Below are 72,089 nucleotides of genomic sequence, written 5' to 3' on the forward strand. Positions count from 1 at the left end.
GTATAGGGAAGATGAAGGATGTTGATTATAAGAGGAAGAAATAATGAATTAAATTTTGCCTAAGAGTATTTTCTATTCCAAAGAAACTCAAATTACTGACATAGAAAGAAAATATACAGGAATTTTAACTGGCAATGCAGTTCCCACTAGTAACACTTGTTCATCTTTGATGCACTGTTACATGATATTTAAATATCAGAAAGCAAAGAAATGTCACCAGGATCAAAGCAGGGGAAGGTAACTGTAATTTCCCAATAACAACCAGTTTTCCAGCAGCAGAGTTAACAATCCTGTCCTGTCACATGTGCTACCTGAGATCAATCAGCAGGTCATAAAAGAGGGGAAAAGTTTTTTTAACTAATGCTTTACAGCAAGAGTAGAAATAGCGTCTATCATCATCATCAGTTAATCACACCTTTAAAAAGTCAGCTAATTATTTCTGCTTGTAAATTCAACATTACTCCTAGGCAAAAATGAGTAAAATAGTATAAATGCTTACTATTATGAAAACATTCTTGATTTCTAGGGTGTGAGAAGACCTAAATGCTCTTTGATTCCATCTCTCACCTTTGGCAGGTCTTCACATCAGTCAGTGGGACACTTCCTTCCTGTAGTTTCCTGCCACTCTTTGCCTGGACAGGGGCAAGAGGTTTCTTCATCTTACTGTCTCAATTTATAAGTCTCACTGTCAGGAAACCTATCATTTAAATCTCTTCTGCTCTGATAAAGATCATATGCCTATTCCTGGTTCCTAAGAGATGCCCATCTCCTGTAAAGATGAATTCTAAAATCCAGATATCATTGCTGAGCTGTACCTTTCTCTCCCCTGGTTGTAAAGCTTCCTTTTCTCAGTCACTTAGGCTTCATCTTTTGAATTCTATGGACTTCTCTGAGCCTGTTCCAAGTTTCAAATCATTTCCCTTCCCAAACAATATTTGGTTGTAGCTCTCAGAAATGGGCATGCTATCCAGGATGCCAGTTCCACCTCCTGGTTCTGTAGGATGCAACATTTTTAATACAGCCATGCAAATGCCAAAATTCTCCTTGAAATGAGAACATTACATTGCTAAATTGTTGTCCACTTTTTATGTAATTCTATTCCATTTCATTACATCCTTGCTTGGTGCCTAAATAACTGTGCTAATAAACTCTGATGATTCTAAGGATACAGAGGTGACAGTTGCTGTCCTTGGGGAATTCATAGGCTAATGGGGAAAGTAAACCCCACAACCCCACATATGGGCTATGCTGGCATAAGGGACAGAATGTGATGGTGTGTCACAGAAAATAGGCCTGGGGATTAATAAATGCTCCCTAGAAAGAGACTGCCAAGCAAAGCAGGGCCTGGACAAAGTGTTTGTGTTTGAAGAAAAGCATGAAGGTGTTAAAATATGGGATCTATAAATTTATTTCAGGGACCAAAAAAAAAAAAAAGAAGGAGGGGAGCAGGAACAGGAGATGAGATGAGAGAACAGTAGATAGAGGTCAGATCACAGAGATCATTAAATGTTTTGTCAAGGAGTATAGATTTTGATTGGTTAAGAAATGAGTAATCACTAGAGAACTTCTGGAAAATGAGTAGCACAATAAGATAAAATCACTTTGGCAGGCTAAAGGAGAATATATTAGGTAGGGAAACCTATTAGCAGGCTTTTGGAGTGGTCTAGGTATAAAATGTAAAACACCAGAACCATCACCTGTAGCAGGAATGAAGAAGAAAAAGATTTGAGAAAGATGTTCAAAGAAAGCTCAGTAGAATTTGCCAGGTCTCAGTAACCCGACACAGGGGTGCAGGTAGTGGAGTTACAGAGAGACAGAAGGACTCTCTCACTGACTTTGCAGTTCTACTTGGATGGATGTGTGTCAAAGTCTGGGGAGGGGAACAAAAGAACAAAATTAGAAATCTAACTGGAAGGAAGTGATATTCACTATGATCCACTAATCTTCTCTTTGTCCAATGAGTTTCTCATTTCCAGAGACTACCAGATCATCCACTGTCTATTTTATCTTCTAAAACTTCTCCAATGACCCATTTATCTAAAGCCAAGTCACATATTTTCCTATCATTACTTTTACATGTTGCACTTCAGAATAGTTAATGATCATGACTTTAGATATCCTTAAAATTATGAATGGATATTGAACATTTGATGCAGAACTTACTCCTATACTACTACTCCTATACTTACTCCTTACTACTACTTGTTACTGCACTGAAGTTGAAAACAATTTGTTGCTAACAATTCTCCAGTCACTCAGTACTGAAAAGTCAGAACCATATTTCATCTGTCATGCCATACAGTCAAAAGTGCTGTACATAGAGCTAGCATAGAATTTTCTCCTTTATGTACACCCACCTCTTTCACAGCATAAATGGAAATTAGACCAGACTAATAAAACTTGTTTTGTTGTTTAAAGAAAAAAAAAATCTCACCCACTTCAAAATAAAAGAATTTGACTTTTCATCTTTGACAGGAATTAGCTCTTTGCTATTCTGAGATTACAAAAAAAAATTCAGCATTGAACTCAAGGACCTTGGGTGGCCTAACTGATGTTCCAGGTGTGGCACACTGTATCTTCTAAAGATGATCATAACAGTATCTTGCCTCCTATAAGCTACCATGGAGACTTACCACACCCCTTTAAGAGGGAGGGTCTCATTTTCTTATCTTGGAAGTGTGTGTTTGCTAGTGGCTCATAACCAGCACAATACTGACGAAGTAAAGGTGAGGTAATTCTATGGTAAGGCAGTAAAAGGTGACACTCCTTCTTTTTTGAAAATAGGAGTGTTCACCTTGGAGCCCTGAGTCCACTGCCCTCCCAGAAGTCACTGTATATAACGAAGCCCAAATCAGTGTATATGGAAATCAAACATTGAGGTCCTAAATGAGACCATATAGAGTGATAGTGAAGCCCAGCAGCACTAGACTCTAGCAGTCCCAGTGCTGGCCACCATCTGACTGCAAATGCCCAAGGAAGCCCACACCAGAATCACCCAGCCAGAATACATCCAAATTCCCAGCCCACAGAAACCACGAGAACTAATGACTGCTATTTTAAGCTTCTACATTTTGAGGTGATTTATCTCACAGCAACTGCTAGCCAGAAAATGGGACTCAGAGCCCAAATGATCCAGTACAAGGTCAAGCAATGAAGGCACAGCAGGTCGAGTCCCCTTCCCTCATTGCATGATACTACAGTTTCACCCTTTAATTCAGGTCCTATCCTACTTGGTGACTTTGTGCCAAACTAGGTTGGATTCCGTTGAGGTTCCAATGGCTGGGAAGACTCTGACTTAGAACAGTTTTTACTCATCTTGGTGCCAGTCATTCCCACTCTGTTTAGAAAAACCCCACTTGGGACCAATTTGTCTTGGGTCATTGTAAATCTTTTTAAAAAAAACATTCCTTATTAACATGGTAGAACTTCCTAAAGAAGTATAAAAACTGAAGTATATATTAATTATCCTATCAGAGGCTGCCTGGACCAGACTGCGGAGGATGAGGGAAAGGGAGACTTTCTAATGTGTTCACAGAGTCCACATTAAGACCGCCTCCCACACTTGCTTGAAAGATGGTTCCGGTTACCCAGCTAGAGAACACTGCTGAAAAACATCAGAGAATAAAAAGACTCCAGAAAAAAGAAGACATATAACCAATCCTTATCCCAGAAATTTTATTACTATGATATAATTAGAGGCAGGTTGCTAACTCTTATCATGTGCACAGTGGTATCAAGGAAAAGAGAATATTACTGAATCTCAGACTTATGAACAAGTCCTTCTACAATTACCTTCCATAACTGTATCAGGATCTGCAAATAATGGTACTTACTGATCTAGGATTAGCTAATTCTAACTTGATGACTCTGTATTAGTTCACTGTGAAGTATTTCTACAGGATAGTCTCCTACTTTATCATAAAACTATGAGGAGCTAAATTCTGTTTTTCTAGTTTGAAGGGTGTGTAGCAACAATTTGTTAAGAAACTGATAATAAATGGTGTTTTGAGAGCAATTTTAAAACTAATTTCAAATCTTCCCTCAAAGACAGAATTGCATAATATCCCTGTGTATCTTAATTTTTAAAATCATCTATTGTTACAAATCTGAACTATTATAATTTCTTGCTATAATAAGAAGGCTATAATAAATATAAATTTAAATTAACTATATGCACAAGTAATTTCTTAGGAGCAATTGCATAGTCATTTTAAAGATATGACACATAATGGGAAATTGCCTTCCAGAAACTTTTTATCAACCTACACTACCATATGAAGCATATGAGCAACATATGCTCAGAAACTGGTTAGCTTAGTTATTTTTTTAATGTTTGTCAATTTAATAAGTTAAAATTATATTTTCTTACTTGTAATCCCCCAGCTAATTGTGTAAGTAAACTTATTCATAGACAGTTTATAGATAATTTTATTTACTTTTTTGTGAATTTTTGATTGTCATTCAATCATTTTGAATGAATATTGGAATGATCATCTTTCTTAACACTGAATATAAATAATCTTTAATATGTTGAGAATAATAATCCCTTGTTATCTCATGCCTGCTAATATTTACACATAAAACTGTAACATTTTGAATGTTATATCAAAATTTTCCTTTACTATCTTTGATAATACTTTAGGAAGGGTCCCCAACCTGATAAAAAAATCATATTAACCTACATCTTCTCTTAGTAGTTTTACTTTCTTTTTCCATGTGTTTTAATAACCTGCATGTTTTCCTTTTCCCATTTCACGATTCAATGCCAAATATGTAATACAAATCAAGATGGAGCTTAATTAAAGTAAAAATCATACCAAAGTATTTTAATCAGCTTTTTAGTTGTTGTGACCAGAACAACTTTAGAGAAGGAAAAGTTTATTTGAGGGCTCAGGTTTCAGAGGTCTCAGTCCATAGACAGTGGGCTCCATACCTCAGGGCTGGAGATGAGGATGAACATCATGGCAGAAGAGTATGGTGGAGGGTAGCAGCTCACATGACGATCAAGAAGCAGAGAAAGACTCTCCACTCTCCAGATACAAAGTATGTATACCAAAAACAGGCCCCCAATGACCCATTTCCCCCAGTCAAATACTATTTATATTCAGTTACCATTCGGTTAATCCCATCAGGGAATTACTTCACTGATTGGGTTAAGGCTCTCACAACCCAATCATTTGTCTTCTAAATTTTCTTGCATTATCTCACATATGAGTTTGTGGGGGACATTTAATATCTAAACCATAACACAAATGAAAGAGAACTAAGATAAGAGAGCCTACCCATTTCATAGTAGATCTTGAAAAAGATTGAGAACTTCTAGAGTTTAGAAGAGTACAGTTCTAGAAACTGCTGTACTAAAATATACCCACTTTCTCACTTGTGTGAAAACACAATCAAAAGACATGCCATAAATAAAATAACTACAAGTTTTGAAAAAAAAAGAAGCACTAATATGTAAGTGTATCCATTGATATACAGCTCCTTTTGATCACAGAAACACTTAAAAGTTAAAGAAAAGTATTAAAATAAAATATATTCACGAGATCTGTTTGGAGGGTTTCTTTTCTATTCAGTCCTTCAGTATTCATTTTGCTTATTTTAGTGTGTTTTTTTTAAATTTTTGAACAACTGTTATTTTATTAAAAGTAAAATATGTCACTGGTTAAAAAAAAAAAAACAAAACCCAAGAGGGCACTGACAATTCCCTGCCCTACCACCAAAGTCCAATCCCCAAAAGTAAACTTCAGGTTGTTTCTTCAATCTGGCAATTTATTCCTATGTAGTATGCTTATACAGAGAGATAATAACTAAAATATTCACTCCTAATATTAGTAGTTGACATCCCAGTTGAGTAGTTTAAGATTTAGTTCCATTTACTTACTGGGGCCCACACATGCTAGGCAAGTGCTCTATACAGCTGACCCACATCCCCAACCCCAATTTAGTTCTCTTTAAACGTTTCTATCCATTATCCCTTCCCTCACCTCAACATAGTTGTATGTAAATATTAATTGAAAAACGTTATACTCCATGTATGTATAATATGGCAAAATACACTCTCCTATCATGTATATCTAAACAGACATTTCAAAAATCAAAAAATACTGGTAATTAGAAATACAGATTTCTTCACAAATTTACTGTACATTTTTCATCTTTAAAGCTTAGAATAAAAGTATGCCAGGTGGGGGCTGATGTAGCTCAGTGGCACAGCACTCGTCTCACAAGTGAGAGGCACTGGGTTCAATCCTAAGCACCACATACAAATGAAATAAAGGTACTGTGTCCTAAAACTAAAAAAAAAAATTTTAAAAAAAGTATGCCAGGTACTCTGTGAAGACTATTTAAAAGCAAATTTATTAAAGTATTTCAGGATTGCTCTAATAATAATAATAATAATAATAATAATAATAATAATAATTTACCTTATTATGTATGCCTTGTTTTCTATGGGGCGAAGTAATATATTAAGATGAGAGAGTCAAACATCCCCTGAGTTGAAGCTGAAGATAAATTTTACCTGGCACAGGTGCTGTGCCTGGTCAGCAAGGGTAGAGTCAGTGCAGTGGCTCCCTAAGAGGAGAGGTTTTTCTCTGAGAGAGCAGCTCACATTTTTTATGCCCAAAGCCACTTTGAAATCTTGGACTCAGAAGGAAAGTTCTTGCCTCTTTAAACAATCAGGCATAGAATAATGAGTGTTTTATCCCTAATTCTACATCCATCTTTATCACTCTGGTTCTAACTAGTGGTCCCTCCCAACTTCCTGCCATAACCCAAGCACGGAAGTTTATGTCATGGTTATTTCATCTTTTCTCACCCCCCTCCCTTCATGTCTGGTCAGTTGGCAAACAATGGTGACTGTACTTCCTCCAGGTTTCAGACATGCACCAATCTCCCCTCCTCTAGACAACCAAATATGTTACAAGCACTTCATTCCAATATCCAAAGCTCCTAGCCAGTGGTTTTTGCCCTTATTTCCTGTCTCATATCTCATTACCTCTCCTGAATAGACCATATTGTCTAAACAAACTGAATTATTATTCTTCCAGATAGGCCCTTGATGTTCGGTATCCGCACTTTGGGTCTGCAGTTTTTTTCACCTCGATTGGCCCTCCTCTCTTATCTTTCAAGGACTGGTTTGTAAGCTACCTTAAACCTTTTACACCCACACAGAAATCACATCTCTTTCTTCTGACCTGGACTGGCATCTTGTGTTAGGGGTCTGGTGGCCCTTATCACAAATAGATCTGTACTACAATCCATTATGTGCTAAGCACATACTGTGGAGTCACTTCTGGGGAAGAATTCTAGTTCATCCTCTTACCAGGTAGGGAGCATTTACTAATTATCCATGGCACAAACACATCACCACCAAACTCAAGGAAATAGGAAGAAAAATGCAAATTGTGTCTCCTGAAGAGGTGACCCTGGCACACCACTGTTGGTCTCTTTGTTGCCGCAGTCCGGCTGCAACAAGATAACTGGGGGGTGACAAGCAACTTGTGTACATTGATACAGCAGGAGTGGGAGCCGTTTATTGTAGGACAGGAGGGGTATATATAAATTCCACACAGCTTATCTTAATTAACATAAACTAGATACAGCAGTCAACCAATCAGGAATCTCCACATTTAATGGTTCGCTGGCGTTACTTCACAAACCACTCCCTCTGGCAAAATGCCAGGCGCCATCCAGACTTGTTTACAGACCTTAACATTTCTCTGGCAAAATGCCGAGCACCATCCTGATTTGTTTACAGACTCTAACACTTTGTAAAATGGGAAAATAGAACCTTTTATGGAATTCTTATAAATATTAAAATATAAATTAAATATAAATTACTCAACACAGCCTGGCATAGAATAAACACTCCAGGCCATTACTTCTGCTGCTATTGCTTGTGCTACGACTGCTACTACAATACTATCATCATTGATAGTAATGCTGCAACAATTAGCCTATTCCTACTACTATTTTTATCACTACTATTCATGGTAATATCTCCCCTGATACTGTAATCTCCTTGAAGGAGAGAAAGGTAACTAATATTTATCTACTATTTTTCAGGACAAAACTAAGTGTCTGTCAAACACTGTGCTAGGGGTTTCATGTTTATTTTCTCACTTAATTCTCACAATCACCCTATGGAATAGAGTCTATAATCATCTATAGTTTGTAAATGACAAACTAACACTGGAGGAGTTTGTTACTTGCTCAAGATTGCACAGAGAGTAAGTGGTATGGCTGAAATGCAAACTCAAGCCATTCTTTGATTAAATGTATTTGATACTAAAAATCTTAATTTTAGATAGCAAACTTATCTGTTCTCCAAATTCTATTTCCTATGGGTGAATGTTTGTGGTCCAGGAAAGACTACAGAATTGCCCTACCTTCCTGAAGTTTTATACAAAGGCAAAGTAATAAAGAGAAAACACTGAGTAGTGATTATTTGCAACTTCTTATCAAAGAAGAACATTAGCCAAAGGATTACGTTTCAAATACATGCTTTTTTAATGAACAAGCACAAATTTAATGCAATTATAAATGCCTCATAAGATGAGACATTAGTGACCATGTGGGACAATTCTCAAAAATCAAAATTGATCATTCTTGTCTGACTGCAGTCAAAGAAATTGCCCATGGACTGGACTGTACTTTCATAAGCTTGATTAAAAGTGAAAACTAGAGGAATGGTAAAGTAGGTCAAAAACTTTCTGACTCCTTGAGGATTAAAACATTTACTAGATACTAAGTATGTGTGAAAGGATCAGTAAGAATCTATTTGCCAGTCTTGGAGGCTAAGGAAGGAAAGACAGGGTACCCTCAAGTGGAAAAAGTGATTATAATGAGAATGAAGAGCAGAGAAAAATTAAGCATGAACTTGAGCAGAGGATTTCTAAAGTGGGGATGCCTTTACTCATGACCCAAGCAAGGGAATTTATAGCTGGCAGGTCAACATGCACACAGAAGACACAAAGCAGGTCTCATGATGGAACCAATCGGGTTTTTCAAAGCCAGCTCTTAGTTGTATAATTCAAGCTTTCTACTCCTTTTGTGTTTGTTTGTTCTATTCCTCTCATCCGTATATGCACACAAGCACACTTATATCCCTATCCTTCCATAAAACTAGATATTGCTCCGCAACTTCAATTAAGCCACCTTGAACCTTTTTCCCACCCCAGGAACCCCACAGTTCCATTTATAAGACAGCACTCCCTCCCATAAATTAGTTTGGTTTTGGGAAAGAAAGGGAGGACAAAGAGGAGTCAGAACAGGAAAGAAAACTGACAATAGTTTGAGTGAGTACTATGAAAGCTGAATCTCTAGGCTCAGTATTTTCAGTTTTTGAGGAACTTGGAGAAGAAAGAAAAGAATTAAGTAGCCAAATTTGAATAAGCAAGACTTTTGACCACCTGTTCCAAGAAATCACCATAGAAATTAAGTATTCTTCATTTTTTCTTTGTTCATTGCTAAGTAACATCGTAATTCCTCAGTTCTATATACACCATCAATTCATTAACAATTTCTGAGTGGTGAAGGAATAAAATATGGGTACATTAAATATATATACACTTATTTTAAAACACACCCCATTTCAGAAGTGTTAAGTTGGGAAAAGGGGATGCTGTGAGCCAGGTGAGGCCTGTGTTGGGAAATGGAGGTGAGACCACAACTCAAAATACAGGAAATCTAGTAGCTGGGTAACTCTTCTGGCTCTACTGAAATTTGACTGCATTCACAGATAAGTGGCTTTGGGAAGGCTGATGAGTTGATGGTCACAATGAGGGATGGAGCTTGTCCTCGTCTAATGACTGTCCCCTAGAAAGAAATGGAGATGGATAGGACCACTGTAGTAAACGAAATGACTTCTGGTCAAAGAACAGCTCACATTTCAACATACAAAATCATATTATACACCTTCCCCCAACAGATCCCTGATGGCAGATCTGGGTCATTGACACAGATATATGTAAACAAAACCAGTGATTTCAAAGTTTGGTTACCGAGGCACTGAAAATATATTTTATGAAATTCCACAATGAAGATATTGTTGTTCATGAACCACAAATATTATCTGTCATTACATGAACTTTCATTCCCATCTGGACTGTGACACCTATGTCATTCTCTGGGAGTCTGTATTCTATGTTGAAAGATTTTTGACTCCTAAGTAAAATGAACATGCTCATATTTCTCAAGAAAAATCCTTGATTGTGAGGCAGAATAACATTGTGACATAGAGTTTTTTGTATTCTGATTTGATGTTGATGTACCTTATGGTACACTGACATGTTTCATTGTAATATCTAACATTTCCATAAAGTCTCTTTTTTTTCTTTTAAGTGTACTTTTGAGGTTCTTTCTATAAGTAAAGGTGATAGCTTAAGAAGTTTAGCTGCCTAAAACCATGACACCACTATCTACATTTCCCTTAGTGAAGGTATTAGGCCATATCAGAACATTAAACACCCCACTTTCACATGAGGAGTAGCTAACAGTTGCTGGCTGCTTCTACAGAGATATCACTAGAGCTTTTCTAGGTAATACTTCCACTAAACATTGAAAAGCTCAGGAAAACTAGAATAATGAGGAAAGAAATCAGAGGAAGACCATAAAAACCCAGTTCATTTCAAGAAGAAAGCAGTAACCATCTCTCCCCACTACGTTTTAAATATCACAATGAATTTAAGTAACAAAATAAACAATTTACTGAGAGCACACTTTATATGCAACTTTAATTTCTTCCAACTGTGTTCATTATCAAGCTGTTCACTTTCTTAAAGGAAGGGTGTGTTGGGGGGGGGTCTTTTAAAAGACTCATTTAACACAAAAGTCAATTTCCACTAATGTATTTTTCATGTGGCATATGTAGTCTTCCTATACCGATCTATATATACATATATTCATAGATCAGTATCTTCCTTTATAAGAACAACAATTACCCCCAAAACATATAATCTATTCATATCCATACAAAAAAACATGAATATGAGAACGATATCATTTATAATACCTGCAAACTGGTTAATATTTCTGATAGAACTAATTTTTCCCTTCATTTGTATAAAAGCAGCTTGAATGGTGATAAAAATAAGCAATTACTGTATAACTAAATATTTACTTTCTAAAAAAGTGTACAAGGAGTGTTTTTCATGCATTTCACCCTCAGGAAGCAGAAATAATATCATTTCTATCAAATGTCTCCATTAAGTTCTTTAACATAGAAAGAGTTAACAGGCAATTCCCCTTCTCCCTCCCATTCCCTCCCACCTCTCTTCCCTATTTAGTGGTAATCCTCTTCTCATGCTCTTCCTCCCTACTCTATTTTGAGTCACCTCCCTTATATCAGAGAAGACATTCGGCATTTGTTTTTTAGGGATTGGCTAACTTCACTTAGCATAATCTGCTCTAATGCCATCCATTTCCCTGCAAATGCCATGATCTTGTTATACAAAATACATGTATGACGATGTGAGGGGGAAGAAAAAAAAGAGACAGAAATGTGTCACAGTAGATTGGGTAGACAGAGATGATGGGAGAGGAGGTAAGGGGAGGGGGGGATAGGAAGGGCAGCAGAATAAAATAGACACTAGTATTGCTGTATGTATAAAGGTGGCCGTATAACCAATATGATCCTGCAACCTGTACACGTGGAAAAATGAGAATTCATACCCCATTTGAATCAAATGTATAATATGTCAATATCATTGTATTGTCATGAGCAACTAATGAAAGAAAGAAAGAAAGAAAGAAAGAAAGAAAGAAAGAAAGAAAGAAAGAAAGAAAGAAAGGAAGGAAGGAAGAAAGAAAGAGTTAACAGGCAGCAGTCTTTGTTACTGAATCTGAGAAGTTCAGGGACCATGGGGTCTCACAGGATCACCAAGGGCTCTGCAGGCCTTTTGGACCCCAAAGCCACTTTTGTATGTGTTCTGTGAAAGGGAAGAAAATAAGAACTTTGCACTAGTTTGTAGGAGGCCTAAGTGAGCAAAAGAGGAAGATGAAAGCTGAGGCAACTGAACTGCCTACAAAATATTCATCACAAGGTTTCCAATGAATACTTTTTTTTCCTTGAGCTCCTCAGATCACACCTACAGGTAAACTCAGGGGGGGGGGTTAATTAGTAAGAATGTATGTCCAGTTTGTAAGAAATGGGGAAACATAAAGGGCACTACTTTACATCTCCCAAAATTCATTCTGTCCATGAAATTTAGCCAGTGGAAACAGAATACGGAACACTTACACACCCACACACAATGCACACTTACATCCAAAGCAAGCTGCTAAAACTGGTCAAAGAAAATAAGTGATATGAGTGCTTAGGCACTCTTACACAGAAATAAAATAACATATTGTACAAAATGAGTATAAGATATTTTAAAATAGTATATTTATAAGATATATTTAAATAGTGAATATGAGAAAGCAAAAACCAGTTCTGATGACGACAGGTGGAAGATGAGAAATGAATTAGAATCAATGCATTCATTTTAAGTCTCTTTCAGAAAAGGAAAATTATTTAGTTGCATAGATCTGAAGTCCCCCAAGTATACATATTTGTTCTAATACATAACAGCAGTTCTTCAAATTAACAGTGAAAATATTTAGCTCATGAAAACATTTTGGTTGTTTTGACAGTATGGCTTGAGTGTTATGCCACCTCATTAAACCCAACCAAGCAAGGAAAGAAAAGGTTGATGAAGTCATAGCCCAGGAGTGAGGTCACCAGCTAAACCCAACTTCATAGCAACAAAAGAAGTCTGACTGATGAAAGGTCTCCCCTGGGTAGAAGTAACATCCTTTTGCCTAAATGAGTCTTTCAGGTTAGGAAAGGGAATTTGTTGGACAGACTCTTAGCTCACTCACGGTGGCATGTTACTAATAGCACTTTGAAGTCTGTTGGGAAGGATATAATGATTAACTGACCACTCAATGTCCTACAAAGGTCACATTAGCAGCCCCTATCAGTGCTTCAAAGCTGAAGCACTAGAGTGTGAATCTTGAATTCTCATGAGCTCAGAGAATGACTAAAGTCATAAGTGATCCATGACTGCTTAGAAATGAAGCCTGAGACTCCTAGCATTATCAATAACAGAGATAGGCACAAGATAACAGGGCGGGGGTGGGGGGGTGATTTCACTGTTTTTTTAATAAGACAAGAAAAGCAATTGAAATAGAGTTATTAACTAAATTTTGGAAGTGAACACTGTTTTTAAGGATTCAGAAGACTAGCTGAGTACAAATATTTCAAAGAAAGTACTTTTAATTTTCAAACCAATCAATAATACAGTATACCCTCCAGTTAAGTTGTCCTGAGAAGAAAGTTATTCACTAGTTTTATTTCCACTGAATCCGTATCCAAAGGGTTGGGACGGATTACAACAAAAGATGTTGTCTTCTTTGTACCAAAATATTATATCTGACTAAAGCATTTCTAGTCGACTCTTTAATTCATTGAGTAGAAAACTGAATATTTACTGACTTTTCTTGAAAGCCTGAAACCAGCCCAATAGGAAAAGAATTTGACATCATCACACTGTGTTTCCTTAATTTGACAGGAAGTTAACTTCAAGCAGACTGACTTGAATCAGGATCTCATTTGGGAAGCATCCGTATCCAATAAACTTTTTAATTTGGAAAATACTCAAGTACCAGTGGCTTATCGTCCTATACTTTTCTTTCCCAAATCCTGCAATCCCATGTGGACTTCTGGTAGAATGAGCAATGCAAAGAGCTGGCTTGGACTTGGCATGTCCTTATACTTCTGGGGATTGATGGACCTTACAACCACCATTCTCTCAGGCAACTCAACACCACAAGGTGAATTAGAAACACTCCTGTCAGACAAGCCACAGTCACATCAGCGAACCAAGAGGAGCTGGGTTTGGAACCAGTTTTTCGTTCTGGAAGAGTACACTGGGACTGACCCTTTGTATGTTGGCAAGGTAAGATGTACCCAGCAGAAAGATAAATTATCAGCATATCTGATGTAACAACTGCATATAAATATAAACTGAGTATAAAGGCTCGCCTAGGCCCAACTAGTGGCATGTTACTTGACCCCTAGCATGTCCAGTATAAAATATAGCTTTTGCTCTGTCAGACACCAGTTAAAAAGGAAAGATTTTTCTCCTTGTCCATCCCTATGTTCAGAGTGACAGAAACTAAAATGGGGGTTTTGGAGGAAATGCCTTAGACCCTTCCAAGAGCCAGTCCCAACAGGGGCAACTGCAGCCCCCTGGGAATGACAGGATGGGAAGAGAGAAAGGGAAACATGAAGGGGAGAGCAGAGGTTTTATGCTTTGTTTTTTTGTTTTGTTTTGGATTTTTTTTTCAAAGCATGTCCACAGGTATAGCCTAAGGCCCAAATTCAATGGGGAAAAAAAAAGAAGAATAAAACATTCTTCATTCTTCATTTCAGGATATCCTAGCATGTGCTTTAGGACAGATGGAGACAATCAATGAATATATTTATAAACTTTATGCTTGAATTCCCTTGATTTATCTATCATCATTTCATTTTTAATCCTGGATCTCTACTGTGTTTACTTTATTTGGATGTTAATCAAAGACCATTTTGTGAAAGCAACCAAGTGAGAGAGAATGGGAGACAAGGAATTAATTAGAAAATAAATAATTCATTCAAATGGTAACTTTAAAACACTTGTTTATCCCCAAAGCTAAAAGCATGAGTTTCAGACTCAAACACCTGTGGTTCAAAGCCTGGGTTCACTAGGTACTTTCAGAAAGACTTTGGAGGTCACCAAGCCCTGTCAGCCCTGCCTCCTAAGCTGTCCAATGAGGAGAACAAAAGAATTGAAGAGTTGCTACTTGTCAGGAGTTGTCTGCCTGAGATCTTCTCCACTCCCACTCACTCCTTAACCCAGTTACCTGGCTCTGTCCCTACCTCTGCACTATTTTCACCACTCGGCAGGACCTACTTACTGCCCAACCCAATGACTTCACTTTATGGAACCTCTTACTGACAGCTTTAAAGATCCTCACCCATCCTGCCTTCCCATTTTTTTCTCCTCTATCAACATCATGACCATCACAATCCTGTTTTTCCTCCTCTATTCCCAGCCTCATTTGCTGGTCCCCTCCTTGGGCTCAGTCATTGTTGGGTTTGTCTGATTCACCTAGGTGCTTCCCCATTCACACTCCTTCCCTGGTGCATGAGCCACTCCTGTGATTTTAAACACCCTCTCTATGTGAATAAGTGTAAAATCTCCATCTCTGATTAAAACTACCCATCATACTCCTGCTACATATATGATATCACCATGTTTATGACTCACAGGTCTTTAAAACATATCATGTCCAATGAGGAACACTAGTTTTTCCTTTCAAACCTAGTCTGCTCCAGTCTTCCCTATCTCAACATTACCATCACCCTATTTAAAAAAACAAAAACCTAGTGGTCACTCTTCCCTTTCCTTAAATGCCACATTCTCTCCATCTACAATTCTGTTAGTCCTATGCCAGAATAATTCCAAAATCCTTCATCTCTCTCATCTCTACTTCAAGAATTACCTCTCACCTGGCAAATACCTAGCCTGTTAGTCTCCTTGTATGCACCTGCACTTCCTTCCAACATATTCTCCATATGTGATTTTTTTAAAGTATATCAGATTATGTCAGTTTTCAAATCTCTTTGATGTCTTCCCATTGGAAGGGAAGGAGGCCTTCCTAAAGCCCCCCACAGCTTGCTGACCTGGCCTGTCTCTGGCATCCAGCCATGACCTATGCTACTCTTGCTCTTGTTCTGTTCCAGAGACATGACGTTCTGGCAGTTCCTACAACATGTCAAGTGTTTCCTGTTGTTACTCCATAATTAAATGTTCTTCTCTGATTTCTCCCATGATTGGCTCCTCTTTCTCCTTTTCCTTGGCCTTTCTCAGGAGGAGTCCCTCATTTACTCTCTCATCATCATTTGTTTCACAGCTTTAATCACAACCCACAATATTTATTTTTCATTTACATGTTCATTGTCTGGAGTCCCTGACTAGACCAGAAGATGAATACGATACGGATATTGCTCCCATTTTATCTCCAAGGTCTAATGTGGCATCTGTCACATACAAGATGCTCAAAAAGATATTTAATGAGGATAAATAAGTGAGCACCTTGTATCATGGTAAGGATTAGAAAAACTAATGTATATAAAATGCTTAGCACAGTACCTGGTCCAGAGTAAAATTTTAATTGTCATGACCTTGTGGAAATAAGTAGCAGCAGCAGCAGTGTAGGGAGTTCATTACGGGAATTTAGCAGCTTCCTAATGCATACCTAATGCAGCTGCAAACCCCATGGCCTCAAAACCTGAGTTTCTTTCACTTCTCTTTTCTTATCTTTTTATCATTCATGTACAATTAGTCACTGTATCTGTCGATACTTCCTTGCCAGTCTCTCTGAGAGTTACCTCTTCCCCTCCTAGCTGTCATTACTGTTATCCTCTATTCTTTGTGATTAGATTAACTGAGCAGACGCTGCCTGTCTCCCTGTATGAAGTTCTTTACACCCTTCTTTCAGGGCCCAGGACATTTTACCTCCTCAAAGCACCTTCTCCAGCACGTTGCTCCTCTGATTAAGAAAGTATTGCAACTCTTGAATGTTTAGCCAAGCTCCTGGCACAGGTTCAAAGATTCCTCCTCCCTTATCCAACCCCCTCCCACAATTTCTCAAATTAGGAACTCATCCCACCCAAGCCAGATTCCTTAGAGGCACACCCAATCCATCAGTACTCACCCCAGATGTGTGCCCATGTGACTGTCCTGCCAAGGATATGCTATCACCTCTTCTCTTAAGTCACATTCAGATTCCTTGGGGTCTCAGCTTAAAAGCCATTTCTGTCATGAACACATCTTCCAAGTACTCTGAATTCCAAAGCCGTCTACTCTTTGATATTTTTAAGACACATCTTCCATGGCTATTGCTAAAATAAATAAGAAAAGAATACATTTGGATCAAGTAATTGCTTTGTAGGTCTCTACAATTTAGGACTCTCTTCCCTCCTTCAAAGCATAGAAACTGATATTTGCTCCCCAATCTTGTCTACACCTCCCAGACCTACCATAGCAGGAAGACAAGGGTAGCTAAGATTTTATTGGACTACCACAAACAGTACCACAGTACTGTTTCAGTCACATTCACCTGAAGCAGGTCATTTAATCATTATAACAATATTGTGAGATAAGTAGAGATAAGTATAATTAACCTAGGGAACTAGGCTTGGCAAGGTTACATTCTTGCCCAAAGTTATACTGAAGTAGGAGGTAAAGCCTGGATCAAGACATCTATCGCTCTTACACCAAAGCCATGGGATTTTCTTTACATTACTCTTCATGTGGCCAGTGACCTAAAGACTCAGCCCTGAGGATACACAGGGAGATCAGGCATGGAACCAGCCTGACTGCTTCTTGAACCCTTTATCACTGATGCTCAGGAGGATTTAGCTGTGTAGCACCCTGGAGGACTGAGTGCTCATCCTGTCCTGACTTCCTCCACCCGACCACAGGACAGCCACACGCCTCAGCAGTCATCTGGTCCCGTCAGCACACCAGTAATGGGGGAAGGTTTCACCCTGCCCTGAGCATGTTACCTCCACATGAAGAGAGTTATACATCCCCTTTCACTTTCTTTTGAAAGAAAATTCATCCACCTTTCATTCTCTTTATCCTGGGGTCATTCACCTTGTCATCTTGAGCTCCAAAAGATGTCTGTTTAGAGAACCTGCCAGACTATTTGCCTACTTCAGGAAGGAGCATGGCAACAATTATCAACTAAAATTGGTGTGGCTTTATAAAATCCACACTGGGCTTTCTAGGAACTGGCAGCGTGAGTTAAGGCTAGATTACACTGACATATGCAAAAAGAAGACACAGAGAGCCTGTGCTTTTACAGGAATCTGAGTAGTTGTTAACCTACATGGACACTAACCACAACTGTAGCACTTACTAAATTTTCAGAGCATCTGAAAACAAACTTTTATTTGTTTTCTTTACATATATTTTTACTTTTTTTTAGTGCAGTACTATACTAGAGATTGAACCCTGGGTCCAGGGTTGTTCTGCCACAGAACTATGTCTCCAGTCGTTTGTTTATTTTGAGGCAGTGTCTGCTAACTTGCCCAAGTTACAGTCTCCCTGCCTCCAAAGTTGCTGGCATGTGCCAGAGCATGGCTTATCACCCTAGTTCTCAAAGTCCTAAATCAACAGAGATTTTGGAGATTTTTTTCCCATCACTTGCTACTCCTTTCGATGAAGATCTTAAAAACTAAAGAATTGGGGCTGGTGTTGTAGCTCAGTGGTAGAGCACTTGCCTATGTGTGAGGCACTGGATTCAATTCTCAGCACCACATATTTATAAATTAATAAATAAAATAAAGGTCCAGTGACAATTTAAATTTTTTTTAAATCTAAATAATTATTAGGATAAATAAGATACCAACTATCTTATTCTGTCTAGATTGTTTTTTTTTTTTGGGGGGGGAGGGTTGCCCAAGACATACATAACTGTGTGCTGCCACCTGTACTGTGCAAGACCCTTGCTTCCTCTGAATAGTATTCAATGTTAGTTAGATTAAATAGGGATAAATATAAAACTCATTTTCATTGCACTGCCAATTTGTTGAGTGACTTCAAGAAAAGCTATTAAGGTTCCTCTTTGCATTTTTGCAACCAAATATATATTCTCTGGCTGTTAAACCCCCATACTCCATATATTTACTGTGTTGATTTTAAGCTCTTTAGTGTCTCACCCTGGTAACCACCTTTTCATACTCCACTGTTTGATCTGTGATGGGACTCTGCAAGCCACAATCTCTTTTTCCAATTGGCTCCCCATATGTTCTACCCTTAGAATGTACCAGAGGGAGGATGAGAGGCTGGAATGGAAGAAGGGACTGGCTCCTTTACTTCCCAGCAGTTGGTTCTAGTCTGGAGGCTTCTTTGCTCTCAGCCCCATTACACCCACTCAGCAATACCCGACACAAGTCTGCAGGACTTGGAGAGGGGTTAACTCCTCTAAGTCCTGAGGTTCCAGATCAAGAGCAACTCTCTCTACTCAGAAGCCTGGCCCAGCCTCCAAGGTGCCTCCTCCAAAGGTGGGAGCTCCAACTCCTGCTCTTCTTTGCTCTGCCACAGGGGCCTTAGTTATTTCCTGGAATTACTATCATTATGATCCTCAGTGTTTCCCTCTTGCCTTTTCAGTCCTCGAAAATCAATGTTCTCTATTAAAATAACAGTAGGTTTTGTTCTCTGACAAAATCCTGAACTAATACTATTCCTCAGAAATCAGTTCTGCACAAGGTCTGTACCTACCCCTTCATAAGCTAATGCTCTTCCTGGCCAAGAGAGGCCTCTTCTGCTTCTCTGTGGGAATCTTTCCTCTCTTCATCCTTCCCTCCCTTCTCTTGCAAACATGCAAACACACACTCAGAAGCCACCGGAAAGATGATAGCTCTTTTAAAACAAAGGCAACATGGCTCTACAAAAAGCCTTAGCCCCAACCCAACACCATGCTTTCAATAAAATTTTATTGAGCATGTAACACATGTCAGGGCTGACACCAAGATGAAGGTCACATAGCCCTACCGTCAAGGAATTCACAGTCAAGAGAGTACTTGGAATTCCTTTCCCAATACAGAGGAAAGCAAAGACAACAGAGCTGAGATTCAGCCCAGATTACACTGGACATGAAGCAACCTAATCAACCTCAGGAACCAAAACTCTGTCCTCAGGAGCAGTGACCTGAGCTTCTGGTGTTTGTTAGGCACTCTTCAAGGGCACAGCACCCATCCTCAGCCTAAGTGTTCCTAGCCTTCTAATGTTCTCAGGCCAAAACATTTTAGATGATAAAAGATCACCTCAAACAGTCCAGAGTTCATACTTTATATCAACCTCTATCCCCCACCCCAACCTGAATAATATATCATGCCCTAAATTAGCTTGTTTCATTTTACATCCTATGACATATGCCTTAAAAATTCTCTCTCTCTCTCTCTCTCTCTCTCTCTCTTTCTCTCTCTCTCATACACACACACACACACACACACACACACACAGTAAACAAACACATACACATATTTTTTTTCTTTTTTAATTTAAGAAACATCCCAATATCTTTGTCCTTTTCCTAATTCCATTCCTCTACCAGAGAACACAGTTCCATATGGAATAGATTTTCATTTCTTTGTACACAGGTCCAAATGAAATATCTTTCTATCCTACACACTTAAGAACTGGGCGCTTCTGCTTTTTTGTCTGCATAGAGAAAATTTGAGTTGTTAAAAAAAATAAAAATAAGTTCTCACCTTTCTTCATTCCATGTAATTACTGTACATGGAATGAAGAAAGGTGAGAACTTCATATTGTACATAGAATGCTTTTAAAGAAAAAAAAACACAGTTATTTTTCTGGTCAGTTTTATTCTTACTTCCCTTTTCTAGATAAGACATGGATGAGTTCCTTTAGGCAGCAAAATTACTGCCTGCAGGACTTGGCCAGAAGTCAGTTTGCAATCAGCCAGTCACAGCTTCCAAAGCCATCCCTGTCTGGGGATGTTGTGAATACATTCCAGGTGTCTTCTCGGTTCCCATGCTTGTTAGTCCTTAGAGAAACAGCCCCACCAGTGCTTCAGGCAGCCATCAGGCTACCATAACTAAAAAGCCTGCAGCTGCTTCTGCCTTCTTGGCTACACTCCTGGAGGCCTGATGCAATCAGGGAAGAGTGAGTATGTTAATGCCCTTTTCTCTGTGCAGGTATATCATCATTGTAAATGGCCCCATTTGTAGTGTTGCTATTATGGGAAAGTCACTGTGTTTACATACATTAATCTCTAATGATCCCAGTAACCCTCCAAAGTAAGTATTACTACTGTTCTCTGTTTATAATGTGAAGAATTAAGGGTTACAGACAGTAAATAATTTGTCAAGGGCATTCAGATTACAACTGACATAGACAGTGTTCAGGTCAGATATATTTGGCTCTCTGCCCTAAGCTTAACACTGGCTGTCTGTTTTATAAATTAATCTCATAAACTCCATCACTGAACTATGCAGTGTTAGTAGTGCAGGCAAAAACAGAGTTCAGTGATGTTGATTAAATTTAACTAATTTTTGTTGTCCCCTTTATAAAAAGACCATTACCTAAAAGCAGCACAAAATGCTAGGCTTCTTGTCACTCATATTCATTACCTACAATTATTAATGCAGAAATGTGTTTCTAAGCCAGAGGTATAAATAGACTCCTCTACAGTATTATTATAAAACTATCTAGAAGGAATATAGTTGGTGGGAAGATAAAGGCATGTCCCTAACTCAAAGACACACACACACACACACACACACACACACACACACAGAGAGAGAGAGAGAGAGAGAGAGAGAGAGAGAGATTTAAGTGATTCAGTTATGAATCCAAGGACAAGTCCCATCAAAAGGAGAGATACACTGATATAAAAAAAATACTCACCAGCAGGTAAATTCTATTTGACGTGTGAAATACATGGGCAAGCACAGTTCTACTAAACAAATCCACCAAATTGGAGTCACAGAAATAAAGAATTGCAAGAATTCCTGGAAATTATTTAATATTTCCATATAGTAGACTTAGCCTCTTAATGAATCACTTCATCAATTTTTCAGCAAACATTAAAATTTTGATATTCCAAAAATTAATTGATAGCAATTTTTCAAAAATTTTTAATATATTTAGGCTATCCACCCCCTCCTCCTTCATTTTTTTCTTCTTCAATGGAAAAGTAAAGATTCCTCCCTACTAGACTTCTTTATTCACACATCAAAAGTCTACACTTTTCAAGATATTTTCTATCTGTATTCTTCAAGAAGATTACTTTTAAAATAGTATGCTCAGGATTCTGAATATGTTGCAGAAAAAAATATTAACCAACCTCTATTTGCTCTTTGATAACAATCATGTTCAAAGCTTATTAGTTCTTTGTAGACAGACTTTTTAAACATTTAAGTGAAAAAACAAATCCCTGGGTGAAGGGTGGTTCTAAGTCCATATCCAATGAGATCTTGGTGCTTTTCTCTCCCAGCTTCATTCAGATATGGACAGAGGAGATGGATCCATCAAATATATCCTTTCTGGAGAAGGCACAGGCATAGTGTTTACCATTGACGACACCACTGGTGACATCCATGCCATTCAGAGGCTTGATCGAGAGGAAAGAGCCCAGTACACTTTAAGGGCTCAAGCACTGGACAGGCGGACAGGCTGACCAATGGAGCCAGAGTCAGAGTTTATCATCAAAATACAAGACATCAACGACAATGAGCCCAAGTTCCTAGATGGACCTTACGTTGCCACTGTGCCAGAAATGTCACCAGTGGGTAAGGTGGTGATTCACTAACTTTCACAAACAGCAAATGCATTATGGGGGCAGGTGGTGGGGATGCAGAAAAGGAGACAATGCACAAGGCAGCTCACAAATTACAAAACTGAACCCAAAAATGACAACTAAGTCCCTTGACAGAGAGCAAGCTACTTAGGCATATAAGCAGTCACAGTAAATAATAAGAATGAATTGTTTTCCAGCTCTGATTCTTTAAAAATAAAAGAATAGATTGGCACATACATAACATGCATGTGTGTGTATGTGAGTGTGTGTGTGTGTGTGTGTGTGTGTGTGTGTGTATTTGATTAATAAGGGGGAAGCATTTTGCTATTATCAAAAAACAATGAAGACCCAAAGACTGACTGGTTACTAAGAATTTAAACACAATAATTATCATTTTGTAAAACAAGTACAAGGTAGGAGTTAAGGAAGCCTGACCTAGAAAGGGGACTCTGCCAATAAAGCAAATGCTCTAAGACTGACCACTCAGGATTGCATCAACTCTTTAGCAGATTTCCTTCTTTTCCTCAGGCACTTCTGTTATCCAGGTGACAGCCACAGATGCTGATGACCCGACCTATGGCAACAGTGCCCGGGTGGTGTACAGCATTCTCCAGGGTCAGCCATATTTTTCCGTGGACTCCAAAACAGGTATCTGATTCAAGAGTCAATTCAGAGGTGTTTGCTTTATTTCACAATCCTTTGCAACCACTACTTAGGACAGACCCAACTGTCTTTCTCAAGAACTCTCCAGGGAGTGTGTTAACCAGATAAGATTTGTTATAAGCTTTAGGATTAAGAGAGCAAACTAGCATTGCCCTGTGGGTGAGAACAGCACGATGCATACACAGTGTGCAGGGTGACGAGAAAGGCAAAGTATCTTACTAGCCTCTATAAAGTTCATGGATATATTTATTCCCAGGGACTAAAGTCTGTTATAATTTTAATAAGATCCAAGAGGACACACACATTCACCTGCACTCACTCTAGAATCATAGACTCTGAAACCAGAAAGAGTCACTGGGGAATGGTCCAGTGCATTGCCCTCTACTTAACAGATAAGGAAACTGTGAAATCAAGAACCACATTGATCTGGTTATGGATATGTCCCTTGACATGTGATCTGATATTCTTTCCACTAAACCATCCTGTACTAAAGAGAGCACAAGGCCAGAATTAGTGGCTTCTGGGCCAGACAGGTTTTGATGATGGAGGAAAGAGCACATAGGATGTGGCCCTAAAGAAAGACAGATTCTGATAGGCAAGTTCTAGTAGGGAAATAAGCAGAGATAAATGAATGAGTAAGGAGCAATATGGCAGGAAAGGACACATGTGTTGGACAAACCAACAGGATTCCCTTAAATATATTTGAGTTGGGTAGGGTAATTGTTATATCATTATTAGCTTACCCTATGCCAGGTCTTCTCTCTTTTAAAATACTTTCATAAACATTACTATACTTGAGTCTCCCAAAAATCTTGTGAACTAGTGAAATACATAGGAAGTATTTTACTCCCATTTTACATAGGGCAAAACAGAGACCTAAGAGAAGGAAATGAGTAAAGAAACTTAAGAGTAACAGAGATGAATTCAATGCTGAATACTCAAAGTCATCTCTTTTATTTGAAAAAAACATATTTCTATTATTAGCAACCTGATAGAATTTTTTTGCCCAGAAGTCCTAAAAGTAGCCAGGCATTCAGAAAACTGTATCATAAAAGCAGAAAACAAAGGAGCATAAATTAGTAGAAGGAAAGAAAAAGACCACAGTTAGGGACTTCTGTAAAACAGTTAACTTCAATAATTCTGCTAACAGGGAGAGAGAGAATGAAGAGGTGCCCACAGGGAGGAAAAATACAGGCAGGAGGAGGGTAATGTGTCCTTTATATCCTAAGAAGAATCTTATATTATTTTGACAGCTCCCAGGGGGCATAGTGTTAAGGTCAAAAATACATAAAAATATAGTTACTGCTGTGCCCATGAGGCATTTAAAATATATATTTAAAAAAAAAAAATATATATATATATATATATATATATATATATTTAAAATGTTGTTCTTACTAAATGAAATAAATACATTATAGGAGTAAATTGGGGACAGGTGTTTTCCCAATCCCCTCCCTTTTCACAGAAGAGATCTATTTAGCCAAGGGTCATGTCATAAACCTGCAGCAAATATGCCCTTAATCTTTGCCTCCAATGCATAGAAATCAACTTTTCCAGTTGAAAAGTTAAAAAGGAGATACAACAGTACTGTACATCCTGGTCAGGATCAAAACACATTTCAGTGGATTTCGTTTAGACCCCTCTTCTTAAATGAAACCTTATCATCACACTGCTATGCTGCTACTTACTATCTGGGGAACTTCATTTTCATACAATATAAAAATAAACAACTTGCAGAGCATCTTTTATGTCCAAGCTCACAGAATTCAGTGAAGCACAGAGGTAAGAAAAAATAACAAAACAGAATAAATATATAACAAAAGGAAAATCAAATGAGAATTCCAATACTACTTACAGGTAGTGGGGAGGCAGGAAAAGGCAGAACAGGAGCAAGTTATCTAAAAAGAGTTATTCACATTACAAGGGCTCTAGGGGTTGAAGAGAGAAACAGCTGAATGAGAATTATCTAAAATCACAGATGTGTAGACATATGAGGCTTTGTTTTCTGAACTCAAAGCCCCAGTTTTCTTTGGTGAGACTGAGCAGTCTGAAATCTCCCTAGTCGTAAGAGGACCATTGCTGCCATCTCCCGTTCTCTTTTGGTAATGTCACCACCAAAGGAAACCAGCTCTGTTCTTCCTGCTGAAACAGTACATTTGTTGCAGAGAAACTTTTTGAAGCTGGAATTTTTACCTTGAGTTTAATAAAATAGGTGACATACATCTCAACTCTGGGCATTTACCATGCACAAGGGAGAAATCTAAAAGTGAATCGTTTAAAAACTGCACTTATGGTTTTGTTTTTAAAACAAAGTCATTTCTATCCTGCAGGTGTAATTAGGACAGCGCTCATGAACATGGACAGAGAAGCCAAAGAGTACTATGAAGTGATTATACAAGCCAAGGACATGGGAGGGCAGCTCGGGGGATTAGCTGGGACCACAACAGTCAACATCACCCTCTCGGATGTCAATGATAACCCACCCCGCTTCCCCCAGAGTGAGTACCTAACCAACCAGAACCCAGATCTCAAGCCATAGGGATGCATCTTTTACAGAAATGCAGGAGAAAGGACAGCATGTTAAATGCAATCATTCTTGGATTTCTCCCCTATACTCATTGTGCAATTCTTTTTTTTTTCTTTTTAGTTATACATGACAGTAGAATCTATTTTGATATATTTATATAAGCATGGACTATATCTTATTCTAATTAGGATCCCAGTCTCGTGGATGTACACAACAGTGAGATTCACTGGGGTGTAATCACATATGTACATAGAAAAGTTGTGTCAGATTCATTCCACTGTCTTTCCTATTCCTAGCCCCTCTTTTTCCTTCCCTTCATTCCCCTTTGTCTAATCCAATGAACTTCTGTTCTTCCCCCACCCCTTATTGTGGGTTAACATACACATATCAAAGAGAAAATCAGATCTTTGGTTTGGGGGATTGACTTATTTCACTCAGAATGATAGTTTCCAGATCCATCCATTAGCCAGAGAATCTCATAAAGTCATTATTCTTTTTTAAATATTTATTTATTTTATTTATATATGATAGTGGAATGCATTATATTACACACACACACACACACATATATATATATATATATATATATATATATATATATATATATATATATATATATATATATATATAGTTGTATACAAAGTATATTCACACCAATTCATGTCTTTATACATGTACTTTGGATAATAATGATCATCACATTCCACCATAATTTATTTTTTTTAATTTTTTTTAAATACAGAACTGATTTTTGACAAAGGAGTAAAGGTGGCACAATAGGAACAACAACAACAGTCTTTTTTTTTAAAGAGAGAGTGAGAGAGGAGAGAGAGTGAGAGAGAGAATTTTTTAATATTTATTTTTCAGTTCTTGGCGGACACAACATCTTTGTTGGTATGTGGTGCTGAGGATTGAACCCGGGCCGCACGCATGCCAGGCGAGCGCGCTACCGCTTGAGCCACATCCCCAGCCCCCACCATCATTTATAACCCCATGTTCCCTCCCTTCCCTTCCCACACCTCTGCCCTATCTAGAGTTCATCTATTCTTCCCATGTTCCCTCTCCCTATCCCACTATGAATCAGCCTCTTTATATCAGAGAAAATATTCAGCATTTGGTTTTTTGGAATATCTTATCTTTTGGGAATATCTTATCTTCTATAACTCCTTTATGGCTGAGTAAAGAATACCACAATTTCTTTATCCATTCATCTGATGATGGGCATCTAGGTTGGTTCCATAGCTTAGCTATTGTGAATTGTGCTGCTATATACATTGATGTGGCTATATCACTGAAGTACGCTGATTTTAACTCCTTTAGATATGTACTGAGGAGTATATAACTGGGTCAAATGGTGGTTCCATTCCTGGTATTTTGAGGACTCCCCATACTGCTTTCCAGAATGGTTGCACTAATTTGCAGTCCCACAACAACGTAGGAGTGTACCCTTTTCCCCACATCCTTACCAACATTTTCTGTTACTTGTATTCTTACTAATTGCCATTCTGGTTGGAGTAAGATGAATTCTCAGTGTAGTTCCATTGTGCAATGCTTACACAACCAGTTTCCTTTTGGGCTTCAGCTTTCCATAGCACTAAAATCACTGTTCTTCAAACTTTTCATTATTTCCTCCCTATGGAAGCTTTTTATACTTTTTTTTCCCAACTGAGGCTATTAAGTTGATGGGTCCTTCACCAAAGAACAATAAAGTGTCATGAAATAGTTTGTGACATGCATATGAGTTGGTTTTTGTTCATAAGAAACTAAGGTGAATAAAGACTTCATAGAAGGATAAGGATTCAACAGAGAACTGAATAATACAAAGGTCTTTAATAGGCAGGAAGGAAAATATTCCAGAATTAGGAAGTCACTCATTCATTCAAGAAATATTGTTCCAGATACCATTCTAGATGAGGGATACGGAGGTGTACAAAAGAAACAAAATAAACAAAATCTCTACTCTCCTAGAGCTCATTTGAGTAAAATCCTGCATGTAAGAAACACATAGATATGTGTATGTGTTTTTTATATATGCCTGAAAATTTTGCTTATGTCATTTTATGCTCAAAAACTCCTAAAACAAAGACCTGATCTTTCAAATGTGTTGTAATTTAAATGAAAAAACCAAAAAAAAAATAATTTTTGAGTAAAAGACATAAAGGAAGGATAATTTGACAGCCATGTACAAGATGGACTGGCAAAATCAGAGACTAGAAGTGGAGGAGGGTCATACATTGCTGGTGGGACTGCAAATTGGTACAACCACTCCAGAAAGCAGTATGGAGATTCCTCAGAAAACTTGCAATGAAACCACTATTTAACCTAGCTATCCCACTCCTAGTTTTATAGCCAAAGGACTTAAAATCAGCATACTATAGTGATGTAGCCACATCAATGTTTATGGTGGCTCAATTCACAATAGTAAACTATGAAGCCAACCTAGGTTGTCCTTCAACAGATTAATGGATAAAGAAAACATGGTATGTATATATACAGTGGACTATTACTCGGCCTTAAAGAAGAATGAAATTATGGCATTTGCCGGTAAATGGATGGAATTGGAGAATATTATTCAAAGTGAAATAAGCCAATACCAAAGAACCAAAGGCTGGATGATTTCCCTGATGTGCATATGCTAACTCACAATAAGGGAGATGGGAATAGAGGTATTTTGGATTAGACAGAAGGGAGTGAAGGGAGGAAAGGGGGTAGGAATGACATAGAATGAATTGGACATTATTACCCTGTGTGCATATGTGATTATACAACCTGTATAACTCTACATCATGTACAACCAGAATGAGAAGTAATACTCCATTTATATATGACATGTCAAAATGCATTCTACTATCATGTATCTCTAATTAGAACAAATTTTTTAAAAAAAGTGGAGGAGTTTGTTACGAGGCTTTCGGAGGGTACAGAGTTGATCTCATAGGACAGACTATGGAACTAGCAGGAGGCGTGGAGTGGAACAAATATGAAAACACAAACTTCTGCCTTTTGATTTCTTAGCGCAGAGGGTGGAGTCAAAGATGAAAACAATGGTTAAAGTCTGACAGAAGGATTGTACTGTTGATAGAAATAGAGGATATAAAATGGATCTACCAGCAGGGAAGGAGAGAGACGGATTCAGATTTTGAATATGAAGTGACAGCAGAACAATCAGGCTGAGTGTCCTTAAGAAAGGTGGAAGTATAGAGCGATGACAGTGGATGAAGCCGGGAATGGAGACATGCGTTTGAAAAGTGAATGCCTGAAGGGAGTAAAGTGGGGAAGTAAGAGCAGCAGATGCAATTCAGGTGAAAGTCTTAGCCAGGAAATTTTAGTTAAAGAATTAAATAAATAAATAAATTGAAAACAGAAAGAGTCAAGTCTGACTATCAGCTGAATAGCTGCACTGTGAATCAGCCAAACAAGTGAACCTTCAATTTTTGCTATGTAAATTCAGGAAGAGAGCTCAAATATTTACATCCAACTGGAATACACAAAGTTCCCATGAGCATTCATGAAAGAAAAACGCAGGGTACTAGACAAGCATTTCATATATGGTACAAGTAAGCAGGCTACTAAGTTGACTGGGCCTGCAGTACAAAACACAGATCATCATGGAACAGACTGTGGGATATCATATGGGGTGGCTTTTTGTTATTTTGCTGATGCTGAGTATTCAGTCTTTATAGCTCACACATTGTACACTGTAGATTCTTGAGAATCCTTGAACTACTTAACTTCTTAAATTTGAAATTAAACAGGTATCTCTGATAGAAGTACAAAGGACAGAAGAACCAAGTTATTACACATAACACAGCTCAAATGCATATGGATTTGGACATTTTGAGGAATATAATCTTAAAAGTGGCAGTTTCACAACAGCATAACATAATACAATGCCTACAGGTTTTTTTGTTGTTTTTTTTGTAATAATTGGTCTTATTTTTTAAAATACATGACAGTGGAATGCATTACAATTCTTATTACACATATAGAGCACAATTTTTCATATCTTTGTATATAAAGTATGTTTACGCCAATTCATGTCTTTATACGTGTACTTTTTTGCATTCCAATTCTTACTACACATATATACCACAATTTTTCATATCTCTGGTTGTATATAAAGTATGTTGACACCCAATTCATGTCTTCATACATGTACTTTGGATAACGAAGTCCATCACACTTCACCATCCTTGCTAATCCCCTGCCCCCTCCCTTCCCTCCCACCCCTCTGCCCTATCTAGAGTTCATCTATTCCTCCCATGCTCCCCCTCCCTACCCCACTGTGAGTCAGCCTCCTTATATCAGAGAAAACATTTGGCATTTGTTTTTTTGGGATTAGCTAACTCCACTTAGCACAATGCCTAGAGTTTTAGTCTAGCCCCTTATTTTGGCTCAAGGTCTCAGAAGTTAGTCCATTGTTAGCCAACTCCATAGCTCTGGGCCCAAGATGAAGAACATCATGGCATAAGGGCATAGCTAAGGAAAGCAGCTCAGCAAATGGCAACCAGGAAGCAGAGGTAGAGCTCCACTTATCAGGGACAAAATATAAACCCCAAAGTCACACCCCTGTGACCTACCTCCTGCAGCCAGACCTTACCTGCCCAGTTACCACCTAGTTAATCCATAAAAGTGGATTAACCCACTGATTATAACTCTCACAATACAACCATTTCACCCTTGAATATTCCTGCACTGTCTCACACATGGGCTTTTGAGTATTCAGTCTTTATAGCTCAGAATGACTCTCTGCACACATTGTACACTGTAGATTCTTGAGAATCCTTGAACTACTTAAAAGTGGATTAACCCACTGATTATAACTCTCACAATACAAACCATTTCACCCCTGAATATTCCTGCACTGTCTCACACATGGGTTGTATATAAAGTATGTTGACATATCTAAACCATAACAAATTCCTGTATTAGATTATTCATCTCTGTGACCAAAAGACCTGACAAGAACACCTCTCAAACCAAAGTCTTAATGCCATTCTAAAGCATATATTTTGAGTACTCACTATTTCAAATTTCAGTAATAATGGAGAATCTAGGAATAGATTGGAAGCATGAAATATGTTTCATGAAAGACAAAAGAGAAATATATAAGTAATTTAAATTTGTCTCTAAGTAATTTTCACACATTAACTGCTTCCTCTAAGATGGTCGTTACTTTTGGACTTTTTAAAATTTTTACTTTAACTCATCATTAAATATTTCCTCATCTATTTGCTAAACCTAAGTTCAGACAATCTATTTCAAAAATCTATCTGAATGAATTCTTCTAGATGAACTTTTCTGCCTCATTCTTTTGATTCCTCACTGTAGAAATTCATTTAGTTTTTTTCCCCACAAATATTACCACAGCTGATTGTGAGCTATGACAAAATAACATACCTCCTCTTTTACACTTAAAACAAGCTCAGTCCCCTTTCACTGAACAATTTATAATGAAATATCAAGATCTCAAGTTATTTATTTCCAATATAATGCATCACATGTAGAAAGTATATGTATATTTTTAAACACAATACAGCTTTCCTGGTGTGGGAGAATGTTGTAGGCAGATGCTGGTTTGTTTTTCTGAAAAGTTCTTCAATAGCAAAGCATAATCCATCAACAACTTTGGAAGTGAATGGAAAGAGATCATAAAATCCATGTGACTGAAAGCTGAATACAACAAAGATTTCCTGACTCATTTATGTAAGAAATTGTATCATTTCTTCTCCTGTGCAAGGTGGAGTGCTGTCAGCTACCTGGGGTGTCAGCCTCCCAAAATTTTTATGGAAAAAAAGCCCTTATGCCCCAGGCTTCCCAGACCTTTTGATGCATAAAAGAGATCACATACATATCAAAACTGTGATTATGATTTTGTTTTGTTAGTCAGTCTATGATTGACAAAATAATGAAGCACATCAAAAATGTTGAGCCCCAAAGAAGGTAAGTTAGCAAAAATACAACTTCATAGAGATGAAAAGGAACTAACTTTAATTGTAGATCAGAAATGTCAAGTCAAAAAGCAAAGCATCACCACTTCTAGCTTTTTACATATGTGGGGATATGTAACAAGAAGACAGGAAACATCAGGGTCTGTCCACGAAGAGGCAGACAGAGGGTCCCAGCTGCAATAAATGTTGATGAACCCTACAATGGATCTGGTAGAACTTGCTCTCTGTGGCTGTTCCTCTATAGATCACTGGTCTACATCAGTTCTAGGCAGGTGGTTATAGAGATAGGTACTCAAAACACCAGGTAGGTCATGAAAGAAAATGTGGGCATTTCAAACTAAATAGTCAGCTACTAGGGAGGCTGAGGCAGAAGAATCACAATTTCAAGGCCATCCTTAGCAGCACAGCCCATCTGGAAATAAAAAATAAAAAGGGCTAAAGATGTGGTTCAGTGGTAAAGCATCCCTGGGTTCAATCCTACCAAAAAAGGAAAAGAAAAGAAATGTAAACAGAATAAATATGTACATGTTGTGACATGTGGGTTTTTATTCTGTTTTGTTGTTTTCTTTCTCAAAAGGAATTGACTTTTGGGAAATATTTCCATTCATTATGGAATACTAAAAGACTAGGAAGCAGCATACTTCCCACCACTCTGTAGGTAGATTCACTAGAATGGGAAATAATTTTGCTTTTATTCTGTCCTGCTTTCAGAGTTATTGTCAAAAAGTTATTTTGCTTCCTCTTTATTGAATATCCAGTTTAGGTTATGGTTATAACTGTTTAGCCTCTGAGGACCTCTGTTTTCATCTGATAAAACTGAAGCTTTAATTTTAAACCAAGAAAAAGTTATTTTGCACAGCATGCCTGATAAGATGTGATAATGACAAGGCTTTTCATTTATTTATTTTTTATTTATTTTGTAGTGATGATGCATGTTCTTGCTTTCCTTCACAGAACATTATCAGATGAGTGTGCTGGAATCAGCTCCAATTAGCTCCACTGTGGGGAGAGTGTTTGCCAAGGACTTGGATGAAGGAATCAATGCAGAGATGAAATACACTATTGTGGATGGAGATGGTGCAGATGCCTTTGATATTAACACAGATCCCAATTTCCAAGTTGGTATCATAACTGTGAAGAAGGTAAGCCAACTCCTTTATCCAAATCACTTCATGGATGCTTTATATATGAAATGATTTTCAGAGTTTTTGTACTATGGGTAAGTATTTTTTGATTTAGAATATTATAACCAACTTTGTTGTTATAAATCCTCTTGTAAAAGCTCTTTCCTATAATTAAAAACAAACAAAAAAAATACCCCAGGCATGGTGGTGCTCACCTCTAATCCCAATTACTAGGGAGGCTAAGGTAGGAGAAGTTAGAAACCAACCTGGGCAACATAGAAAAACCTCATCTTACTCTTTGTACCAACATGAAGGTAAAGAAGGACAGTTGTTCCCTTTGTGTGTAAGGTTGGGTAAGTAGGGAATAGAAAGAAAGAGAGACAGTGCTGTCTCACTTCTTTTGAAAGGTAATGATATTTATTGTGTTGTTTAATAAATTACCCTAGTGGAAAACACTGAGACTTGTAGAGATTCTGTCATCATTTCTACCCTACCAGAGGTCACTGCAGTATCTTCATCTTAACACTTCCCCTGGAAAATCTCGTTTCAGCACCAGGGACAGCAACACCTCTAGCCTAGGCTTGCCTAGACCAATGCAACTTGCACAAACTTCTTTGTCAGTCAGCAAAGGTTACATTTCTTGTTGTATTCAATAGGAAGAGCTTGAATATAGGCTACTAAATATTTCAGCCTATTTTTAATTCATGGCACCAAAGATTTGCCACTTAATACTTATGAAGACTAGTTACCCTGGAAAATCCAAAGAAATTACAAAATGTGTCTGATTGATGACCTAACATTGTTAATCAACCACTAGATACTTAATTACAACTTTCCATGCCTAGTAAATGTCACATCAATGATTATGCAATTATTAAGAAAAGATAGGAAACTTAAGTAGAGCTAACTAGGCCTCAGACTTTCCAAAGATGAAGAAAAAAAATGCCCTGTAAAAGCAGTAAATGTTTTTGTTGCTTGTCCTACATAAACAACCACTCTTTCTCTGGCTCCTCTGGTCAACCAACTTCATGACGTCACTGCACTAGGGTTCAATGTGCAGGTCCACAGGCCAAGCCAGGCATGGCAGTCTCTGACTCTTCTCACTACCTGTGGTCACCAGTGTGCAGTCCAGTCTTCGTGGTAAGCCTTATTCAAATTCTATTTTTTTAAGTATGTAACCGAAATAGTTAAAGCAACGGGTGTATAATCTCAAAAGACCAGGGACTTCCCTGATCCTCCAAGGATCCCCAGAGGAAGACACCAGGCCACCAGAAATTCACCAGAAATTCTCAACTGAGCAGCAAATCAAGCTCTTTTAACCAGTAAAACAACGACTGGAGCAACAAAGCCAGAGCCAGAAAATATCTCAAAACTCTGACACATCCACTGAGTGAACAGAGATAGAAAGGGACAGAAAAGGAGGTTAAAAAAATAAATAAGCCCACTGTTCCTACCTTACAGTCTTCGGGACACGACTTCACCGAGTACTCCTCGGATTGCAAATACTTATGGAGCACACTTTCAAACTCTCCTGAGCGTGGTGGTCTAGTCTTGGTAAGCCGCGACGCACTGTCTGCAAGTGGTCCTCTCTCCGCCCTCCGTGAGCACCACATCCAGACTGCAGTTCAAAGTGTTGGGACTGGACAGCACCGAGAACAACTCCCAAAGTGTGTAGGAATTACAAAACGAAAGGTAAAAATCTGACAAGTTCCAGAGCGGAGTTGGATGCTCGCCCCTCGCCTGCTGCTCCTCCCCCCCGGCCGCCGCCCCCCGACTCCAGTTCCTGGCGCACATAGCCTCCGCGCTCTCCACGGTGAAGCACTGGCCCGAGGAGGCGCCCTGGGGGTAACAAGTCTCCAGGCGCCACACGGGTCTGGCAGAGTTTCCTAGAAAAAGAGCCTTGCTCCGGTTATTTTTGCCTCGATTGCCCTTGCCGCCGCCGCCGCCGCCTCCCGGGGAGGGGGGCAGGGTGGGGGACGAGGAGGCGGAGAGGAGTCTGTGTGCCTGGGCGGCGGGCGAGGACTCCCCCATGCTGGCCAGGAGCGTGGGCCAGGAGGGCTCCTGCTGTCGCTGCCGCTGCTGCTGCTGTTGCTGCTGCTGCTGCTGCTGTTGGTGATGCTCCTTGTCCCGGGTTCGGGTCAGTTTGGCCTCGGCGCAGAACCACAAGTGATCAGAGAGCAGGACTGTGAAAAACAAGAGAGATGCCAGAGACAGTCGCCATTTCTGAGCCCTCTTGGAATCGATGAACGGTTTCTCGTTCTCCCGGGGTGCTGCCAACCAGATTTTTAAGCCGTCGTCATACTGTCGACACATCCAAGCACCCCTGGTCATATTTTGGGAACGCACAGCCCTGGCCGACTCCACCGTGAGGGCTCCTGTGCGGGTGTCACCACAATATGCATTGACTTAAAGGGTTTAATTTCCTTATCCCCTCCTCCCGTTTCTTCTCTCTCTCTCTCTCTCTCTCTCTGTCTCTCTCTCTCTCTCTCTCTCTTCCCTCTCCCTCTTTCTCTCCCTCCCTTTCTCTCTCCGTCTCTTTTCTCTCTCTCCCTCTCTCTCTTTGCCTACATAAATATTACCAGGCTTTGGAGGAAGATCTGACTTGTTTCCGACCTAATCATCAGCTGACCCCATCCTCGGTGGAGTGGGAAACAATAATGCAGAGAGGGAGAGAGAGAGGGAGAGAGAGGGAGAGAGGGAGAGGCGGAGGAGGCTGAGCTGGTGCTGGCCGGTGGCGAGGCTGAGTACTGGAGGTGATGGTGGAGGTGGCAGGGTGGCTGGCTGGCGCTGCTCCTCTCACCCCGGCATTGTCAGAGCGCGGGTCCCCATGGCTCTGCTGAGGACAACCCGCTGTCCCCTGCCAGGGGCATGCCGCGTCTCCGCTGCCCAATGACGGCGACCAGAGCGCCTCCCCTCCTCCTCTTCTCCTCCTCCTCCTCTTCTCCTCCTCTTCCTCCTCCTTCCTCTCCTTCTGGGTTCGCGTCTCCTCCGCCTCCCGATCCTACTTCGCGCTGCCTCTGCCCGAGTCCGGAGCCTGGGCAACCGCCGCCGGCACGGCTCTCCCTCCCCCCCACCCCCCACCCCGCGCTCCGACTGCCGCCGCCGCTGTCGCAGGTCTGCCCGCGGGCGCCGCCGCCGCTGGGGCTCCGACTGCTGACGCCGCCTCCCCCGGACCTCGGGGCCGAATCGCCTGGACTGGGCCTCCCGAGACCGCAGTCATCTTCAGTCCCCGGGCTAAGTTTTTTCCAAAGTAAACGATTAGAAGTGGACTCGGGGGGCTGGGGATGTGGCTCAAGAGGTAGCGCGCTCGCCTGGCATGTGTGCGGCCCGGGTTGGATCCTCAGCACCACATACCAACAAAGATGTTGTGTCCGCCGAAAACTAGAAAATAAATATTAAAAATTCTCTCTCTCTCTCTCTCACTCTCTCTCCTCTCTCACTCTCTCTTTAAAAAAAAAAAAGTGGACTCGGAGACTTGGGGAAACGCAGAAATACCCGCACCACCTGGACCCGGGCGGTCAACGTCTTAATCTCTGAGGATTCCTTCACCTGGGAGCAGCCCTGGCTCGGGCAGCCGCCCCCGCACCCCGCCCCCGCACCCCGCACCCCTGCGCCCAGCCCCCACGCAGTGGGCTCCTCCGCAGCCCAGGACTTCCGCAGCGGCGCGCGGGCTGCTGGCTGCAAGCGCTGCAGTCCGAGGCTCTGGTGCCCCTTAGCGTCGGCTCTGGGAGTTCTGAGAAGGGAAAGTGACAGATGTGCTGGAAAAACCTGGGGTCCCCCGTTTCCGGCTCACAAGGGTGGACGGTGGGAGCTAACGGCAGACTACTTGGATCTGAAGATTCTGTGCACACCGCCCTCGTGGCCGCCAGAGCCGCCGCGCGAGCGGAGGCCGCACTGGGACCAGAGAGGCGCGGCGCACACTAACAGCGCCTCCAGGCGCAGGACCGAGATGTGCTCTACCCGGCACTCTCAGGGTCGCCCCCCTTCCCTTCTTTCCAAGGACCCTAACCCAGCGGGTTGCGCGATCGCACTAGCTTTTTCTGGTTCCCTAGTGCTAAGTTACCTGAGAAACCAAAAGGACTGGTCGTGCATATACATTTTCCTTTTAGAAGCGCCATGGGTGTTGGGATGCAGATGTGGGTTTTTTTAAAAATGGAACGTAATGGGCAGGATTCAACCACCTGGTCACTTCCGCGGCACCTAGTAAATTATATACTAAATTTTACCCAAGTAAGTTGTAAACTCCTAAAAACTATATGTAATGACTAATAAAAAGCTAGGTTCAGTTCCTCCGCTGATTTATATAGAAGTGCCAGGTAATGTTCTAAAAGACCATTTGTGTAAGTATGCCATCCTAGTACTTTGAACTACAATGTGTTGAATTTCTGGTTAATATCAGAATTTTTCTCCATAATTCAAACAAAAGTACTAATTATGAACCAGCTTTTTATTTATCAAGCAACTGCATTTGTTACATGTGAACCCTATCTCGCCGTATGTTTATGTGTATATATATATATATATATATATATATATATATACACACACATAATTATTGTCATTATACAAGAAGTGTATACAAATTGTAGAAAATTATAAAAAGCAAACGAGCAATTTGGGAGGTCACACCTGAGCGAGATACAGTGGCACCACCCTGTGATGCAAACTCCTGGAGGCTGAGGCTGAGGCTGAGGCAGAGGATCCCTTGAGCCTAGGAGTTGAGGGCCAGCCTGGGCAAAAATGGCCAGATCCCTCAGAAAAGAAAACTTAAGTGACCCTAACACTTAGAAAGAGAACTAGAAATGGGAGAAATAAGTGAACAATGTGTAAAATTCAAAGTGTACAATTCCCAAACAAGGGAAAGAAGCAAAGCAGGGCTCTGTTATTTTATCTCATTATTATGCTAATCTAGCTAAATAATGGCTTAGAAAATATTTTAATGATACTTATGCTGCATTAAAATAACAGTGTTTAATGTGATTTCTGATATCTGTAACAGACTTGTGTTAATGCTTTGTTTTAAGTAACCTGGGCCTTGCCTACCTCCAATGCTTCTCATGACTTGGCACACTCTAGAATAGGCACAGGCAGTGGAGAGTGAACTGTCCACACCCACTCCTCCTCTGCTTGCTTGATGGTTCTGGAATGGCCAGTGGGGAGACTGAGGTGAAAGAGCTGTGCTACTTCAGAAGCCAAGGCTGGGGTGGGGAACCAAGCAGGGCCAGCAACCATAAGGCAATGACTTCCCTGGATCAATCAGAGGAACTACAACTGACCTCCAACTGGATCTTGAAGGGACCCAGGGATGGGGAGGTGCTGGAGGTACTGGTGGGGATCAGGAAGAATTATTTTAGAAAATAGAAAAGGAATTTTGGAAGAAAAACAATGCTCATGGAGTCAGGGCCCTAGAGGGTATTCAGATAAGCTGTCTGTTAGAGTGAGTCACACACCTGGGAAGGAGTCAGGGAGGAGACCAAAGGATGCCGCATAGTAAGCAAAGGAGAATGGCTTTTCTACTGAAAGAATTGGGATTCATTAAGGAAATTGCAATTGTGATTTGAATGTTCATTTTGATTAATAACACTGTTTCCTACAATCAAAATGAGAAATATGTTCAAAGGAGGTGCTATCTAGATTAGAAAATGTTGATTCTTGTTAGTTTATCAACTAAAATATTGCACAGTGGAAAAGAAGAGCAAATGGCTTGCTGGATGTAGGTCTCATTTATCAGGAGACAGAAGCTGTGGAGTCTAGAACTCCTGCGTAGGTTTTACCTGGGAGTGTGACTAATGGCACAGAGAAGTTTAATAGCGCTGGCATATTTCAGGAGGCTGCTGAATAGCAGACAGTTGCAAATACATTATATTGAGGGATCTGGTGCCAGGATGTTCTTTGTACTAGAGAACATTGCAGAAATGATCTGCATATATATCATGGCTCCATGTTTACTGTTCAGACAGTAGTGCATACATCCTTCAAAGATTCAAAGTCTTAAGTTTTTTGATAATGCCTATTTTCATAAGAATCTGTATTTTTATTCCTATTTAAGTGGTTGGATTTGTGACACATTAGAGGGGAGATGGGCTGCTTATTCTGCATTCATATTATAAAGTAATAAAATGATACAAATAATTGTAATTTTTTCAAACTTTTTTCCTTACTTCTTAATGTCTTTCTCAATAAATTTTATAATAGGAAAGCATTAAAATCAAGAAGAAACATCTTCTTTTCAATAAAAGCAATTACTTATATATGGCCACTCAATAAATGAAGTTGATATTTTCTTTGTTCACTCTGAATGACTTGCTGGTACACAAAGATAAGAACAACCTAGAGGATGTGCCTATACAATATTTATGTTCCACACAAGTGACACTAGATTTTTATTTCATTCATATTGATCTAGTAATGGAATTTTGTGTTTTCATAATTCACAAGTAATGTGATCAGCTTGTTTACATTTTTAAGGGATTAAATATAAAGAGTAATAGGGAATAGTCTACACTTATTTATAAGCTTATGAACACCCTATCGTCTGCTAATGTAAACCTCTCTTTAAGATAAATGCAGATTCTTGCACCAGCAGAGACCTGAGAGATTCAGTTGTTCCCCAAGATGGCAAATATGCCCAGATCTGTGCAACAAAGTTTCCACCTAGACTTGATTGAGCTAATTTGATAAAGCTATAATGTCCTCTCTGTCTGTTCCACAATGCTATAGTTCAGTGATTTTCAAATTCTGGTGGACAGGAAATCAAGTTGGGGCTTAGTAAACTTCTCTGAAATCTGCTTCAGTAGAACTAGTGGGTAGTCTGAAGAAACTCTTTGACAAGTTCCCTTGGCAACTTTGTATGACCAATGAATCCTTCTGTGCCAGGAAGAGACTTGCTGGATAGGGCGGTTATTGTCAATCACTGAAGGAGCATGTCTGAAATAACAATCCAGTGTCAAGATTCCTCTGCAAGAGAATGTGGTGTTAATATCATTTGTGAGTAAGAGCCAGGGTGTACATAAGTAGTTCATAAACGCTTTGCGTGGTACACCACATATATCATTAAGAATCAACCACATCTTTATGGTTACAGAAATTGCTAAGTATTTTGCTAATATTTTTCTGAGAACATGTGTACATACAAAAGTTTTGTAAGTAGAAAAGCAACCATGGGATGCATTTCCTTCAAGACACACATATCAAGCCTCACAGAGGAACAAGCAGTACTCACTGAGAAATAGGAAATTTGAACATTAGGAAAGATCTGTCTGAGTCTAAAGGGAAAATTGCTATTTCAAAAATGGAAATTTTCCCTCATCAACTTAGAGTCTGAACACAGGTGTAATAATATTCCTGAGAGAAGTTATAGAAAAAGGAGCGTGCCCTCCATGTGAGTCCTTAGTCCAACATTCTGAGGCATCTCTATGTTATTCCAAACTTCTTTTTAGGAAGATGCACTTTCTAAATAACATCTACCAGTGCTGATTTTAGATTCCTGTGGCAGATGCCTGACAGAGCCGGTAACAAAAAGTCATTTTTTAAAAATAGGCAATTTTACTAATGATTTTGAGGCTAATGATTTTGTGATAGCAAGCACTAGATAGTATTTAAATAAGGATTGGAAAGATCATGGAAAAAAGCAATAGACAAAGTGCATATAATAAAATACATTTTCAGGGAGAGAGATATATATATAGAGAGAGAGCAGTTCCACAGAGAATCCATTGAACACATGGATTCTCTGGTTTGGCACCACGTTTTCCAGTGGTCTCATCAAGAGGAATTCTGATGACGGCTGACAAGCAGACACAAGAGTGACATCAATGATGACAGTCCCATGGCGTCACTGTGGCTCTAGTGGTGACAGAGGTTCTGATGTCAGTTGCACAAGTAAAGACTTGGAATGACATGATTTTCTGACATTTGAGAGTATAAAAAGAGCATTTAAAAATTAATATGTTACTTTATGTTTTGCTTTAAATAGTCTTGTATCTAAATCAGTGCATAAAATATTATGGGTGGACATTGGGGTATTCAGTTTTATTTCATTCTTAGATTTGATAAATACAAACATACTGATCCTTTCTGGGGTGAGCTTCTGATTCATACAAATGGATGAGTTTGGACGGAGTATAATTGGGTTTGCTTTATATTCAGACAAGACGATGGTTGCTTAATACAATTTCAGTTATAATAGGAATTATTTTTTGTTGACGCTGATGAATTATAGATTTTATCTAGAACCACACACAGATCTTAGAACCTCACACATAGATCTAAGGAGAAAATATGAGCATCTGCAAACATGTTTTGAACACAGTTGTATTACACATTGTATTAGATATTGCACATAGTTGCAATATGGACAGGATGATTCTTAACCATTGAAGCAACGGACTTCTGCTTTTCCGATGACACCTCTGCACATTCTCTGGGAAGGGAGTTTATGGGCTCATCACTCAGTATTTTTCTGTAACTGTACAGGCTCACAGACTTTGTCAAATTCCATCAAAGTCATTCACATCAGGTTAGCAGGACCCACTGTCAGGTGCTCTGAAGTTTTGTCTGTATTTGTTTATACATCTGCCTTCCCCCTCATTTTCCTTCCTATGTTGTGGGCTCCTCTTGAACAGCATGTCTTTTCATGTTTACAGTAACTAGCAGAGTGACAGCAACTATCAATACTTATTGAGTAAAGGTGGATATAGGAAAAGACATGACTGAATAGCTCTTGACATATCTTTCTAACACTTCCACATAGCTCCCTTCACAGGACACAGTCACACTAAGCTGCTGTTTTCCTGGCACAAGTAAGAAGGCTGCTGTCAGTTAGGTTGTTTGTTTGCAAGATGGAGAAAACCTACTTAAAATGAATCTGTGTAAAGAGAAAGGAATACGTTGGCTTTTACTATCAGCATTTCCAGGAGCCCAGCCAGCTTGATGTGCATCTGGGTTCCACTCAGCCAACAGCGGAAGTCTCAGCCTCTCTAGTTCTCTGCGGTCCACTACATTGGTTTCATTATCAAGGTTCACAATGTGGCCTCAGGGTAAAAAGAAGTCCTCAGAAGTGAGACATCATCCTCCTGCTTGACCCAGCCTGGCCCTGGAGCCCATCCTTGAACCTGGGAGTGTGGACAAGAGGACAGTCCAGGCTGGGGCTGAGTTTGCAGCATGTGTTACATTTGGAAACCCAGGAGTGGGAGTAATTTTTCAGGAACCACCTGGACTCAGAAGAGATTCCTCCATGAAGTCAGAGTGCTGTAATTACCAGAAGAAAGAATGATCTTGAATAATAGAGCCTACTTTCCCATCATGGAGACCCCGAATCTGAGTCCAAACCCCAGATCCCTGACTGATATCCCATAATATTGGATACATATGTGGTTTCTCCAGGGCTGATGTTTGAGGATAAATAATAGTCCCACCTCTCCCAAGCACACCAACGCCACTTTTCGGGGAGTGATCTGCCAGTTGAGGGGAAAGTTCCACTTCCACTACAGGGCTTGCTTCTACCAAGAAAACTGGACAATCATAAAATGCACCTGGGTGGCATCCAGAATGGGGAGAGCAGGCCCAACATTCTGTAATTTCCCCTTAGGGATCTGTCAGTGGATGAGCTGCCCCGGGGCTTCCCAGTAAGGCTGACAGGAAAAGCCCTGAGACTAGGGGCAGGTCAGGGGATTTGGGTCCACCCAGGAGGAAGGACCACAGTCCACACTTGTGCTGTTGGGTGGGAGCCTCTAACACTGAAAAGCTGGAAGGAAAAAAAGAAATAAGACCAGTCCACGTGAGGCCCGAAGCCCAGGTCTGGAGCAGTGAAATCCCCATGGTGCTGACCAGCTCTTGTCTACCCTGAGTGTGAAGCTGGTGCAACAGGCAACATCGTCTGAGAAACATCACCAGGTGCTGAAGTTGTCTGCTCAAGGGCTCAGACCAGTATCTGAAGCACAGCAGAGTGGCCAACCATATCAGAAGATGGCATGACAGAATTTCAGGAGGAAAAGTGAAAAATAGAAACAGATGTGTCTATTTTCTTGTGTCTATTTTCTTCTGAGCTCAGAACTGGGCTTTGGTCTTTGGAAGCGTGGACAGTTCCCAATGTCTTTTCAATCGCAGGCTGGATGCCGAGTTCTCTCCGTGTCCCACAGTGTCGTCTCAGCCTTCCTGTTCACTTCCATGTCCCTGTTTTTCCAAATTTTTGGTGATGACCCCCCTTCCTGCTTTCAAGGATAAATGTTGGTATTTGCAAGATGTGCTTAACTCCCTTTTGTCCCTTTAATGCCACCCAGCTTTCAGTTTAGGATATTGTCTACCTTGGGACTTGGGCTCAACTGCTTTTGTGACACAAGGAGTCATACTTAGCTTCAAATGCAAAACCCTATTCTCCATCTAGAAGTCTCCATGAGTAAGGGTTCTTTGGTTCAGGTAACCAGGAGTCAAGAATGGCAGTGGTGGCAGGTTGGGTTAGTTCAGGTGACAGCTTCCTTCACCATCTGCTGCTCGTCTGGGCCCTTGGCTCACTGTGTCAGTTCTCAGACAGACTCCTGATGATCGCAGCAGCTCCGGAGCCTCACATTTCTCAGGTCTCAGACGCCCTGGCCAGAGCTGTACCATGCTGCATGGATGCTGATGTGACTGAATGTCCATCTCTGGACCTTGCTCTGGAGACAGGAGTAACATTTTCTCATATACTAGAGCTATCACAAAGTCCTAGTCATCGGGGGCTAGAAGACCAGGTTTCCCCAAAGCACAGCTGTGGCAAACAGAGAGTAGACACTGGGCTGCGTGTCCTCCATCAGAGTGCCACCCCACCTGAGAGGGCTTCTGTAACCAGCAGCAGGAGCGCACTTTGGCGGATGTGAGAGAGTCCAGTCTGTCGAGTTCACAGCTGGAGGTATTTACGGAAGAGCCATATAGAAATCCACTCCAGAAAACCTTGGGGTTGTGCCCACAGGAGGGCCACCTCAGAATCCTGGAATGTGAGGTGTGCTCCTCCTGACGGCCCAGCCCTGATTCCCCCGGCTGCTGGGGTTAGGGTTTTATTTCAATACTCAGCTGAGTTCCTCATCTATAATTGTCCTCAGCAAAGGGAGCTGCCTGGCCTCAAGGACACCCCAAAAATGAGGGGCTGGTGTGAGGGAATGGAGGCACCACCCAGGGCCTCCATAGGGGCACTTCTGGAAAAGAGTCTTGCCTAAGTCCTCCCATAGGATCATCCGAGGGGGCTTCTCCTTCCCCCCGGCCCCGTCCTGCTTCCATCATCCACTTGGGTTCTGTTTCAGAGTATATTCCCAATAAACCTCCTGCGCGCGCGCGCACACACACACACACACACACACACACACACACACACACATCTGCCAAGTTTATTTCCAGGGTCTCAGCCTAAGACAAGTGGTACCAAAAGTGGTCTAACAAAAGGTTCCTTACCAGCTGCTTGGCGATGAGAACCCCATCAGTGGTGGTGGGTGTTGTCCACTGTAGCAGTGCAGCTCTTAAAAGATTTACTGATGGTCACCCTGAAGGGGACAGCTGTGGAGAGAAACTCACTGATTAAATATCTCAGTCATGTTGGAGCCATGGGGGAAGTGGTAGGTATAAAGACCATGGACTTGCATGGCTGAGACTCCATGCCAGGAGAAAGTCACAGACCAAGGGCGAAGAATGCAAAATTCAAAGCAGTGTGGAAGACAGAGGCCCCCCAGGCAGCACATAGAGAACTCCATCTCCTGCAAACAACAGGTGAAGAATCCCGCGGGCTGTGTGGAAGTGCTTTTAATTACAGAGCTAGAGACTCTGCTGAGAAGATTAAGCTCAACTCCAGCAGATCCGCCAAACAAATCCAACATCAGATGAGAAGAAATGGGGCCCTGACATTCTGGAGGGTGATGCCGGGGCCCGTGCTCTAGAAAACCCTGACTCCCTGGATTCTTCTGACCCTCCGAGCCTGAAGAAGGAGCCCAAGGCTCTCTGCTCAAGACCACTGCTCCTCCTGGGTGAAGCTGGCCCACAGGACTCTGCTTTGGAAGATGCTCAGTGTCCTCCCCAGAATTTATACCCCTTTCCTGCTGGCCACCAGCCCCCTAGTTGAGGGCAGATCTCAGCATATTCTAACAGGGGACTTGCTGGGCTTCCAAGGGGGAAAAGGGAGTTAAAGAGCTGTAAAAGGGTTGTAAGAGAGGCTGGCAGGAGCTGGGGACCGACCAGAGGGGACAGGAAGTGAAGCTGTGTAAGGGAAGGTCCCTTGAGATGGAGATGCTCTCCTGGGGCTCCAGGAGACACCAGGGCAAGATCCTTGGCAAGTTCTGAGGTGCTGCCATGATGGATCTCGGAGGCCTACTCTCAGAGGACACAGGAAATCCCGAGGCCCAGAGTGGTGGGCACAAGCTGAAAAGACCCACGGGCCAGAGCAGCGGGCATGCTTGTGAAGAAGACACACAGGCCGAACCCCAGCAGTACGTGCGTGGATTTTAACTCAGCGTAGATTTTTGGAATTGTAATTGACAGTATCTATCAAAATTTGAAATATCTGTGTCTTTGACCCAAATTCTACCATTAGGGCTGAATCTTTGAGAAATACTTTTATATATGATCAAAATAACATGTATAAAGTGTATAGATATTTTATTTAATTGATACCAAAAGTGGGGAAAATTAGTTTTCCTTCAACAGAAAACAAATAATCGTTATTGCTATTTTTATAGAGAATGCCCATTAAATAAACAAGCTTGGGCCATGCAAATGCCCATGGGGAGATTTTTAGAACATATTCTTGAAGGACCAAAACTCAATCCCAGCCAGATAAATTGATTCAAATTGAATCGACACAACACTATAGTCCACCTCACATTGTGTACACAGGGAAGCTTAGAGATGGAACTGACCGAGTGAGGCTAAGGAGCTCCGTGGGCACCCGAGGGTTGAGGGTGAGGGAACAGATTCCCTTTTTCATTGTTCATATTGTGGTAAAATGCACAAAACATAATCATCTCCAAGACTGCAGTTGGTGCTAGCCACACTCCCCTGCAGCCGTCCCCACCACCACCCAGCACCCTTCATCCTGCAGGACTGGACCTCTGCTGCTGCTGAACAACCACTTCCACATCCCCAACCCCTGGCAGCCACCCCCCTGCTCTGTCTCCAGGACCTTGATGACGCTAGGACCTCACATACGTGGAATCCAAAGGTAAATAAGATTTTTCCTTTCTTTGTTTCCTAATTTTTAAAAATCACTTAGGATGTGTCATATACTACTTTTCCAGATTTGCTTAAAAAGAAAAGTTTTATAAAGCGGTGACTGATAGCAGTTTGTGAATTGATAATGAAAGAAAACATTTGCGATAATATGTATTTATCTAAAATATTGAAATCTCATGTTTCTAATTCACTTTGCCAATTTTATTTTTGCAATGGTCTAGCTTCAGCTTTCACAATCTAATGAAATAGAGAACACAAAGCATCCTGAATATTTATAGTTAGAAACACAGAGAATCAAAGAAAGAACGCCAAGCCATTATTGTTACTATTGCTACGTAGTGTAGTTTAAGGTCTGCTATTACGATGCCTCCTGTTTCACTCTTCTTGCTAAGGGTTGCTTTGGATATTCTGGGTTTTTTTTTCCAAATGAATTTCATGATCACTTTTTCTAGTTTTATGAAGAATGTCATTGGGATTTTTTATGTAATTGCATTAAATCTATTTTGGTGACAATGGCCATACTACCAAATACTTTTTGTAGTATGGCGATTAGCACCACAATAGATGTACAGACCAATGGTACAAGAAACAAACCCACATAAATACAGTTACCTCATACTAGACAAAGATGCCAAAAACATTCAATGGAGAAAAGATAGCCTATTCAATAAATGGTGCTGGGAAAACTGGTAAATACATATATAGCAAAATGAAATTAAATACCCTGCACAAAAACCAACTCAAAGTGGATCAAGGACAAAGACTCTGTGCCTAATAGAAGAAAAATAGGTCCAAATCTTCATCATGTCAGCTTAGGATACAGTTTCCTTAACGAGACTTCTAAAGTACAAGAAGTAAAATTGAGATTCAATAAATGAGAGGAATTAAAACTAATTAAAACTAAAAAACTTCTTCTCAGCAAATAAAACAATAAATGACATAACAGAATGAGAGAAAATCTTTATCACATGCACCTCAGATAGAACCCTAATCTCTAGGGTTTATAAAGAACTCAAAACACTTAACACCAAATAAATAAATAGCCCAATCAGTAAATGGGCTAAGGAACTCAACAGACATTTCACAGAAGAAGAAATACAATAGATCAATAAACTTATGAAAAAAATGTTCATCACCTCTAAAAATTAGAGGAATGTAAATCAAAACTACCCTGAGATTTCATCTCACTCCAGTCAGAATTGCAATTATCAAGAAAACAAGCAACAGTAAGTGTTGGCGAGAATGTGGGGGGAGAGGCACATTCATACATTGCTGGTGGCACTGAATTGGTTCAACCACTATGGAAAGCAGTATGATGATTCCTCAGAAAACTTAGAATGGAACCACCATTCAACTCAGCTGTTTCACTCCTTGGTTTATATCCAAAGGACTTAAAATCAGCATATTACAGTGACACAGCCACATTAATGTTTATAGCAGCCCAATTCACAATAGCTAACTATGGAACCAAACTACATGCCCTTCAACAGATGAATGGATAAAGAAACTGTGATATATATATATATATATATATATATATATATATATATATATATACACACACACACACACACAGACACACATACATACACACACACACACACACACACAATGAAATATTACTCAGCCTAAAAGAAGAATGAAATTATGGCATTTGCAGGTAAGTGAATGGAGCTGGAGAATCTCATGCTAAGCAAAATAAGCCAAACCCCCCCAAAACAAAGGTTGAATATTTTCTCTGATAAGCAGATGCTGATCCATAGTAGGGGGGAGAGGAGGGAAAAGAATGAAAAGAACTTTGGATTGTGTAGAGGGGAATGAGGGGAGGAGGGGTAGGAGGCAGAATGAAGGGTGGAATGAGATGGACATTATTGCCCTATATACATGTGTGACTTCTGCACTCTGTATCTAATCAGGGACAGTGTCAGAGCACAGAGAAGGACACAGAGAAGAGCAGAGATGGCCGATTCCAGGCTGTTCAATACCTTTAACTCACAGATATGAAAGACGTCATCTGCTGCCCACTTGTTCATCTCGCAAGCTGATCAATACGCATTCCTCAATTGTTGGCTTGGTTTTCTATTTTGAGGCAATTTAGGGATGATCGCTCAGCCAGAAAGCCTGGTATTTCTTCAGTTAAGGTTTCCAGAGGGCTCTTTTCTGTTGTAGGTCCTCCCAGACACAGAAGCTGATGCATGCAAATAGACCATGGTGTTCTAGGGGAGAATCCACCATGGTGTGCTAGGTGAGACCCACCCTCATCAGTAGTGACAGTCTGTATTGTGTGGTGCTGAATCATACACATAGACTCTGCTGAGGGAATTGCTTAAAGTACAAATACAAAGCTTGTCAAATATCCTTGAGACCAAAGCCAAGGAGGATCTCAAGAAAGAAAGTCCTAAAAGGAGCAGGTCCTAAACCATATAAAAAGATCAGCAAGCATCAGAAACATAATAGCTGAGCAACTGACACATTTGAAGAAAATTTTAAAACAATCCCCTTATAAATTCAAAACAATGTTCAAATAAAATTTTCAAACAACATCTAAACAAAGATCCTGGTGTCTTATAGCTGTGATTAAGTGAATTCAATACTGGATGTCATGTATGAAATGAAGTCATTCTTGGTAAGTTGATAGTAAGAAGGTCAACCGATACAACTGCTTTGCAAAGTAATGTAATACTAGTGATTAAAATTAAAAATTTTTATTTCTTTTAGAAGTCTCTAAAAATGCATAAATTTGTAAAAGAGGCCAATTATGTGATTTAATACACAATAACATACCAATTATATTGAATATATATGCATTTATATGTGCATATATACCAAAAAAAAATATATATATATATATATATATGTCTTTTATGAATATACAAAATAACACCAGAGCACTAGTTAGCTTAGACTGCCATAACAATATCCCACAGACTGGAGGGTTAGCAGGGGTTTATTTCTCATGGTCCTGGAGGCTGTCAGTTCCAGATCAAGGTGCTGGTTGGTTCCTGTGAAGAACGGTTTCCCTGGCTGGCAAAGAGCTGTTTGTTTGCCGTAAGAGAGCCCTACCTTCTCAGTCCCATCCAAACCTGAATGTCTCCCAATGACCCCATCTCCAAACACCATCACCTTGGGCATTAGAGCATCAAATATGGATTTTGGGAAAACACAATTCGGTCACTGCAGAGAGCAAACATCATTTAAGTTTTTAAAAAGTGTGGGAAAATCCAATAAAAACTTAGTAGTGGTTCACCTTGCTAGGTGAGGTGGAAAGGCAGTGAGAACTTTGATTTCATATCACATAATTAAAATTCTTGCATAATTCCAGTGATGGGATCATTTTGGCAGCACACTTTTAGAATATTCAGGATAATTTTCCTAAAGAATTAATCAAAACAAAGAACCAACCAGGATATTGAAAAAAACATTATGATGGTACATTCCACAAAACAAGGTGTCAGACAGTCCCCAACAGCACTAGAGGAGGCTCAGGTGAAGAGTGAGAGTGGTGGGAATGAACGGGAACCCCACATGCTACATGTCCTGCAAAAACCAATGCATTGCTGGCCTGTGCCCACCTCAGAGGACAGGAACAGATGTCGAGTTTGCAAGGTTAGGAGGACAAAGAGCCACCAGCAGAACTGGAAAGTCCTGTCTGTGGGTGGCTGGTGAGCACTCAAGACCACGAGGTGGGGGTCCCCAAACAATTCCATAATAGAATCAGCCCCAAAGAACCTCAGAAACACCAGCCAGTACTCTCTGCCACAGTCAGAGGACAAAGACTGAGGGCAAGAGCAAAGAAAAGGTTCAGTTGGTTCAAAGGAGAGATGCACAGCAGGAGCAGATCCAAGATGTGCCATGAGGATCACAGGATGCCTGAGATAGGAGGCCTGCTGGGGACAGCTAGGCCCAACAGCTTTGGGGCTGGGTCACAGAGCAGGAGAGAAGAAATCATCCCGAGTGTATGAGTTGGGGTTCTGCACAAAAACAGAACCAGTGGAATGTGTACCAATATGTAGGGGATTTAGTATGGAAACCCAGAAGCCCCAAGGTATGCCTCCTGCAGGCAGGAAATTCAGGAAAGCCAGGGTGACTCAGTCTGATTCAAGGGCCTGTGGAGCAGAAAGCTCATGCTGTGAGTCCCAGAGTCAGGAGGCCTTAGAATCAGGATGTCTGAGGGCAGGAGAATGTGGACATCACATCTCCTCTCTAGGGAGAGAGTAACAACTTGCACATCCTCCATCTTTTCTTCCTTTCAGGTCCTCCACAGACCAGATGATACCTGCACCCTTTGGAACTTGCAATCTGCTTCTTTTAGTCTCTGGATTCAAATGCAATCTGTCCTGGAAGCATCGTGGAAGACACAGCCAGACATAATGTTTCACTAACTATCTCGGCATCCCTTAGCCCAGTTAAGTTGTTGCACAGAATTAGCCATCACACTGGTTAAAACTTCATTCAGGGCTGGGCATGTAGGTCAGTGGTAGAGCACATGGGTATTGGCATGTGCAAGGAATAGATTCTGTCCTCAGCAGTGCAAAAAGAAGGAGGAGGGAGGAAGAAGAAGATGAAAGAATAAAGACTCCATTTAGATTGCCCAAGGAGTGGCTTCTCAGAGCAAAGTGAGGCTCTGTATTGTGAATCCCTCAGGAAAACAACCAACAAGGGAGCCCCAAACCAGCTGAGAAGGTCTAGACCTTCCTAGACCAACCCTTGCTCATTACCTCATGCAATCCTAAGACAAAAAAGTAATGTGATAATGTGATCTTGTCCCAAGAAGCTATTGTGAGGAGAAAGATGGACGTGATCCTAGGAATCTCGTGACGGACAATGAAAACACACAGAAACACGTGGCAAGGAAGGGAGTGAATGGAGTCTAGCATTTCACATTGACCAAGAGAATTAAGAAAATGGTCATACCTTTGAAATAACCAATGAAAAATCCAGAAAGGTGTGACTAAGTCAAACCTATAATGGTATTAGTGAATTATTTTGTAAATGCATTTTCAAAAAATTGGTTCCAGATTGGTTGGAAATCTTCAATCCAAGTATTCAGTGACTAGAGTGCTAAGAAACTTCAGCATTTGAATAACTAGATGAACCATAATTATTGAAAATAGACCTTGCAAGCAAAAAGACATTGAAAATTATCTTGACAAAAGCAAGGGAGGAACTGAGCAAATCCAAGAGTGAGGGCTCAGATGGTGCACAGAATTTAATTCTGAAGTTCTGTAAGTGTGGTTTGGAATATCTTGGATTGTGAGAAGAATTTTTGATGAACTTTCTATTTTAATTCAATAAATTTATGTTCTGCCTGGAACAGAATGAAACAGAGAGTCCATGATTTTCCAGCTTATAAATGTAAGACCTCCAAAGAATCATAGGTTTAATCAAAGGACTTAATAGTATGAGTTTTATTGCATATACAAACAATTAAATGGAAAAATATTAAACAAGACTTAAATACTTAAGGGTAGCCAGAAGGGAAATATGCACATAATGTAATATGGCACAGATGTTTGGCTCTCCTAATAATATGAGAAGAAAAGTCTTCACATTGAATACATCCCTAAATTTTTCTAAAAAGGGAAATCCAAAAGGTTGATGTTGATATTTGTGTGATTTTTCTCCATCCGATATAGCCTTTAAATCTGCATCTGGGAAACCTAGTTCCCGCAGGTGGGAGGTGAGAGGCCAGGAAGTATGCAGATCCTGGGCTGGCAGCACAAACAGAAGAGGCAACTCTAGGTGTGCATGGGCACCTTCCTCCAGAGACCTTTACAGAGCTCTTCCATCACTTCAGGACTTACCTTCATGTTTCTGAAAGCCTCTAGGAGCCAGATGACACTAGGGACTGAATGTCTGTGTCACACCCAAATTCTTATGTTGGAACCCCAACCTGGTGGGATGCATCAGGAGGCGGGGCCTTTGGAAGTGATGAGGTCACAAGGCTGGGGCGCTCCCGTGTGGGCTTAATGCCCTTACGTGATGGACAGCAGCAAACTCTCAGAGTGGAAGCATGGGGCATTTCAGCTATCTGTGACCGATAGGAGCCCTCAGGACAGCCCAACCAGGAGCACTCTGACCTCAGACGTTCATCCTCCAGAAATAAACTTTCAATGTTTCTTATCCAGCCAGTCTGTGGTACTGGTTATATCCAAAGTCACAGATGCTAAGTTCATATAAAGTCAAGCCTGCCTGTATTTGACCAGCTCTTTCGTCAAAAACAAAGCACGAGTCTTTGCAGAGGCCTGAGCGGTCTAACCAGCAGCAAGGGCCTGCCAGGTTTTCAGAGTCCCCACCTGGGGCTCAGCCAAACAGGCGTCAGCCCCAGCTTTGAGATCTCAGGTCAGTGCTTCCAATGCCAACGTGATTGGCAAAGCTCATCTGCTACCATCCCACTTACTTCCCCTGCATCAATTACATGAACTTAGAGGTATTTCCCGACCTTTCGTGGAGGACTTTAGTTTTGTCATTATTTTTAAGTGAGCTTTATTCAGTGTGTGGTGAGCTTGCTTTCTGCCAGTTTTGTCTAAACAGGGCTTTCTTTCCCGGCACCACGCTGTAGCCCCTGGTGCCAGTGCGTAGGCACTTCTGCTTCCTCAGCTACACTGAAGAGAATGGACCTCAAGGTTCTCGCAGCTCTCCACTTCCTACCCACTCGCTCGGGTGCACTGCGCCTCATTCAGCGCTGAGACCCGGGAATTTGAAGGTATGAGACTTGATGTAATTTCTAATGCCAGGCCCAGAAAACTTGCCATTTATATCTGTCACTTCTCTCTGAGGCCCATCATTTCTCTAAAAATGCAGTGGCATATTGTAACGCCTACTCACAATTCTCCACTCCTGGTTCTGACACTTTCTCCTACCATTGTTTTTGCTAACACCAGGAGTTCAGCACTTCGGGTGCTGGACAGCTCTGCTGTGGCTCCAGGCCCAGGGGCTCTCCTGCTGCCCCTGCCATGGACACCCTTCCCATGCCTAGACCACAGCTGTTCCCCCCACAGCGTGGCTGCACCCCTTCTCCACTTTTCCTGTGTTCACTTAGTTTCTCAGTTTTTCTCTGGATCCCTCACACAGTTGGGATCTCAGAGGAGTTTTGGTGACATCGCTGACCTTGAGGCAGTGCTTGAGCAAGGATCCTCACAGATGCTGCCTGCTGCTCCACCTCGAGTGCTAATCCCCCCACATGCAGGTAGTGAGGTCCATCCTCAATCTCATCCTGAGAGATGGATTAATCAAAGACATATCCCTTCTTAGTACAAAACTCCTATAAGGAAATCTGCACATCACGGAAGAATGCCAGCTACTGCAGGATTAGGAAACACTCAGCTCTAAGCTCTTTGAAACTCTTAGCTGTTTCCTCTGAATATCTTCATTTTTATCTTTGTATCTACCTTCTTTCTGTGTCTGCACCCCTTTGCTTTTTTGCTCTGTGTAAGCAGGTCTCAGTGAAGGTATCCATCCTACAACAATCCACACTGAGACACTGTCAGTCCCTGGAGAGGCAGAACTTTCCCAACAGGGCCTGATGGAACAGGCACAGCTTACCACCTCCCTGCCCCCCACCCCACCTGCTGCACTTCCAAACCAAGCCTCTGTGTCAAAATCTTGGCAAGTGAGGGCTCCCTGATAGGTGCCTGCCCCACCTTCCCAGCCATCCTTCTAGAATGTTGTTGATGAAACTATTGCTCATCAACTTGTTGAGAACCAAATATGCAAGTTTCCCTTGTGGGTGCTGTGTCAGACTCACTTGGAAATTTTCATTCCAACTGAGATCAGGTGCTCCTTCTTTGTCTACTCTGATTTCCCAAACACAGTCATTGCACCGTTGGCTGCACTGTGGACTCTCAGGTGCCCTTATCAGCTATTTCAAGGGGGCCTCCTCCATTCCCCTAGAATCCTATTCTTACCTCCCTCCGCCCAGCATGGTCAGTGAGCTCACGCCACAGTGAACTCCCCAGACCTCCCAGCCCTTCCTGACCTGCAACTACCCCTTCCCTCTGGTGTTTGCAGTTTGCAGAGGAAGATGTGGAATCACGTTGGCTGGTCTCACAGACTCAAGCTTTCCAAATTTAATTTTGCCTTTTCTACCATGTTTAACTATTTTATTCACCCTGATCCACTATCAATCACAAAGCTCACACAAGTGTATCCTACATTTTAATTTCTCTACTTCATCTTCTAATGCCGGTCAGCAAAGGACCATATGATACAAAGAAAACCAAAATAAGCCTGGATAATTCCAGCCCCTCTGCTTGAATTTCCACTGCTTTCTCTCCTCCTTCAGATATTACCTGCTCTTGCCAGAGTGTTCCAGCAGTGAGTACAGAGGGTTTCTCTCAGGCACAATAGGTGGTTGCATAAATTGGAAGAGGCTTCCTCCTCGAGACCTGTCCGAAGATCTATTTCAAAATATAAAGTGCCTACAACATGTGATTCAGAAGTGGTTACTTTCATGAGACAACCTGAAGGAGGAATAAAATTGACTACAGGATGTTCTTTTGAACATCAAAACTTGTAGTGTTAAGTATAGGAAAAGAAAAGGAATGGTCTAAATATCTATCAAAAAAGAATGACTGAAATTATAATTAATGCATCTGCAGCAGAATTGATTTTGATCAGTTTATCGATGTACTTTCCAATCTTGCATTTTGTGTGATCCAGTGTAGAGGGTTTCATATTCTGCATAACCAGTGTCCAGTCTCCTGTCTGTTTATATGGTGGCTACTTTGGGGATGTGCCAGCTGCCTTCCTCCAAAGAAACCAAGAAGTCTTATTCCTCAGTTTCCCACAGGGCATAATCAGCAGACACATAAGACTCCAACTTCAGCAGTTGAGTGTGGTCTTGTATTTTGAATCTTGAACAAATAATAATGAATGGTTAGAGAGCACCACTTCCATGATAGCAAGCAAGCCAATCAAGCCTTCCCAAGGGCTGGGAATCCCTCTAGATATCTGATGTGGATAAAAACCATTTACTCTGTACAAAACCCTATATGTAAATAGTTATGATCCCCTTTTGCAGATAAGAAGATGGAATCCCAGAAAATTTTATAGGCATGGTCACAAAGATAACCCAGAGTCAGAGCCACAATTTAAAGCTAGGAACTCTCGCTGAAAAATCTATACCTGAAGTACTTCACTGTTAAGGCTTATGTTGTCTTTTGAAAGCAAAAATTTTGCCTAGAAATCTTAGTGAACTCTTCCAAGTAAAGGCAAAAATTAAGCTGTTTTATGATTATGGTGCTGGGAAATAGATGGCATAATAAAAATGCAAATGATGAAAGATTCAAGTGTAAATGTTAGTTCAGTGTGGACGAAGGTCAGAGGACATACCTGACAGATGATCAGTCTAAAGTCCTCTAAGCAACGGCAAGGGAAACCACAGAAGTACCAGGTAACCTCAAGTAATAAAAATACCATGCCCTAGGAGCTGTGACACACTCTGGAAATGAGGCAAAACTGAAACAGACCCCAGTCCACCAATAAAACCTATAACCAAGAACTGGGAGTCACCACACAGATTGCTAATCTTTAATTGCCATAAGCAAAGGGATGGATGAATGAAACCCCTTTTAAGAAGAATCTCATCCAGAGATTCCCCAGGAAATCATCCAGACTGGCTGATATGCCATTGTAAACAAGGGTACAACAAAAGGAAGGGGGATTAAATATGGGGTTACAGATTAAGGAGAGGAGAGAAGCAGACACAGAGGTGATTAAGACACTGGAATTAGTAGACAAAGCCTTGACCATGAAAATATTAAAGAAAGAAAATGGAGAAATCATACTGACAAAATAGATGAAATGATGTACAACTGAGAAGTATAGGTCCAAATGTCTTCTTTGGAAATTCTTTCAAGTAGGGAATTAAGGAAATGAAACACAAAATTTTCCAGAAAAGAATAACATGAAAAGTGTTCCAACCCATTTTATGGAGCCTATGTAGTCTGGATATAAATACCTAGCTAGAATATTATAATAAAAGAAAACTGCCGATTACTGTATCTCTTATTTAGAGATGCAGAATGCTCTAAATAAAAATTCATAAAATGTAATTAATGTACCACAACAAATACAAACATGAGCAAGCACACATTCAGGTCTTCCTCCATTATTTCAGACATGTAAAACTAGGAGATATTTGAAATGAGTAAATGTAAATCTTTTCATTAAAAGTATAAAAGGGAAAAATTAATCCTCTTAATAGATGTAGAAAATAATAGCTATGAGTGCATAACGTGGTTAGCACTTAAGTGCCTTGAAACCTGTGTGTAGTTATCTGGGTTGAGGTCTCATCCCTGGTAAATTAGAGCTTTGATTTTAATGGGTTGGGATATTTGACTGGAAATGGCATCTGGGGCTCCGACCTGATAGCAATCTGGATCAGACTGTTGCATAAATGAGAATCTAGAAGGTTGCCCCTCTTGTAGGACTGTGAGCTGACGTAGGAGTAAAGCATCATCGTCCTGACGGAAGCACACAGGCCAGGCCTGTAGTTACTCCATGCCCAGGTCTTTGGTCTTCAGAAAAATCAGGGGGAGAGGTATCATGCCTGGTCTCTGGAGCTGAACATTGCTTTACTTCTACTAAATTGTTTTTTATAATTGCTGAAATAATAATTATTTTAATAATAATATGAAGGAGTAATTATTCTAAAAGGAATATTTCCCTTCTCCCTTCCCAGATGAATTGGCTGATAATTGTCTGGAGAAGTCACATGCAGCAGGTTTGGCCAAGCTGGAGTTCACAGAGGAGGTCTCCATGGACCCACGTGTCTACTTCACATTCCAGCGTGCATGTGCCCACAGGAGGAGAGCTCTCTGGATGACCTGGTGGCAGGTACTCCTTGGTGTCTGCGTGGCTGCAGCTTGTAAACATAGCTCCTTCTGAAGCTCATTCTGGGCCCAAAGAAACAGTTTTTCTCACCATAATACCGCCTATGAAAAATAAGTCTTTACTGTAGACCTGAGTCGGGCAGCTACCCCTGCTCCCTTCCCACACCTTTCCCATCGGAATTCAGACTAACGTTTCCACCCTGCTCAGTGGGTTGGGAGCCTCCTCAGACCCTCCTTGACATTTCCCAAAGATGATTCTCAATCAGGAGATATCACAGAATGCTTGAATAAAAAAACGCCTTTCTTGATCAAGTTGGTCAATGTCTACATTAACTACTTCCAGAATCTACTAACTACTTCCCAAAGTGGGAACACACAGGAGCACACAGACAGCATATCTGGTGCTGTTACTGCCTGGGTTGGTCTATCTGTCTGCCTGCTCCCGTGCCTTTTTTAAAAATTAATTAATTAATTTTTTTATTAGTTACACATGGCAGTACAATGATCTTGACAATTCATACATTTGAATCAAATGGGGTATAATTTCTTATTTTTCTGATTGACCAATGTGATTCTGCAAACTGTACAGTCACCTAAATACGTACAGCAATAATAATGTCTATTTTATTCTGATGCCCTTCCTATCCGCCCTTCCCCACCCCTCCCCTCCCATCACATCTCTCTATCCAACCCTTTCTCTGACAATTGGCTTAGGCAAAGCAAGAGAAGAAAAGGTTTTTTTTCTGGAGGAGTCAGCCTCCCTGCTGAGCCCAGCTCTCCAACAACAGGCCCTGGCTTCTGAGTCTCCCACCCCCTTCCCTTCTTCTTCACAAGATGTCTGGGACAGAATCAGGCCCAACTGCTCATCACCGCACCTCCCAATTGTACTCAGGGTGCACCCTCTTCTTGTGGCCAAATGAGAAACATAGAACCATGAAAAGTTTTAAATGCAGAAATTAGTAAAATTGTGAAAAGAAATATATCCAAGGGCTTATCTTTGAAGAAAAGAAACAGAATAAAGCACAACAATCATCAGCTAACTTTTTTCAGAGAAAAATGGGGAGCCAGGAGACAAAGCATAAGTTTAAGAACATGTGAAGATGGGGAAAATGATCGCAGAGTGAATTCAGATCCATGAGACTTTGGGTGCAATTCTGAGAAAACAATTTTTATAATATGGGTCACCGAAATAATTTTCCAGGAAATTAGAAGTAACCAAACTCAATCAGTGAAAATAGAGAAATTCTAAAATCAACTAAAAGAATTAACAGGAGGCATTTCACAAAGCAGGGGTCACAGTCCTGAGGACTCAGTCCCGCAGGAAGCAGTGCAGACTTCCCCACATGATAGTGATATTGCTGCTGATATTTCCCCAGGTGGAAATGACACATGGCAGGAGGGAAGGGGTGTCTCCCATGTGGCATTGTGTTCTGAGGTTTCTGATTGATCTTCTCTGTAATTGGTCAAAGCCACTCTCTGGGCGTCCTGCTGGCAATTCTGCTAAAGACTCCAACATGGAGCCAGATTCAGCTTGTGAAAGCCAGGTCACCTCCGAAGCCAACACGGCCCATCTTGCTTCTTGCTGGTCCCTGAGTTGCCTCTCGCCTTTCCCCTCTTCTGATGAGGGTCCCTGGTAGCACAGGACCTGTTGTCAAGTTGTCACCTTGACCTGTTGTCTCCCTTCTCTTCAACATTCCGGAACCTGTAAGAACTTAATATCGCTACCTACCTTATAAGCAGAGCCAGTAACTTCTGGGGTCAGCCCACACCATGCAGGGAGAGAGAAGACGGGAACACCAAGTTCTTACCTGACAAAAGAGTCACTCTGTCTGATCATATTCACTTCACTTTAGAGAGTCCCAAAGTGAAATGAATATGGTTATATGAAGTAACTCTTTGGGCAGTGGGGCAGGGGAAGGTGGGGGGAGAAGAACACATCCAGAACAGTGGAGTTCCTTATTTCCTCTCCCTTTCTGGAGCTCCCCAAAATCTGGCTCAGCATGTCTGAGTCCACGCAGTGTTGTTTCCACACCAGGCTACTTCCTCTGCAGGAAACCACCGCGGGGGCACAGTAGACATCCTGTCCTGCTCCATTCCCTACAGTCTTTGGAGTGATGTGGGGGTCAGGTGCTTCTGGGGTGTCTCCCTTGGCCAGATAAGCCCAGCCCAACACAGGCTGCCTCCCTGCAGAGGGGCAGTAGCCCCCCCCCGGGGGGGGGGGCTGTGCTGCCTGCTGCAGCTCTGCCTTCCTGAGTCCTGTGCACGCCATTCCACAGTGAAAAGCCATGCGCCTCCCTATCTGTCCATGAGGTGTCTGTCGGGAAGGAATCTGGTCACAACCCGGATCACTGCATCTAAGGCCAGTGTGAGAACCAATATCAGGGATCCTGCTGGAGTTGCTCCTACCCATCTGAGAGAGAGATTGCTGCAGTTTAAAAACAGCCCTCTATTATAAATTAAACTATAGAAGCATCATTAAGTGAATTATATTAGAACAAAATAATAAACAGGTGAGACTCATTGCTTCCTCATTTTTTCCTTCCTTGTCTATGCTCTTGAGGTTACTTATGAGATGGAAAATCCAACCTACAGCACACAACTGTGCCTTTCTTCCCCCTCCGCTTTCGTTCTGTGTGCCCATCGGCTGATTTTGGTCATGGTAATTGGAAATTCACCATGGAAACTGGCAAGTACCACAACACGGGCTTTGTCTTCTTATAGAAAACTGACTGCTAAACATTTGATAATACCCCACGGATCCACTTCTCCCCCAATGGAGACTGCTTTTAGTTCACCACAGGAGCCGAGAGCAGAGTACACATCAAAGGGTCATCAGACTCCGATGGCTAAGAAACACTCTCTCCCTCACCAGAACCGTGGTCACCCGGCCCTCACCGATTCCTTACAGGATGCCACAGGCCTCAGATACCTGCAAAACAAGGGCCAGCCTGAGAAAAGGGAGGCATCGTCATTCAGTGTGCCTTTGTAATTCTTGGCCCATCTTCTCTGGCAATGTGATTACTTTCCTAACATCTGTTTGGCTTAATTCCTGTAGGCATCTGCCCTCTGAGTAAACAGCATTTAACAGAAGAGCTCTGCAACTTGTCCTGGGGAAGCAGGAAAACAGATGCAACATATTTTACCAGAAATAATGATCAAGAGCAGTTGTTATCTGAGAATCCCTTTCATGCCAAGATTTATGAAGCGGTCTGAAGTTAACTGTTCCTTAATCTATACCCTTTTCTTTACTTTTTAAATGAAAATCTTAATTTGTTTTTTATCCAGAACACACTTAAAGTGGACGCTGCAGGTCAGGGATGACGATGGAAGAGTCTTGGCCTCCTGGAACTCACGATCTAACTAGGGAACACGGCCAGGCCCACAGGAAATTCCCAACAGCTCAGCGAGTGCTGTCCTTGAAACATGGCTTGTGGTGGCCCGTGAGCGGCCACGTTCACCCTCCAGCCCACAGAAGGCTGCACCCCTTCCTGCCCCGCCCTTGCTTTCCCTTTTGCTCTTTGCTCTCCTTGTGGTGGACCCTTGCGGCTCCTGCTGGGCCTCCATCTGAATGTAGAGTGATACCCCTTATCCCTCCGTCACTTCATGTGATACTGTGAAAACAGACCAATTTTAGCTCAGAAGGATATTTTCAAGTATTTTTCTTCACTAAGCAAGCTGTAAGACTCTTCAGCTGTTTTGTTGCCATGGTGAGTAGAGTTGAAGTGATATTTCTAGTCAGAGACAAAAATCTATAAAATGAATGCTAATATGAAATACACTTGCAGTCATTAGCCTCTAATGCAGCAGATCTGGATGTGAGGGGGAGCCGAGCAGCAGGTTGGGGCTCCAGGCCGGGGGGCGGGGTGACAATCGCCCATTCCTCCTCTTTACAAATTTACTTTTGAATATACCCAAAGTTTTAAAATTGTATTTTATTTCAAGAATGGGCTTGGAGTATGATTTTAAGATTTAAAGACTTTAGGGTGAAAAGACTTTGTTTTTCTTGGGACAGAGGAATGAGGTTGAGTTGGTTCTACAGAAATTATTGTCTATCTCTTGTTTGATAGTGAAATGCATAAATGTGCAGTGGCTCAATTTTTCACCTCTTGAAAAGAAAAAGGAAAACTAATAATCTTTTTCTTAAAGAATTGTTATAGGAATAAATAAGGCATATAATTATTACATATGAACTATGCCCTGTAATGTGTCCTCTGTGAATGCCAAGGCACCGAACATTTAACTGGAAGGGCATCATGCGTCCACTCAACACACAGACTGTCTCTTACCCATGGTGACACTTGCACCGTAGTCACCACACTCAGCTGGTCCATGCCCCCTCCCCACTTCAGTCAACCCATCCTGGCCCTTCTTTACAAGGTGTTGGAGAAGCAGTGGTTTTTTCAGGGTCTGTCTGTCTAGCTATGGCTTCAGCCCTCTTTCAATGGTGAGTGTTTTCCCATGAAATTAGACTTTATCTTATTTTTTGGTACTGGGGATTGAGCTCAGGGGCACTCAACAACTGAGCCACATCCCCAGCCCTATTTTGTATTTTATTTAGAGACAGGGTCTCACTGAGTTGCTTAGTGCCTTGCTGTTGCTGAGGCTGGGTTTGAACTGTGATCCTCCTGCCCCATGAAGTTGTACTTGAGATAACCACGCCATTGCTCCAACATGAGAGCCAGAAAAGAGAGTGATGAGCAGATTAAATAGGACTCCTTTAGCCAGGCTTTCTGTGTTGCTGTGACAAAAGATCTGACAAGAACAAGACAGAGGAGCAAAAAGTTAATTTTGCCCCACAGTTTCAGAGGTCTCAACCAAGGATGGCCAATGCCATCACTGTGGGCCACAGCTGCAACAGATGATCATGGCACAAGGAGGGCATGGCAGAGAAAAGCAGCCCAGGACACGGCAATCAGGAAGCACGGAGAGAGACCTCTGCTCACCAGGGACAAACTATAAACTCCAAAGGCAGCTCTACACCACCCCTATACACACAACTACCCACCTACTGCTACCACCAGTTAAACCAGATCAGTGGTGTAATCCACTGATTTGGTTAAGGCTCCCATACCCCAATCATTTCACCTCTGAAAATCCTAGCACTTTGTAACACACAAGCTTTTGTGGGACACCTCATATTTAAACCATAACAATGACAAGTAGAGTAATATCTAGAAAAAGTGGTGTAATGGGAGGACCATCCTTTAAGACCTCTAGTGGGGAGAGAGCAAATGGGTTCTGTCCAGGGTGTGAGGATGAGACAAGGTACAGAGATCCCAGAGGATAATCCCTCTGTGTCCTTAGGGGAGGGAAACCTCACTCTCCTGGGCTTCTTCTCGGGAAGTGGAGAGACCCTGAGAAGTGGGGAATAAAATAGTGGGCTTTGAATGGGTGTCCACACAGCCCTGGATCACTAGGTCTTGGCAGATTGCCATCTTGCAAGGAGCACCTGAGCTATTTGTCTTTAAAAGACTTTTTCAGTTATGAAAACTCCAGAATCCAAATGAGGGAGTAGCAACAGCAGGGCCAGCATAAGAGGTAACAGTGGGTTCCAGATCCTGGGATCTTTTGCTATGGTAGTTTCCCTAAAATGAGTGAGGTTGGATCACCACCAGCTCAGTGGTTTGAGATCTCGGATTAGAATTTGATTAGTTGTAAAGGACTTCTAATAATAATTCTTGGTTATTTGACTTAATGTTTGCAACTTAACCATCATTACACTAGAAATGTAATTTAGAAGGTGGGGGTTTATATGACAAATGCATCTTTCTTCTGTTTGAAAATCCACGTGGAAAGGAGAACAGGTGGTGTGGCCATGAAAGAAGTGGGTTTGATAGTGAAGGTGGATTTTTTTATTGAAGACCTGGTCTTCCTACTTGATTATAATTAATGCCCAACCAGCAATGCAACTCCAACCCATGACCCCTTCCCATTCTCAACTGGTAACCTTTCTACTCATGGAAATAGAAATTGGGGCTTCTACAAATTCCCAATACTATATTATTTTCTAACTGTGTCAATGCTCATGTGCTCTCCTTTACTTATTGTGACAATAATTACCCCTCTGTACTTCTAGCTAATTGTACTCCCTTTGTTTATGCACTGAATATCACCTACTCTTGATCACAGTTGTGTTATTTTGCCAAAGTCTGGCTGGGCACAAAATAACCGAGCCGCCACACAGCCTTGTAGGTTCAAAACAGGAACTCCTTTATTCTCTGCACTCCTGCGAACACCACGCACGCGGCCATCTCCCGGACCCACCACACACCAACCGGAAATCCCTCCTCTGGAAATCCCTCCTCCCGCACTTCCCCAACCAATGGGAACTCTCTGGGAATCCCTGCGAGAACTCCAAAGTAGCAGGCCAGGCGGACAGTAAAGGTCTAATATACAATTGAATCAATCTAGCATCATCTTAATGGCTCGCCTCTCAACCAATACTATTGGCAAAATGCCAGGGGCCATTCCGACTCTTGGCTTTGGCTCTCAGCATTATTTTACCATTTTATAGCACATGTATTCCTGTCTATATATGTGACTTCTGAGGCTAAGTCATAAGAAGCCTTCAGTTTTCTTGAATACCAGCTCTGGGCCAAGCAGCTACCATATACAACATCTGAATGAGATGCCATCTGTCAGGAAGCCCCATCTGTATATGGGAATCAAGAGCAACCACCCAGTGCCCAGCTTTTGCAGTAACCACCACGTGGACCACAGTCCCATACTGCAGGAGACACCTTGGATAATCCATCTCCATGATGCCACACAGACATGTCCCAGACACGTGGGTCAGCCAAGTTCTGCAGCCATCTCACCCCAGGTGAGTCATGCCAACTGAGCCAGGCACAGAGTCAGATTGTTCTTACTGTGTCCAAATCAAACTTCTGACTCATGGAATCATGGGCATTAAACAATGCTGTTGCTTATGCCAGTAACCCTGGGGGATTGGTTAGGCAGAAGTAGACAGCAGAACATCAGTCTAGACTTGTTTTAACCAATGCGCTGAAGCTGCTGTGGTCAAGATCATCGGCAAAATGGCCTGTCTCTCCCTCTATCCCTCACTTTGTCTTCATTTAGCTTCTGAGATGCTCTTCTGATTTCCTCCTAGGTTTCAGTGGGCTCTCTCCAACTGACATGCAGGGTACCTCTTCTCCCTCTCCCTTACTTTCTCCACCCTCCCCTCCTGCCCCTCTCTCTTTCCCCCTCTCCATCCTCTCCAGTTCTCTCCAGATGGGTTTGCGTGTACAACACGCCTCCAGACTCAACACTTGCATTTCTTCTTCACTCTGCTCTACTCAGTCTTAAGTTCTGCTATTAGGATTCAGGGTGTTAGAAACAATTCATCCTCATTACCTGTGAAGATTCATCTTGCAAGCACATGGCTGCCTTAATGAGTAGATTCAGTCACCACAGAGGGGAAATTCTGAGAACAGAGCTGCCCATTCTAAGGTACCAATCCAAATATTAAACATGTTATTCCTGTGGCTATTCTTTTGGCCAAAACTTTGTTATCCAGTATTCTAGAAAGATTAAGAATTTAGGGTTGGGATAGGGACTAAACATTCTGTTCCATGCAAAAAGATTAATACTGGAAAGAAACTAGTGATTTAGCAACTTAATTTCCATATGTATTTTTCACTTACATTGAATTGGCTTTCAAGAGAGAAAACACCAAAATCCAAAGTCTTTCTGAAACTAGCTCAAAATTCCAGATCTTGGGGTGAGAACTGTTTTGTGTAACAAGTTCAGTATCATCCCTCATGATCTGGTGTCTTTAAAAGCATGGAATATTTTCTAGTCTTTCCCCTGACATAGAGTGGTAGACAAAGATCAAGATAACCAAAATGAAGGCTTCCATGGAGAAAATGGGGAAAATAATAAGCATCCAGAATGAATATCAACACTTGTAGAGAGAAAATGAAAAAATAATCATGCCTTTTATGACCAAAACCAACCCAATTTCCTATTCCTGTGTTGGACGATAATGACTGAGAGTAATTGGAAGCAACCTCCCATGTTGCTGGTGTGTGAACCTGTGGACGGATTAAAAGAGCACCTGCTCCTTCCCCCAAACCTGGGTAAAGACTTCACACTGCTGAGCTTTCTCACCTCAACACCTGTTCCACACTGTCTGCACTCAGTTTCCACCTTGCAAGGCCCAGGGTAAACCCCATGTCCCAGATCCTAAAGCCACATACATATCCTCGCTTACCCCTTTGGTAAGTGCTATTGGGCCTCACCAAGTTTGCTCTCTCATTTGCTATAATGAGTTTAACTCAGCTGCCTTTGATTAACATGTCTCTTGGAAGGATTTGTGAGGGAATTTTACAGTCCTGGGGTCTCCATAAGAATCAGATGAATATATTTGCTATAGCTCAGATTGTCAATCTAAAAATAGGTTGTTCCCATAAGGTGCCAGGAGCTCTTGTGAGGAGATTTCTCTGGCCTCGTGATGTTGAGCTGATTTCATGTGTGAGTCCCAGTACTGAGTCTATATTGCCTACTGGGAATGAAAACTCTCTGTAAGGGAACTTTTTGATGACCTGGTTAGATGAAGTTAAATCTTAAAAAATGTCAAAACTATGAAATATCAGTTCCAAATGGGGTTTACCCTTAAAATGAAGGTTTATTCAGCACTCTGAATTTAATCCACAGAATGCACCATTTTCATGATATTTAAACTTAATCCATTTCATGTAAAGTATGATTTATAAAGTTAACTTTAAATAAAGAATTGAAATAAAAAGATTTTTCAGATTAAAAAGAAAATCTTAAGAATGTATTCTGACATACTGAAAGGAAGTTTTTCAGGTAGAAAGAAACAGCCACACAGCATCCTCGTAGCTCCCAGGAAGGTGGGAAGAGCAGGGGAAGCGGCAGGTGTGGGGAACCTGAACCACTGTACACAGATCAGACGCCTGAGCATGAGGCAGGGGAGATGAGGGACGTGCAAATGGCCAGGTTAGGAAGGGGGAGTGCGCCTGGCAGTTCTGTTTCCAGTTATTAGTCTTCATTTTAAATGATTTCCTCTAGTCCGTGTCCTACCTTTCCATCTTCTTAATAGTTTTTCTGTAATCAAAGTTTAATTTTGGAGAAATCAATTCAACATTTTAAAAATTTTACGAGTGGCGCCATTCGTGTCTTCTTTGCCCCCTCCAATGTCACAGAGATATCACGTTTTCTGAGATTGCCTCTGGATCCTTCTTAGCTTTAGATTTAGCATTTATTCCTATAGTCATCTGAAATTAATGGGGCAAAGTGGTCATCAATATAGTCCCACTTCTTCATGAAGATACCCACTTGTTAGAGGGCTGTTCATCTTGCACTTCTCCTTCCTCTATGAAGAGCCTGGGCCCCCCACACCTCTTCCTGAAAGTCAATCATCAGCCTGTGCACGTTCTGTTACATTGTGTCAATACCACACTGCCCTAATCATTGTGGCTTTTGAAGAGGTCTTGTGATTTCAGTCTTTCTTTAATACTTTAACACTTTCTTGATCACATGGTATGTCAATTTATTAGGACTACCACACACACACACACACACACACACACAAAAAGATTTGCAACATAAAATCCCCCAAATCATTTTGACCTTAATATGCAGGAAAACCACAGGACTTTGCTTGAAGTAGACATTTAAATGTTGCCTACATGAATAAAATTGACACAGTTACGTGTTCCATAATGATTCCTTATACAAATAATCCTCACTGCACACATTCTATTACACAATCAACTTGCTAAAACAGGATCCAGTCTACTCCGCCTTGTACTTGCCAAGTTCGGGTCCACAATATGCTTCCCACAAAGCTGTGGCCCTGCTTTCAACCCCACCTGCACAGACATCTGGGATGTCCTCAAGGGCTTTGAAAGCCTGGCTGGGCATTTACTAGTGACCCATCTTTGTCTAGTTCACCCTCTGTTCTGCATAAACTGATCTTGCTCCCAGCACTGAGATAAGGAGCCCTTCACAACAGCATGTGATCACGTCACCTATTCAGAGTCCTGACCAAAAATAAGCTTCTGGGTTACCTAACTTAATTAAAAAAGGAAAAAAATAAAACCTTTGAAGCCAGCATGTATGTGCACAGAAATGAAAGACCCGTAATCGTTTATAGATTTGTCACCATATACTGAGTGTGGCGTACCTTGCTGGGAAACATCTACTACGCTGGCTCAATGCAGTGACAGAGGCACATATTGCTAAGTGGGCCTCTGGAGGCTCAGGTGCTGATGCTTTCCTGACCCCCTGTGCCTTCCAACAGTGAGTCACAGCCCACTCGTGCTGTGAGTGGTGCAAAAGAAACACACCTGAGGATGTGATTTCAGTTGTTTAAAAGGTGGAAGTCTTCTCTATCATTCAACTTGATAGTTAATTCAAAGTTTTTATTCTGCTCACACACAGTATTCTTAAAAATTTCCTTCTATTACTGGGACATAGCTGAATGGTTTACAACTTGCCAAGAACTGGGGACCAGGAGAGCATGAAGGTGAAATAGAATGTTTCTTATTAATTTTTCTCCACTTGTGTTTGGAAATTTCCTTTCCTTGAAGAGTAAGGAATTGCTCACTGTGCGAATGGATACAGAGGAAACAGTAAAACAGAAAATCAAATCAAAACACAATCACTGCCCAATAGGTAACCAGAAACTTCCTGCTGAATACAGTGAATTGTTTCTTTTCCAATAAATATAAAATATTAAATCAGATGTGAGTTTTTCTTCAAATCCCAACACTCTCACCAACTTGCATGTGGAGTTGCTATTTTGAATGGGAAAGAAAGAAATGGTTTACAGTACATGCAGAAAAATATGTGCATAAATTAATCAAACTATGTGGTCAGTTAATGTTAATGAAAACATGTTCCCTTTGGATTGGTGGAAGAAGTTACAGATGGATTTTCCAACACAATTAGTAATTGTGTCTCTAGTGAATCCAGAAATATCATAGAAATGTGTGGTGGGTCAGGATATCTTCACTGATGTGTGGGAACTGCTATTTCATTGAGTAAAATGTAACAGGGCAGGGACAGATGGATGTCCACCAGTCTGTAATGAAATAAATGATTTATCTTTCAGTTTTAGTTAAGGTTTTAACTAGTTTCATTCAGAAAGTTTTCAGAAAATAAATGAACAGATATATAACAGATGTTGGTCGTCTTTCAATTAAATATATCCATTCAATCATCTACTCTATGCATTCATGAAAAGCATGCTTTTAATGCCTATTATGAATCAAGTCTGTGCTAGTGAGAGGACACAAAGTATGTAAGTAGATTTCTTGGAGTAAGAAGCTAATATACACTCCATTCACAATATCCTCAAAAAAAATAAAATACTTGGGAATCAACCTAACAAAAGAGGTGAAAGATTTATACAATGAAAACTACAGAACCCTAAAGAGAGAAGTAGATGAAGATCTTAGAAGATGGAAAAATATACCCTGTTCATGGATAGGCAGAACTAACATCATCAAAATGGCGATATTACCAAAAGTTCTCTATAAGTTTAATGCAATGCCAATCAAAATCCCAACGGCATTTCTTGTAGAAATAGATAAAGCAATCATGAAATTCATATGGAAAAATAAAAGACCCAGAATAGCAAAAGCAATTCTAAACAGGAAGTGTGAATCAGGCGGTATAGCGATACCAGATTTCAAACTATATTACAGAGCAATAGTGACAAAAACAGCATGGTACTGGTACCAAAAAAGGCGGGTGGACCAATGGTTTAGAATAGAGGACACAGAGACTAATCCACAAAGTTACAACTATCTTATATTTGATAAAGGGGCTAAAAGCATGCAATGGAGGAAGGATAGCATCTTCAACAAATGGTGTTGGGAAAACTGGAAATCCATATGCAACAAAATGAAACTGAATCCCTTTCTCTCGCCATGCACAAAAATTAACTCAAAATGGATCAAGGAGCTTGATATCAAACCAGAGACTCTGCGTCTGATAGAAGAAAAAGTTGGCTCCGATCTACATATTGTGGGGTCGGGCTCCAAATTCCTTAATAGGACACCCATAGCACAAGAGTTAACAACAAGAATCAACAAATGGGACTTAATTAAACTTAAAAGTTTTTTCTCAGCAAGAGAAACAATAGGAGAGGTAAATAGGGAGCCTACATCCTGGGAACAAATTTTTACTCCTCACACTTCAGATAGAGCCCTAATATCCAGAGTATACAAAGAACTCAAAAAATTAGACAATAAGATAACAAATAACCCAATCAACAAATGAGCCAAGGACCTGAACAGACACTTCTCAGAGGAGGATATACAATCAATCAACAAGTACATGAAAAAATGCTCACCATCTCTAGCAGTCAGAGAAATGCAAATCAAAACCACCCTAAGATACCATTTCACTGCAGTAAGATTGGCAGCCACTATGAAGTCAAACAACAACAAGTGCTGGCGAGGATGTGGAGAAAAGGGTACACTTGTACATTTCTGGTGGGACTGCAAATTGGTGCAGCCAATCTGGAAAGCAGTTTGGAGATTCCTGGGAAAGATGGGAATGGAACCACCATTTGACCCTGCTATTGCCCTTCTCGGACTATTCCCTGAAAACCTTAAAAGAGCATGCTACAGGGATACTGCCACATCGATGTTCATAGCAGCACAATTCACAATAGCTAGACTGTGGAACCAACCCAGATGCCCCTCAATAGATGAATGGATAAAAAATGGGGCATCTATACACAATGGAGTACTATGCAGCAATAAAAAAATGACAAAATCATAGAATTTGCAGGGAAATGGACGGCACTAGAGCAGATTATGCTTAGTGAAGCTAGCCAATCCCTAAAAAACAAATACCAAATGTCTTCTTTGATATAATGAGAGCAAATATGAACAGAGCAGGGAGGAAGAGTAGGAAGAAAAGAGTAACATTAATCAGTGACATGAGATGGGAGGGAAAGGGAGAGAAGAGGAAAATTGCATGGGAATGAAGGGAGACCCTCATTGCTATACAAAATTACATATAAGAGGTTGTGAGGGGAATGGGAAAATAAACAAGGAGAGAAATGAATTACAGTAGATGGGGTAGAGAGAGAAGAAGGGAGGGGAGGGGAGGGGGGATAGTAGGGGATAGGAAAGGTAGCAGAATACAACAATTACTAATAGGGCATTATGTAAAATTGTGGATGTGTAACCGACGTGATTCTGCAATCTGCATTTGGGGTAAAATTGGGGGTTCATAACCCACTTCAATCTATTGTATGAAGTATGATATGTCAAGAGCTTTGTAATGTTGTGAACAACCAATAAAAAAAAATACCATGCCAAAAAAAAAAAGAAGCTAATATACACCCCATTTGGGGGGGTCAAATATGTGGAACAGGCTGGTTTAAATAAAGTAAACAGGTTTTCTCCTTGATGGGATGTTTTGTCAGTTTGGGAGGTGAGTGGGCCATATGAGTCTTGAGAAATGTGCTTTTATAGTCCACGTTTCCCAAGGTTCTTAGGCCACAGGACTTTTTCTTCCCTCTTGGGTTATCACTTGAAATTCTAAACTGAAATATTGCACTAACAAGTTAAAATATTTGGTCTATGGGATAGTCAGAGACAGAAGCACCTTGAGGTCTTTAGAGTGTTTCCCAATTAATGGCTTTCAAGAAGTACAGTCACTGCAAAATACCGTTTTATAAATAAACCCGTATCTGTAAGCTCAGAACGCTGCCATGTCATGAAAGAAGGGAACTGATGCTGGCTGATTTCTGTTACACACATAAATGCATGTGGCTCTGTCATGTAGGCATAAAGGATAATTTAATATCCAGTGAATCACAGAAAGCCTCAAGCATGTGTCCCCCTTAAATATGATAATCTATTAAGAAATGTCTTTAAATTCTGTAAGTGAACAGGATCGAACTTTTAAAGCTTCACTTTGGCAAGTGCACTACCTCTAACAGATTTTATTTGAAGCTTTTAATGAACAGATTGCTGAAGATAATGTGGTGAAAATATTAAGTGCAGTTTTAACCCAAAAAGACTCCTTCAAAGTTCCTACTTTGGGGGCCCACATAGAGAAAATCACTCAAAAGAGTAAATTTCCATCTAAATTAATTTCCTTTCATAATAACAGCAAGAACAAAGCTTAAATTACCACAAAGGAACAATAGCTTGATTATAAAGTCCTGGGGAGAACTATTTTGGAATGCTGTGGGGAGCTGGGACCTGCCATGGTGCCCCAGCAGCCAACTGTGTGGATCTGTTCTTACTCCCACAAGAGGCAGAAGGATAGAGGTGATCCCTGGGGGTCTACCAGGGGCTGCATTGCCTGGTCTTCATGTTGCCAAATGTTAAGGAAAAGCAAGTATTGGAAAAGAAAAATGTTTAATTGAAGATTTTCTACTCACTAAACTTCCCCCCAGGAATTATTGGCACAGCAAATGAGATTGGAGAAAAAAATTAATATTTATCTTGTGAGTACGAATCTTTTTCATTATTATTTTATGTTTTGAATTAAGTATCTTTCCCATTTAGAAGTTTGGGGGAAAAAAAGACTCGCAAAAGTCCTCAGGATCATACACCTGGGCTGTGGCAGAACTGAAAGTCAAGGTCAGATTTGCAATAATGCAAAGCTTGCAATCTTTTTGTTTTCTATTTTTTAAATATTAAAAAAATATTTATTATAACAAAATGTCACACATACGTATCAAATGTCTATGGCATACATAAACATATATGTACATAGTTATAAGAATGGTAGTTAAAGAACACTTCCAGGGCAGGGCCCCAGGGGCCCATTGCCTACGGTGACTACCAAGTCCCTCCTGCCTACAATAACCAGCAAGTGATCCATTCAACCCAGGAAGGACACCAAAGCTCACAGCTCTTCCAATCCAATCACTTCACTTCTGAATATCTCCATAATAGCACAGAAGCCTGTGCAGGGGACACCTCACAACCAAAAATAACAGGCGCTGATCCCCTCTGCACTGGACTCCCAGAGAGTTCCCATTGATTGGGGAAGTGCGGTAGGAGGGAATTCCAGAGGAGGGAGTTCCTGTTGGTGCAGTGTGCCCCGGGATAAGGCCGCGTGCATGGCATTTCGTGGGAGTTTTGGAAATAAAGTTTGTTCCTGCTTGAGTGGCTCGTGATTTTGTGCCCAGCCAGACCGCGACATTTGGTGGCCCGTGCAGGGAAAGCCTGAAGCTCGGAAGTAAGTGAAATTGCTCCCCTGAGGGAAGGCGAGAGAATGGGTGACCATTTCAAAAACAATGTGTTCTTGTTTTGTTTTGTTTTTGTTTCAAGCTGCCTATCCCTAGAACTTTCTCAGGCAAACTGGGAAAAATGGTTGGCTCAAGGTTTGAAGTTGTTCGCCCCTGAGGAAGAGATAGAAATAGACCACAAATGCACATGTCAAGAAAATAGGAAAATTGATACGACGATTTTTTGTTCCATTTTTG

The 72,089-nt window shown here is 40.9% G+C and overlaps 1 protein-coding gene and 1 pseudogene across 2 annotated transcripts; one reads left to right on the forward strand and one right to left on the reverse strand.

Annotated features, from left to right (window-relative positions):
* The first annotated feature begins 13,718 nt into the window (after positions 1 to 13,718).
* Positions 13,719 to 33,777, forward strand: LOC308634060 (cadherin-20-like; annotated as a pseudogene). The gene is made up of 6 exons: positions 13,719 to 13,946; positions 22,063 to 22,357; positions 22,894 to 23,013; positions 25,362 to 25,565; positions 32,464 to 32,651; positions 33,694 to 33,777. The product of its transcript is annotated as a cadherin-20-like (transcript).
* Positions 33,778 to 33,922: 145 nt separating this feature from the next.
* LOC308634061 (NALCN channel auxiliary factor 1-like) lies at positions 33,923 to 34,964 on the reverse strand (the record flags this gene model as incomplete). Its single annotated transcript, XM_081267639.1, is given in 4 exon segments — positions 33,923 to 33,967; positions 34,088 to 34,164; positions 34,167 to 34,181; positions 34,184 to 34,964. Coding segments are annotated over 4 exon segments (918 nt in total).
* Between the last annotated feature and the right edge of the window lie 37,125 nt (positions 34,965 to 72,089).

This window comes from Spermophilus citellus, assembly GCF_964194105.1.
Source record: "Spermophilus citellus genome assembly, chromosome: 15".
Lineage (NCBI taxonomy): Eukaryota > Metazoa > Chordata > Mammalia > Rodentia > Sciuridae > Spermophilus > Spermophilus citellus.